The sequence below is a fragment of the Myodes glareolus genome, chromosome X (assembly GCF_982192425.1).
Source record: "Myodes glareolus chromosome X, mMyoGla1.1, whole genome shotgun sequence".
NCBI lineage: Eukaryota > Metazoa > Chordata > Mammalia > Rodentia > Cricetidae > Myodes > Myodes glareolus.
Window position 1 is genome coordinate 134,467,482 of NC_142053.1, and position 72,089 is coordinate 134,539,570.

Genomic DNA, 72,089 nt, shown 5'->3' on the forward strand with positions numbered 1-72,089 from the left:
TTAAAAAGTCTCAGAAAAATAAGCATATAAAAGTTAGGAGCTTCAGGCCGGGCAGTGTTAGAATACACCTTTAATCCCGGCTTGGGAGGAAGAGGCAGACAGATCTCTATGAGTTCAAGGCCAGCTTGATCTACAGAGCTAGTTCCAGGACAGCCTCTACTGTTACACAGAAAAACCCTGTCTTGAATAACCAAAGAGAAAAAAGAAGTTAAAAGCTTCAGCATAATAAAAGCCATGGATGACCAATACAGAGCTAACATCATACTTAATGAGGAGAAGTTAAAAGCATTTCTTCTAAAATAAGAAATAACACGAAAGCACTCACACGCCCCACTTCTATTTCCCATTGTACAGGAAGCTCTAGTGAGAGCAACGAGCAAACAAAGTAGAATAGAGGAAGTAAAACTTTCTACTTGAAGGTGGCATGATCACACATACAGAACACTCTGGAGACAACAGCAAATATTGGTACAACTGGCAAACAGAGTTGTTCTTGTAATCACAAAACCAGCAGACAAGAATCAGCTGTGTTTCTGCAGTGCTGAGAAAACTGCGTGTTCCCTGATTTTTGACAGAGAAACAAAAAATGTCAAATGGAATAAAGAAAGCCTATGTAACAAATGTTGTTAGCATAACTGGACATCAACATGTAGAAGAATGAAAATAGACCCATATCTATTACCATGCACAAAACTCAAGTCCAAATGGATCAAAGACCTCAACATAAAGCCAGACACACTGAACCTTATAGAAAAGAAAGTGGGAAGTATACTTGAATGCATTGGCACAGGAGACCACTTCCTAAATAGAACTCCAGGAGCACAGACACTGAGAGAAACTGTTAATAAATGGGACCTCCTGAAACTGAGAAGCTTCTGTAAAGCAAAGGACATGGTCAACAAAACAAAACGACAGCCTATAGAATGGGAAAAGACCTTCACCAACCCCACATCAGACATAGAGCTGATCTCCAAAATATACAAAGAACTCAAGAAATCGGTCATTAAAAGAACACATAATCCAATAAAAAAATAGAGTACAGACCTAAACAGAAAACTCTCAACAGAGGAATCTAAAATGGCTGAAAGACACATAAGGAAATCCTTAGTCATCAGAGAAATGCAAATCAAAACAACTTTGAGATTCCATCTTACACCTGTAAGAACGGCCAAGATCAAAAACACTGATGACTGCTTATGCTGGAGAGGTTGTGGGGTAAAGGGAACACTTCTGCATTGCTGGGAGAATGCAAGCTGGTACAGCCCCTTTGGATGTCAGTATGGCGATTTCTCAGAAAATTAAGAAACAACCTTCCTCAAGACTCAGTAATACCATTTTTGGGTATATATCCAAAGGATGCTCAATTGTGCCACAAGGACATGTGCTCCGCTATGTTCATAGTAGCATTGTTTGTCATAGCCAGAGCCTGAAAACAACCTAAATGCCCCTTGACCAAAGAATGGATAAGGAAAATGGGATACATTTACACAATGGAGTACTACACAGCAGAAAAAAATAATGACATCTTAAAATTTGAAGGCAAATGGATGGATCTAGAAAACATCATATTGAGTGAGGTAACCCAGACCCAGAGAGACAATTATCATATGTACTCATTCATAGGTGGTTTTTAAACATAAAGCAGAGAAAACCAGCCTGCAGACCACAATCCCGAAGACCCTAGACAACAATGAGGACCCTAAGAGAGACTTACATAGATCTCATCTTCGTGGGAAGTAGAAAAAGACAAGATCTCCTGAGTAAATTGTCAGCACGGCAACCATGGGAGAGAGTAGAAGGGGAGGGGAGAAAAAGGAAGGGGAGCAGAGAAAAATGTATAGTTCAATAAAATCAATAAAAAAATCACTGAGAAAAAATGTATAATTAAGAAATATAGGTTAATAAATAGTCATTTATACTAGTCAAGTTTGTTGTCATGTTAGTTCGGTTTTCTAGATATACAGAGATATATTTCAGACAGATATTCTTCAAACCTTTTAAGGACTAACAGAAGACGATATTTAAAATGTTTAAGAACTTAGAACTTTTCTTGACAATAAGACATGTGTGCTCCCGGCAGCACCAATCTACTTCAAGAGGATGATGGGCATCGAAGAGGCTCCTTATGGAGTTGGTTAGCCATTTGGGCAAGAAACTGCTCTTGCCTGGACTGCTTGATGGTATGCTATATAAACTGGATATGCAGAACCCACAGAAAAATGACTGCTGAAGTTGCCTCAAGAAGGTGAGACAGTCCTTCAGGGTTCCTGCTTCATGAAAGAGTCTGCAAGACATTCTGGAGGACACAGAAGAAAGTGACTGACAAACTGCCAATATAGGCGGAACTGTCTTTGAAATTTCCTGCTTCATGGAAAAGTCTGCCAGATACTATGGGCCTATTGGCTGAAGATTGAATTCCCTAATGTAACAGAAGAACTTTCGGTAACTGTCCAGACAGCAAGATGTCTCTGTCAATTCTAGAGTTTTGGAAGTTGCTTATAGTGTACTTCCTGTTAACTTAGGTAATATTATATCTTTCTGGGGTCTTTGATGGAGTAAAAGAATAGATAGTTATAGTTTTCTTTAGTTATAATAAAAGATAAAATAGATATAAATATTGTAGCTGTAAATAAAAGAAAACCGGGTGTTCACATGTAAAAGAAAAATTTGGGACTGGAGAGATGGCTCAGTGGTTAAGAGCACTGGCTATTCTTCTAGAGGACCAGGTTCAATTCCCAGCACCTACATGGCAACTCATGGCTGTCTACAACTCCAGTTGTAGGAGATCTGACACCTTCACACAGTTACACATCAGTGCACATAAAATAAAAATATTTTTTTAAAAATTGACCCTCGTCTGACAATATACAGAAATTAGCTTGGAATAGTTTGTATCAAGTAGACATAAATCTATTCAGCACAATGTATAGTCAGTTCGTTCATTTTTACTTGAATTCTATTGTGTAACTATAATGCAACCGACTTGTTCAATATTTTCTTTATTCTTAAGAATTTCACATATGTATGCAATGTAATATGATCATATCTGCCGCCATACCTTCCTCCAACTATCGCCCCAATGTGCTCCCTTCCAACTTTGGTCTTTGTTTCAGTCCAGGTAAGAACAGAGAGTGCTGCCCGTATGTGCATGGGTGTGTGGCACTGTCCAGTGGAGCATGGGAATCTTTCCAGTTATCACAGTCTCAAAAGACAAGTGAGTCTCCCTTATCAGTTATCAACAGACAATAGCTTCACAGTAAGGGGTGGGGCCTCAAGATCATCTACCCCATCTATGCCAGAATTTTGGCTGACTTGAACTTGGACAGGGCTGCTGCAGGTACCCACAGCTATTTGAGTTCCTGTGTGCAATGTCCGTGTCATGTCCAGAAGCCAGCACTCCTCCCCATCCATCCTTGGACTCTTAAACTCTTTCTGCCCTCTTTTCATCGATGTTCCCTGAGCATTCCTGAAGGTTATCCAATCTTCTGTTACTAGACAAAAGTAGGTTGCTTTCGAGTTTGAGCTTCTGAGTAGAGTGACTATAACCATTCTTGACAAGTTTGTTTGTGGAATAAATTATAGTAGAGTCGGTGGTTATCCAACAGTTTTTCGGTTGCAGTTTGAGAAAATGACATTTTTCCAAAGTAACTGTACAATTCTACACTCCTGCATGAAAGTTAAGATTCGGTTCATCTATATCCTTACCCAATGTTAACACTACTGTACTTCATTTAGCCTATTTTCTTGGCTATGGAGTTGCATCATATTGTAGTTTTAATTTGCATTTGATGTTGAACACCTTGGTCTTTCTATATTTTCTTTCATGAGCGTCTTTTCATATCCTTTGTTAATTTATATATTCCTTTTAATTTTTAACTAAATTGTATGTATTTCCTATGTACAGACATTGCTTTGAAGTATATACACATTATAGAATGACTGGTCTACCTAATTAACATATTCATTACCTCTCACAGCTACTATTTTGTTGTGAGAACAATTTATATGTAATTTTAGAATTTTCCAAGGGTATAATATATTGTTAGCTATCTTCATCACATTGTACAATAAATCTCTGTAACTTATTTCTCCTAACTAAAATTTTATATCTTTTTGACTAATTTCTCCCCAGGCCCCAACCCCCAGCTAACAACCATTCTTTTCAATTTTTTATGCAGATTTAAATTGGACTGTTTTTCATTTTATTATTGAAAGCATTCTTTATGAATTCTGGGTGTAAGGCCCTTGTGAGATAAATGTATTGTGAATATGTTCTTCTCACAGACTGTCTTGTCTTTTCATTTTCTTAATTGATACTGGATGAGAAGTTTTCATTTTGATAAAGCTCGATCTATCCTTTTTCTGACCTGAGTCAGTTCAGCCCGCCTTAGGAAACCTAATAGTCCCTAACTCATGGAAGGTCATCATATTGATGCCAAACTTAGTGAAGACACCCAATAGATTTTCACAGAACTCGATCTTCCAGAAAGCCTGGAAAGCCTTGAATCAAGTGGTCCTCCTACCTCAGCTTCCAGAGTAGCTGGGACTACAGGCATGTCCCACCATCTGAGGATGAATTTGTACTTTCATTGATTAGTTTCTTTTGTGTCTTTCCTAAAGTAATAATGATAGTTCCCTACCTACATTTAATGCTTAAAATTTAGATTTTTATCTTGTTTGCTTAGATCTATGATTTATCTTCAGGTATTTTTTATATATGGTATGGGATCACTTTGATTTTTTTTTACTGTACATTGGTGTTTTGCTTACAGGCATGTGTTACAGACAGTTGGAAGTTGTCATGTAGGTGCTGGGAATTGAACCTGGGTCCTCTGGAAGAGTAGCCAATGCTCGTAACCACTGAGCCACCTTTGCAGCCCTAAGATAAACTTTGTTTTAACATATGAATGACAACTTGCTCTAGCAAGGCTTTCTGAAACTTTCCTTTCTCCCGTTACATTGTCATGCCTTGGAAAACTCATTGACTCCATCTCTATCTATTTTTGTTTCCATCTTCAGTAACTTATTCTTTTAACTGTGCCTTATTTTGTTTTGTAACCCTTGACATCCGAGAGGGTGTCTTCCAACTTTTTGTTGTTGTCTGTATCCTAAGACAATATTGATTGCTTCCATCATGAGTCAGTTGTGCTAAGGCGGTGGTTCTCCACCTTCCTAATGTTCTGACCCTTTAAAGCCCTCATGCTGTGGTGACCCCCAACCATAAGATCATTTCTGTTGCTATTTCATAGCTGGGATTTTACTACTGCTATGAATCATAATGTAAATGTGTAATATGCAGGATATCTGCTAGATGATGCCTGGAAAACGGTTGTTGGATCCTCGAGGGGTCTAGACCCACCTGTTGAGAACTAGTGCTGTAGGGCCTGTTTCACTCAATTCCCTCAAAAAATCCCATGAGCATCAGCTGGTGGAAACTGTTCTGTTCAACTCAGTAAGACTGCTATTATCAATCTGATGTTCGCTTTCCTGCGCTATGATCAAAAGTTGGCCTAGCACAAAGGTAATGTGAATGTAAGTATCACCATGTGTGTATCCTGTCTCTCGAGGATCATACATCTGCATTCCTTTTGCTTTAACGCCTAAGGCAGTTGGCTCATGCATTTTGCCCAGTTTCTGGGGTGAAGATAAGTCCAATTGCATATAGTTAATATGTCATGGCTGCAAGCAGAGGTTTCTTCACATTCATATTAAGCTGCGATCCTTTCCAAGCTTCTATCATTTAAAGACAAGAAAATAGGGGAGCCTTCATGGGACCAAATTAGACCCTCTGAATGTGGGTGACAGTGGTGTGGCTTGGTCTGTTTGTGAGGTCCCTGATAGTGCAGAGATAGACAGGATCTATCTCTGGTGCATAAGCTGACTTTCTGGAACTCATTCCCTATGGTGAGATGCCTTGCTTAGCCTAGATACAGGGGGGAGGGGTTTGGTCCTGCCTCAACTTGATGGGCCAGGCTTTGTTGACTCTCCAATGGGAGGCCTTACCCTTTCCAAGGAGTGGATAGGGGTACAATGTGTGGGGGGGGGGTTGTGAGGGAGCAGGAGGAAGGGAGGGAGGGGGAACTCTGGTTGGTATGTAAAATGAATAAAAAGGTTTTTTAAGGGACAGGGAATATAGGAAGGACCCTACATGACTTACAAATTCACACTACCACTCCTCTCTCACCTATAAAAAGAGGAAAAGTGAGCCCGAGGGGACAAGGTCATCACAAGGGAGCACACAGAAACAACTACCTTGGACTCAGAGGAGCTCACAGACTCTGTAGCTACAGCTAGGGAGTCAGTATGGGACCAACCTAGGCCCTCTACACATGTGTGACAAATTGGTCTACTTGCGGGTCTCCTAGTGGTAGGAGCAGGGCCCATCCCTAATGCTTTGGCTGGCTCTTGGGGACCTATTCTTCATAGAGGTTGCCTTGCCCAGCCTAAATAAAAGGGAAGGTGCTTAGTCTTACTGCAACTTGATATGCCATGCTTTGTTGATACTCATGGGAGGCCTGCCCCATTCTGAACAGAAACAGGGGAGGCATGGATTGGGAGGAGAGGTGGCAGGAGGGACTAAGAGAAGAGGGAGGGGAAACCAATCAGGGTATAAAAGGAAAGAAAGGAAGGAAGAAAGAAAGCTAATTTTGAGGAAGCTCCAGGCAAGGCCAAGGGATGATCCTCCCTCCCCTATTCAACATTTTGATTACTTGGGATTAGCTGCAGTACTATTTCTAAATTGTTTAATTCAATATATATTTAGACATTTTGTTTTGTTTTGTTTTTCAAGACAGGGTTTCTCTGTGTAGCATTGGAGCCTGTTCTGGAACATTTTCTGTAGACAAGGCTGGCCTCGAACTCAGAACTCCTCCCAAGTGCTGGGATTAAAGGTGTGCACCACCATACCTGGCTTCATTCAATAAATATTTTTAAAAGAAAAATTATCATCAACTGCCAGTGAATCTGAATCTTTGTAGCCTTATTTGAAAAGAAGCCTGATCATTTTTGTTGGCATTATTGTAGGAACCTGCTCCCACGACGTCAGCTCTGGTTCCTGGATTGGTGAGTCGTTAAGGCTAAGGATATGTCTGATTAAAGGAACTGAGACAGAAAATGCACAATAGAATTGGGAGGTCTATTTGGGTCATGTCAAAACAACCAAGCAATCCAGAGTTTATTTCAGAACTTGCTTATATACAAAAGCAGAACAAAGCACAGCACAGACGGTCAGTCAGTAACTAACCACAAGACCATTCCTGTCCTTGAGTGAGCAGCCTCCTCTCCAACACGTGCTCGCTGCTTGGAAGCAGCCTTACTCTCTCTCTCGATGATCCTGAGGTTTGCCATCAGCAGTATTCTTACTACTAGATAGAGTATTCTTTTCTCACAGACAAAAGGCTTTTTCCCATGGGCTAAATCAGAAGTCTCTCACAGCCCTCAAGGTTATTGGAAAAAGCAAAGCAGGCAAGTTTGAGCTCAAATGACTTAAAAGTCAGAATGGAGTCCAGATGGAAACTGAGTCACACGTGGGCTCCCACATAGCATCCATATCTTTCACCTAGAAAAGCCATGTTGGTAAGACAATTTCAAAGAATTGAAGATTTTTATATTTAAATACATTAAAAGATATTTTCTGTGCTGTCCAAAATAAAAACAATGGTAAGGGGAAGAAGGAAGAAAGAGACAGACAGAGACAAAGTATATTAAATATACATCAAGAGGGTAGACAGGTAACCAAACAATTATAGAAAATTTCCAATACAGAATAACAGCAAAAATTTATGAAGAGATGAATAAGATGACTTAGAAATAGGTCTACAAATTGAGAAAAGGAAGAGGCAAGCCAGTTATATAGTGGAGTTCCATTTTTATAAAGCAGATGCTGATTAAATGAAGTTACAGATGTTTGTTTATCCAACCAATGAGATATATCACATTAATGGTCCCAATTTTATGCCCCCTTCTGCTTCTATGACCTTGTCATGGAACCTCACAATTGTTTCCATCAAGAGATGGAATATACTTTCCTGACAATCGATTATGTACTTAGACAGTAGACTATTAGCAGAAGTGATACAAGCAGAAAATGTGTTGGCGTGATTGAACTAGCCAGATTGCACTTGCACTCTCTACATGGAATGAATATTCTTTGCCTAGCCTACTGGCTTCAGGAAGAAGGACTGCGTTGCAGAACTTCTGTAGTTACATAGACTAAACCTAGAGAGGAGGCTGGAGCTTTTCCTGAAAGTGAGCAGCCAAGAGTGACTAGATCTCCACTGCATTATTTATGAATTATAGTATTTAGTAATTACCATATTAAGTCACTCAGTTTGAGGGTAGTTTGTAAGGCAAAATTATTAGTTGATTCTCTGTGCATGTATGTGTGCATGTGAGTGTTTGTACGTAGTCATCCATATATGTGCATTCTGTTTTAGTCAGTGTCTATAGACAAAATGAAAGGATGCTTAGTAGATTAACCTGGGTTATGGGGGGGGGTTGTATGTTGGAAAGAGATGAGAGCAGACTCAAGCAATAAAAAAGGTGAAACCTAGATAAATCAATTTATAATAAGAGGACTTCTCAAAAATAAAATTGTAAATGAATAAAATTCCATTTATATATGTTGAAAAGTATATACTGTAAATAGGAGAAAAATAGCCTCCAAAAAGACATATCCACCTGTATGCATCTACTCATTTGATATGAGCTCATACGGAAGAAGGACCTTAACAGATGTAATTAAGGCAACAATCACCATATGAGCATGGACCCCAAATCCAATGCCTAGTTCCCTGTGAGACACAAAGAGTAAAGACACAGAGCGTAAAATCATGTGAAAACCAAAGCAGTGTTGGGGTGATGCATATATAAACCACTGGAGCCCAGGAGAAGAAAAAGAGAATAGATTCTCCCTTAGAACCTCCAAGGAAAAAAAATACTGAAAGCTTGAATTTGAACCTTTGGCCCCCCAAATGTGGAAAGAACAAATTTCTGTTGTTTTAAACCACCAGTTTTATGTGCTATATTACGGCAACTCTAAGGAGCTCCTATAGACTATATATGAGATATTCATCAGTAAGTATGCTGTTCAGCTGTGTGTCTCAGAAAATTAAGCAGAGTGTCTTAAACAGAGACAAAATTTTCTAATATAACAAGACAGATAAAGGTAGACATCTCTTGATTGGTACGACTGCTTGTAGATGTCATTTACACCCAGGTTTCTGGGAGAGTCATGCTTTATTTTCCATATGTGTGACTATTTTCCTTATGATGATAAATGGGCCTTGCACCCGAACTATGCAGCTGATTTATTGACAGCAGGATGGGACAACGGCAAAAGATATATTCCAATATTTTCTGTCCTGTTTTACAAGTTTTTCTAGAAAGCCACAGAGAAATTTCTTCTTTCATCTCATTGGCCAGACACGACCTCTCTGAGCAGCAAAGTGACATAAAATGTGTTGAATTGTTTTTAAATTTGGGTTACTTTTTTATTTGCTTTGTTTTGTGTATGAGTGTACACACATGTCTGGGTGTGGGCACACAAATGCCAAGGCATGCATGTCGATAGAGGTCAGAGGACAATACCCTAGAGTCGGTTCTCTCCTTCCACCACATGGGTCCTAAGGATTGAACTCAGATCATCTGGCTTGGTGGCAGGTGTATTTCCTCACGGAGCCAGCTCAGGAACTTGAGAGCTTGCAGTTTGAGCCACTGTGATTTCCTGATAAGTTAGATGAAAAGTTAGGACAGACAGGGACCAAAGATACACAAGGGGAAATGCAGTTGGCCTCAATTAAGAGAAATACACAACATCAATAACTTACATAGAAATATTGCAAAGAGGAATAGGAAAAGGGTGCAAGAAGGATAGTGGAGATAAGATGTTGAGAATGAGATTCCAGGTGTGTCTGCTGATTTCAGGAAATATAGCTAATAATGAAAGAAATAGAGAAATTTAAGCCACTCTTGGAATTTTGACAACGAATTGTAGGTGACAGTGATTGTCAGCGTAGCTTCAGTGATTGTAACAAATGGACAACAACAGTCTGGGATGTTGCTAGCAAGAGAAACTGTGCAGACTGTGGACACAGTGATATATGGAAACTACTTTCTACCCAGTTGTGCTGAGAATTTCACACTGCTTGAAAAAATGAAGTCTATATTAAAACAAAGGCAGTGTTGGCTCGCTCCTTTAATCCCAGCACTTGGGAGGCAAAGGCAGGCAGAGCTCTGTGAGTTTAAGGCCAGCGTGGTCTACAGAGTTCCAGAGAAACATTGTCTAGAAAAAAACAAACAAACAAAAAACACAGAGCATGTAGAAAAATACAAAAAAAAATGATTTCACTGAAATACCCACAGATCAATTGCAGCAAATGTTGACACCTCTCCCGTAATTAAAACCAAAGTCTTTTGGATTGTTCAAAACTAAAGCTGAGTTCGACACTAGCCTGGTCTAGTGAGTTCCAGGCCAGCCAGGGTTATATAGTGAGACTGTTTCAGGGGGTGAAATATTCTTGTGAGCTAGAAGGATGGCTCAGCAGTTAAGAGGACTTATTCTTGTAGGAGACTCATATGATGGCTCACAACCATCCATATTGCCAGTTCCAGGAGAATCTGATGCCTCATACTCAGACTTCCTCAGGCAGGACACACATGCAGGCAGAGCACTCATATACACACAAATATAGATCTAAAAATCTAAACACGGATGACTTGAAAAAGAAAAAAATAGAATGGATATTACTATATTAGAAACAAGAAATATGAAAATAGTGTGGGAAATGTGCAATATTAATTGGACAAAGATAAAAACAAAAGGAAGTGGAAGGAAGAAGAGAGACAGAGGAATGTTATTGAACTACAGGGGAAAAGAATAAAATATCTAAAGTAGAAAATATTCCGTGACACAATTAAAGGAAACTTTTGGAGTAAAGGAAGACATGAATTTACAGGTTCCAAAGGTATTTCAGTTCAAGGGCGAAGCTGAGTAAGCGTGGTAATTAATAATCTCCTACTGAAGTTGCTCAACTACATTCAGTCTTACAGACAGCCGTAAAACAAAGCAGGAGTCTTCAGACTTCGCCACAGCATCAGTCAACCAGTGTGGGTACTCACACTTTCAGGCTTCGGAAGGAAAATGTGACCTGATAAAGTTAAAGCAGCCTAGATGTTGTCTGGGTGTGCTTAAAACAGTGTTTTAAAATGTATAAGAACAGCTGGGTGGTGGTGGTGCATATCTTTAGTCCTAGCGTAGATGTAATTAAGCACTCGGGAGGCAGACATAGGCAGATCTCCACGAGTTTGAGGCCAGCCTGGTTAACACAGTGAATTCCAATATAGTTAGGGCTACATAGTGAGACCCTGTCTTAAAATATACATGGCATATATATTGTATAGTATATATGTTTGTATATTTGAACTAGGAAGATACTACATCTAAAAGCTCTTTTTGCAAAATCTCATCTCATTAAAAGATCCAGTTGACCAAGACATAAAACTCAGGGAATTTGGAATCTGATAAAATCCAGTTGCCAAAAAAAAATGAGATGTATATATGTAAATTAAATAATCATCAAAAACATTGCAGAAGAATTAAAACAAAGTGAAAAAGTCAGTAAGATTAAAATCTGCTAATCTTGGGTCAAAACAGAACAAAACCAACAGAAAAACACATTAAGATGGCAAAGACAATGTTCATTGTTAAAATGTGGATCTCTATTGATATGACTGATTCATTGCGTTCTCTCCCCACAACAGTTCCTGTGCTGAAATCCTAACAGCCAAAGTCGTAATATTTGGCAATGATACTTTTGGTACTTAATTAAATCATGATTTCACATGATATAAGACTCGTGCCTTTATGAGAAAATAATATTTAAAAGATTTTTTTAAAGAGTATCTTCAATTCCAATACATTGTCCACAACCATATGTTTATTATTAATGATCCAATAGTAGATGTTCAGCAAAGAGTGAGGTATATTACAAATTTGAAGTACTTTAAACTTAACATACTTATCAATTCAAACTGCCATCAGTTTGTAGGATCTAAAGAATCTCATGTTGCAATAAGAAAGTGCTGCCAAACTTAACTGTAAAATGTCAATAATTATTGATAATATGACTCCTTTCAGAGACATTACAATATGGCTTAGGTTTAATGAAATGAAAATATGAATTAGTACTGAGGAATAAAACATAGGCAAAGAAAATGTTAATAGATACACCAAAGTAGAAATCAAATAGTATATATTTTCTCCTGCAATATGATAAAAAAAAACTCTTTTACTACCAAACAGAAATTGAGCCCATTTTTATCACACTCACCCCCTTTCATCTGTGAGAAACACTCTAAGACTCTCAGTAGATGCGTAAAACTTCGGATAGTTCAGAACTCTCTATACTTTATTTTTTTCCTAGTCATACACAACTATGAAAAAGTTTAATTTATAGATTAGTGCAATAAGATTAACTAGAATAAGTAATAATAAAATAAAACAACATACTTATAATATGTTGCTGCCAGTAAGCATGACTACTCATGAACATGCAAACTGGTTCATTACTAGTAAACTACATGAATTGAAACACTGTAGCAGTTCATCTCATAACCAAAATGGCTAATTAATGAGTAAAAGAGAGGCTTGGAGTAAAAGAGAGGTTTGGCACAGTATAGATGCAGGCATGAGTCACAGTCCAGGAGGAATGGTCAGGAAGGCACGGGGTTTCATAAAACTGTTCAGAATGGCATAAATTATTATTGTGGCTATTTTTTCACTTAATATTTTCTATCCATGGCTGACTAAAAGCAGTTGACTAAAAGTTTAATAAACAAAACCATGACCAACAGAAGACTATAATATAGGATTCTAAAACACTAAAGTAACTGTTAGGTCAAAAAATATATAAAAGTCATTAATAGAATTTATGTAATGAAGAATTATTTAAACAACTACATCAATAATCAGAAAAAAAGTTAAATCCTTAAAATCCTTCTTAACTGAATTTGAAAGCTGGAAACAAGTCATTAGATAACTCACTTAAGAAGATAAAAATCAGCAAAGAAAGAAGAAAAGAAGAATCAACTCATTAGATAAATAAAATTATAGTAAATAGAACAGTTAAAGAATTAATAGAGATCTTAAACATCATTAGAAAAAAGAACAAAATAAAGGCAGTGTAAACAAGCAAAATGGATTAACAAGAAACAAAATCTACATATGAGAAAAGAATTATCAACAATACAGAGAACTTGAAAGAATTAGAAGTAAATATTTGACCTAACTCTATGAATAAAAAGAATATTCTCTTTTAGAAAGAAAAGTTTTAGAAACCCAAATGGACTAATAACCAAAATTATTGTATCACTAAGCATCCTACCAAGAGACAAAGACTTCTAACAGAGACGTTTAATGTCAAGAATTAATAATTCAGGTACTGAAGTGCTGAAAGAAAAAAAGGGGGGTAGGGATGGTGTGGGCATTATGGCTGTGAGACACATCCACACCCACCTTAGGTCAGGGAAATAAGGGAGAAGCTGGTGTTATCTAAATCTAAGACCCTGCTGCAGAGGCCTGCCAAACCTAATGCTCAGACTTTACTACTAGGCATTCCAGGCCCAACGGCTACTGCTGTCACTATGCTCAGAACTAGGACTCAGACTTCTGCAGAAAGTCACTACTGTGGCTGCTACATCTTAGGAGACACCATGAGGCTGGTTCTTAGAGCACCAAAAGAAGATACAGACAGGACCCACATGCTACTGCTGGAGTGGCCTGCCGCTATGGAAATATGACAAGAACGGAAGAAAAACTGGGAGAAACCCATCTTGCCTAAGCTTACACTTCAGTTTTCTCCAGTTTATTTTACTAGTACAAACAAGTAAACAAGCAAACGAGCCTGGAAAAAAAGTGTTGTGGAACAATCTTTTTGTACGCTGTAGAGATGTATTGTTCTCATTGGTTTAATAAAGAGCTAAATGGACAATAGCTAGGCAAGAAGAGGTTAGGCAGGACTTGGGGAAAGGAAAAAAGCATGGGGATAAAGGAGGGGTAGGATCACCAGGAGACATGGAGAGAAGGAAGAACATGCACTGTTGAAAAAAGGTATCGAGTCATGTGGTAGAGTATAGATAATAAATATGAGTTAATTTAAGTAACAAGAGCTATTTAGTAACAAGCTGAGCAATTATAGTAAATCTCCATGTCATTTATTGGGTCTGTCCCAATGAAAAGCCCCACCTTCAAATGGTGCACAACATGAGATACCTACATTCACATAAAGCCTAAAACAGCTTTAAAATAGTTCAGAACACAGAGTCAAATGTGACATCCTGGTAACCAAGGTCTCATAATAGGCCCAGCATACCGAGACTGCCTGTGGGCTGGAACCAGCTTCCAGCACCATACACTAAGCTGAGCCACACTGGCAACTGACATAGTAGTTTAAGATTTGTCTCATGAGATCAGAAAGCACAGCAGATGCTCAGTAAACATAAATTCAGACAAAAGAAGTCTATAAATAGGTTGCAATGTGTTTAAAAATGTATAGTGGTTTGAGAAGAAAAGGAGAAAGGGTATAGAGACTCATAGAAAAAAATAGTTTAAAAATAATAAAGTCTTTAAAAAGAATAAAGTAATATAAAAAAGTCACATAAAGCTGGAAAATATATGGGGAGTCTGGATTCTGTATGTTACTGTGTTATCTTCAATTTTTTTGATTGTTGATGAATGAGCAAAAGCTGCTGAGGGACACTGAATTATTTTAAAAGTGTCTTGACTTCAAAATGGAAGTCAAAAGGTGTATTACTTTGGGAAGAGGTTATGCTTTTGTTCCCACAGAAAATGAAAGACTGTAGATGTATTCAGGGTTAAAGAAGATAAGGCTTTATTGTGGAAGACCCCTGAAAATCCTGGTTACAGACATAGATCAAGGGGACCAAACACCAATTAAAATGGATGGCACAGGTGATCCAACATCTCAGAACACCTCTGTTGCAATTTCTTCAGAATTCTGCATCCAGAACTACTTCAAGGACGTTGGCTGAGATGGTCTAGCCTCACAGACTAATCCAGCTAGGACTGGACCATAATCATGATTTTCTCAGGGTCTTACAATGTTGCCAGTGCCCCCAGACAACAGGAAGGATTCAAAAGAAACAATTCTCACATTCACAAGAGGTAGGGTAATGACTTTTGGTCATTTGATTGATTATAGATGTTTGACATCATTTAGGGGGATTGGTTACAAGTTATTATTTGTCATGGTCAGTAAGAAAGCTAAACAAAGGGGTTAGATTCAAAGATCTCTTTCTGAATGGAAACGGATATACTATAGAAATGATGAGATAAAAAGGTAGATTATTGAATCAACTTTAATCCAAAAAGCAACTATTAATCTCAAAATATTTTACATTGGTATGAATTTTGGTTTATTGGTGAAAATTTAAAGTTATTTTTGTTACACTGTATACATGTTTCCATTCTTGTTTGGGGCTTTATGTTTATGCAGTTCATTTAAAAATGTAACGTATGGCTGGGCAGTGGTGGCTTATGCCTTTAATCCCAACACTTGAGAGGCAGAGACAGGCAGATCTTTATGAGTTCGAGGCCAGCCTGGTCTATAAAGTGAGTTCCAGGACAGGCTTCAAATGTTGAACAGAGAAATCTTATTTTTAGAAACAAACAAAAATGTAATGTATACTTACAAAATACATTAGTAGTTAGTCATTTATAATAATCAAACTTATAGTCATGGTAGGTATGTTTTCATGATCAAACATATTTAAATAGATAGATGGTCTTTAAATACTTTAAAAACTCACAGACATACAATATGGCATTTAAGATGTTTAATAACCTGAGGCTTTTCATGACAGTGAGACACGTCTGCTCCTGACAGCACCAATATACTTCAGAGAAGATGATGGGCATCACAGAACCTCCTTGTAGAGTTTACTTTCTTTGTGGCAAAAGCTAGCCACTGAGGCAAGAAACTGAATATGCCTCAACTATTGACTGTATGCCAAAATTGGACAAACAGAACACAAAAGAAATGACTGCCAAACTTTGCCAAGACAAATAGTACAGTCCTTCAAATGTCTCTGTTTCTCAAAAATGTCTGTCAAATAGTCTAGGCCTGTAGGCCAAAGATGAATGCCCCAACACTGCAGTGGAACTTTGGGTGACTGTTCAGGTAGCCAAATGTCTCTTTTGTTAGGTAATATTACATCCTTCTGGGATTTTTGATGGGGCTAAAGACCAAATAGTTAAATTTATAGTTATGATAAAAAGTAAAATAGGTATAAAACATTAGACTTACAAAGATAAGATAGATAATAGAATATTTTCTCTAAACTTGCCAAATACAAATGAACTGGATGTTGTAACTGTAATTCTTACTTGATAATTGTTTTTGTTGTATATAGTGTTACTATGTTAAAGTTAAAATATTCCTTTTTAATTAGACAAAAGGGGAGAAATATTGTAAAACCATCTTTTTGTACACTGTAAAGATATGTTGCTCTCATTTGTTTAATAAAAGAGTAGATAGTTAGGTAGAAAGCAGTTACATGGAACTTGCAGACAGGAAAAAAGCAGAGGAATGAAGGAGGGCAGAGTCACCAGGAAGCTGCAAAAAAGGTACTGAGCAATGTGGTAGAATGTAGATAATAAATATGGGTTAATTTAAGTTGTGAGAGCTATTTAGTAACAAGCCTAAACTATCAGTTGAGCATTTATAATTAGTAATAAGTCTTCATGCCATATGTTTTCCTATGGTTGAGGAGATGAAGTTTTAATTGTTGGTGGATTCTATTTGTATATATGTATGTGGTGTTCAAATCAATATTCATTAGTATGACTAGGTTGTAGTAAGGTCTAAAGCCTCTCTGTGAGGTTTATGTATCAGTATCATACATGTTTGAGAAAGAGAATCTGCCAGTATTCTTAAAGAATAATGCCCAACAAACAATGTTTCATCTGAAAATGAGGAATATTTGAATACGACAGAATCTATTAATATATTTTGCCATACTAACTGATCACAAGAGAAAAACTACAAAATCATCTCAATAGTTGTTATCAAGGCATTTTTAATTAAAATCCTTCTTGATTTTTAAAATCATGGGACTATTTGTTTATCAGAACCAACTATACTTAATGCAGATATATTTCATTCACCTAGTTGATGCTTATTAAGTTCCTCATGTATCGGGTCATATACAATGTGTTGAATGGAGAGCAATTAATAGAAAAAACAAAGTGCCTATTTTCCTATATTCTATTTGGGGAAAGACAATCAATAATTCTATAGGCTTACAGACTGTGATTAATATTATAAGGAACATCAAGAGGATAACGGAATCCTCAATAATGCGAATGGAGATTTGCTTTAGACAGGTGGTTAAAAAAGACCTTTGTAGTCAGGTGGCGATGACACAAGCATTTAATCCCAGCACTTAGGAGGCAGTGGCAGGTGGATCTCTGAGTTAGATAGGCCAGTCTGTTCTGTAGAGCAAGTTCCAGGACAGACAGCCAAGAACAAGAGAGAGAAAGGGAGAGAGAGAGAGAGAGAGAGAGAGAGAGAGGGAGGGAGGGAGGGAGGGAGGGAGGGAGGGAGGGAGGGAGGGAGGGAGGGAGGGAGGGAAAGACTGTGACTTGTGATCTAAAGATAAAGAATGAATCAGCTACACACAAAATACACTTCCAGAAAAAGACAAAAGACTTGAAGGTGATAGATTGAGACAAGATATCAATGTGAGGCATGAAGGAGAAAGTGTTGGCAGGATGATTTCCAAGTATTGAGTAACTTGATAGAGGTGCCACTTCTGGAGAAAGGTAACATCATATGGGGAGGGGGCAGATTTGTTGAAGTGAAAGTCTAGTTTGGGATATGTTGAATGTGAGATGCCTGGGAGGCATCAACATGAGGAAGGGAGGTAGATACCGGAATGTGTAGACTAGAGGACAAGGGAAAGAATTTTGTCTAGAAATGTATGATTATTTTCTTTCTCCCTTCATTTCATCTTATTTTTGAGATGGTCTCACTATGTAGCCCTGGATGTCCTGGAACTCTCTATGTAGACAAGTCTGATCTTGAACTCGCAGAAATCTATCTGCCTCTTCCTCCTGAGTATTGGAATTAAAGGTGTGCCTTATCATGCCCAGATTTATTTATTTATTTTAATGTAATCCAGGCTGGCTTTGAATTTGGGATCCTTGGGCCTCAGCTTCCCAAGTGGTTGGATTTCAGGTATCCACCATAAGGTCCATCAGGACACTTTTTTTTTTATCAATCACAAATGAGAAATTGAAAAACTGGGGAACAAAAGCTAAGGAAACAGTCCATTTCTGGGTAAACAATACCAAATACTGACAACATCCAGCATTAATAAGAACTGAAAAGTGGCTTTGCAATAGAGTAACATTAGGAAGTAGCATTGCAAGCAGTAACATTAGGAAGAGAAATTGAGGAGCTCTAGCATTAAGCCTTGTGCAGAGAACTGAGGATGAATGGGAAGAGGAAGGAAGACAAGTGGAGAAGAAGGAATGCTGTGAAACTTGTGTGAAACTCCCAGAAATTTGAACTTATGCATTCTATCATCTAAATAAAATGTCAGGGATTGCATTGGCTCCACTTTCAAAATATACACAGAACAAAACTACTGACCAGCACTCACACCTTTAAGTCACTTTATTGCCTTTTTGGCAACGGTTTCCTGGCTGCTCACCTAGCTTTTCCCTTTACTCTTCCAAAGTTCTCAGCACAAAGAATAACACAGGACTTCATCTAAAATTTAAATCAGGTCTTGGTGTGCCTTTGCTATATGCATTCCAATGACATTTCTTTCCCCAATGAAATGCCAATCTTTTCCAATGGGATCTGAGCCAGTGGCCTATCTGACCTCATCTCCTAAGCGCTACCATCCACTGTCTGTCTCAGCCACCCAAGTCGATTTGCCATTCCATGCTTACTTTTGCTTTAGAGCCCTTGCGCTGGCCACACCCTGCATCTGCTCCCTCCATGTCTGCATAATTTACTTTCACTCTTTCCTTTTAAGAGTTCTAAAATGACTTGTTCTTCAAATACTAGCTTTCCTCAGCCTACATAGTTTGAGAGATTTAAACTGTAAGTAATATAAATATTCACATTATGTGTAGGTAGGGATTTATGAATTAAGAATATTGGTGGTTTTCTCCAGTGGAGTGATACTGGGTATATCAACCACTCCAGGGTAGGTCTCATGTTCAGGAGTACTTGACCAACATATGATGGATTCCACAGTTTTCCTTGTGCTTTTATTTGGTTACTGTATGGTGATTTTTTTGGTTGTTGTTTTTTGTTTGTTTGTTTTTGCAGTGGGATGGGTTGGGGTCTTTTATTTTGATTTCTTGGTTTAGGGAGTTTTGTTGTTCTATTGGGTTTTTATTTTTCTTTTGAAAAAGAACTTAAAGTTGGGTGAGTAGAGAGGGGAGAGGACAAGGAGGAGGGAAATAATATGATCAACATATATTAAAATTTAGAAAGTGTTTCAAATAATAAAAATATAATAATAAAAAGAATGGGTTGATATGGAAAGCACAGACTTAATGAGAGGAGGAAAGTAAAAAAGGAAAAGAAAGAAAGAAAGAAAATTGTTTGTTATATTTATAGATTGATTGAATGAAAAGTGTCTCCCAATGACTGATGTAATTTGAACTCTTAGCCCCAGTTGGTAGCGCTGTTTTGAGAGATTGAACTTCTGGAAGCAGAGCTTAGTTAGAGGAAGGTCTCTGGTCCCTGGAAGGGCCTTAAAGTTTGTGTCCAGCCCTATTTCTGGCCCTGTTTCAGCTTCTTGTTTCACTAAGATAGAAAGAGGTAAAGGGTTTCAGCTATAGCTGCTCCCTAATACCATGGAGTCATGCAGGCATGACTTCCTACCCAGGATAGAGAGCATCATGCCAAAGCATGGGCCAAGATAGTTTTCCACCATTATGCTGTTTAGCCAGGTAGTTTATCAAAGTGACAAGAAAAATTAAGCAATACAATTGAGAATTTCCCAAAAATTTCAAGTTAGAAAAACTTCAAGGTCCCAGGGTCTTATACTATAAAAAACAGATGAACTACAAACATAAAAATATTTCCTTTTAATTATAGTTTTCATATGCAGTATATCATACTGCAAATTATCACAATACACAGCCACAGTCAGCAATACATTTATATTTACTGCCTACCATGATCCTGATATTCTACAGGAAATATGCCTCACTGTCTTAGACACTGTTTTATTGAAGCAAAGGGACACCATGACCATGACAACTCATAAAAAAAAAAACATTTAATTGGGATTTGCTTAGGGTTTCAGAAGTTTAGTCCATTATCATCATGGCAGGGAGCATGGCAGCACACAGGCAGACGTGGTACTGGAGAAGTAGAGGAAAGTTCTATATCTGGATTCTCACGCAGGTGGAAGAGAGAGAGCCACTGGGCCTGGCTTGGGCTTCGGGAAAACTCAAAGCCCAACTCAAGTGACACACCTCCTCCAACAAGACCACATCTACCCCAACAAGGACACACTTCTAATTTTTTTATATAGTCCCAGTCCTTGATGACTGAGCATTCAAATACATGAGCCTAGTGGGGCATTCTTATTCAGACCACCACCCTTACTTTGTTCGTTAGGGTTTCCATCACTGCGACAAAACACCAGGATCAAAAAGCAAATCTGGGAGGAAAGGTTTCATTTGGCTGACAGTTTCACTGTTCATCATCAAAGGAAATCAGGACAGGAACTCAAAAAGGACAGGATCCTGGAGGCAGGAGCTGATGCAGAGACCATGGAGGAGAGCTGCTTACTTGCTTGCTCCACATGGCTTGTTCAGTCTGCTTTCTTAGAGAATGCAGGGCCACATGCCCCAGGGTGGTACTGCTCACCATTGGCTGGGCCCTCCCTCATCAGTCACTAATTGAGAAAATGTCTTACAGCTGGATCCCATGGAGGCTTTTCCTCAACTGAGGCTCCTTCTTCTCTGATGACTCTAGCTTGTGTCAAATTGACCCAGCCAGGACATCCATCTTTAATCCTTCATTAACCCTGCAAGGTGAAGGAATTGAGGCTTACAAAGGGTACACGTGACTTCTGAGCATACAAGCAACAAAACATGACAATAATTTCCAAAGGGATTGTAGGAGTAGTGAGAAAACAATTCTGACTCTGGACTTTCTGCTCTTTTTGTGACACTGGGTGATATGCCACTTACATTCTCTCAAGTAGATACAAAGATCATTTGAGAAATGGATTTGTACTTAGTTTTAATATCCAAAATTATTCAGATGTTTCTATGGTCTTTTTGGGTGGATCATAATAAAACTTTATCAAAACAGGTATACAACTGAAGAATGGATAAGTAAGGTAAACACAGCAGTGGTCATTATAAAAACACAGAATTGGTCCCATACTTTGGATAGTGTCGTGAGTCTTATTTAAATTTATTATATCATCTTATATATAACATCATGCAGGTGAACATGACTTCCTTCTATATCTTGGCTTTTAAGTGTATAGGACAGTATTCCAAAATAATTAGGAAATCAAAGTACATTGTATTCCCATTGGGCATACTCCATTCAATTTCTGGCCCAAGGAGGAAAGAGAAGTAAATGGAAGGAAGGAAAGGGGGGAAAAGATAGAAAAGGAACAATGGAGGATAGGAGAGAGGCAGGGGAGAATGGACTGTTACCGTCTAGAAGATACAAGCGGGGTTGTATTTTAGAAGTGAATCAAACAATACCTTACACTTAAACAAAAAAAAATAGATTTTGACGAAACAGGACATTAGGTAGTAATAACTCAAACACTGTATTTTCTGGCCAGGCAGGCATTACACAAATAGTAGAAAGAAATGTGAAACACTTGAACCAATTGGATGAATGTATGAAAGTTATGGTCCCAGCAGTAGGTCAAGAACAACATTATAAAAGCAGCTGAACTGGCTGTTAGAATGGCAGCAAATTTGCTTCAACTTGGATATAATGAAGCAGAATGTGTTGCCTGAAATTAAATGGAAAAAACACAATAACTGAGAATGGAATGAACAAACACCAAACCTTGGCTTAGAATTTCTCCATTTAACATATTACAGAATCCCAGGAATCTTCAACTTGGAATATTCTGGATTCTGCATCCTAAGTGCTGTGATTCAGATCATCTCCTTCTGGTAAAGGAAGAGACTAAATGAGAGCAGTGCACTTTAATACCTGGCTACGGTATTCTGTTTATTCCCCCTTTCTTATTTAACACACTTTTTGCTAAGCAAATCAAGATTGTTGCTCTTTCTAAAACCCAAGATCCAATTACTGCATAAATCACTTCAGCAATCCTACTTAGATTTGCAACTAGTTTAAATCAGAATTAGAAAGTTATTTGACTCTGTCCAGTAGAAACCAAGGGGTCATTTCTATGGACACCCTGTGGTCCTAGATAAATATTTACAATAAATACTGTTGAACAAATCATGTTACATATGAACATTTTTATAATTCTGGCAAAGATAATCACTCACTTTACACAAAATGAAATTACACAAGGCACTTGGTATTTGAAAATGGAAAATGTGTCTCCTTGTTTAATATTTTTCCCCCAGGAACAAAATGATAATTAGAGCAAAATAAAGGTATCCATTAATGACATACTTATAAATTTATTCTCAAATTTCTACTTATTGTGGAATCATTTAGGGGACAAAGAAATTGATCATATACCCTAGATGGATTTCAGATGTCCAACACTAATGCTAACACAAAATTTAATCTTTGTGAGCTAAATTAGCTAAGATAACCCGCGCATTGCAACCTAGCTCCAAGCTAATGTAGCTAACATAGACCTCTGATCAGATTTGGAGTACAGACGAAGGCACAGGGAGAATACAACTCCACTAATGTATTCTTTTTTATTTATTTGTAGGGTTAGAAGAAATGTCACAGAAAGAATAAACCCACATCAGATGTTTCTTGACATTCCCAGTCATAAGCAACCAATCAGAATGGCAAAGGTGAATATCTGCATATAAATGTGCCAAACAAATGAATAAAAAACATTCCTTTAATAGGATTGCCTCTAAGAATGTCATTCTTCTAACATTAAGGTTCCAAAGCATATAAAAATAGGATTTTTTCTCTTTATGGTAGTGAGGACTGAATATAAACTCTTATACATTTGAGTTAAGTGTTCTACCACTAAGTTAGGGTTCCTATTGCTGTGAAGAGACACAATGACCACCGCAACTCTTGTAAAGGAAAACATTTAAATGTAGTGGCTAACTTACAGTTTCAGAGATCTAGCCCATTTGTCATCATGGTTTGACACAGTGGCGAGCAAGCATATATGATGCTGAAGAAGTAGATGAGAGTCCTACACCTTGACTCACAGACAACAGGAAATGGTCTGTTTCACTGGGCATGGCTTGAGCATACATGAGACCACAAAGTCCACCCCCAAAGTGACACACTTCCTCCAACAAGGCCATCATTTTCTTTCAAACCACCACAACCAATAAATTGCATCTCTAGCTGGACTTTCTTATACTGTAGTTGACAGGATCATAAAGAAGCATGGCTTAGCAAGGCATAGTAGTTCATGCCTTTAATCCCAGCACTGGGGATGCAGAATCAGGTGGATCTCTGAGTTCTGAGTCAGTCTGGTCTACAGAGTTCCAGGAGAGTCAGGGCCACACAGAGAAGCCCTGTCTCAAATCCCACCCCCAATAAAAAGGACAGTAATTCCTAAGCTTCCACATTTCAGAGAGCTTACTATTTTTCTGCTCTCATTTTAGTTCAGTTCAATTTTACCCTGCAAATAGTGAGGGCATGTAATTCCAAATCAGGTTGCTAGACTGAAGTGACTCTTCCCTTTGCCCTGCTCTCCCCCAGAATCATTCATGGATGCAGTTTCAAAAATATTAATCAAGCATAGCATACATGTAGAAAAATAGTCAATTGAGTATGTCAGCCTGACACACTTTCACAAATTGAACACAGCCATTTCATGAGCATCTCGCACCCTGCTGAAGACACAGAGCATAATTTGTTGTTATTGTTTTGTTGTTGTGAGACTACATCTAGCCATGTAACTGAGTGGCCTGGAGCTCTCTCTGTGCACAACACTGGCCTTGAACTCACAGAGATTCATCTGTCTCTGCCTCTTGAGTTCTGGGCCACCAAATCTGGCTCATACATATTTACTTTAAATAAAACGTTAGAAATTAATTTAGCTGATTTTTTTTGGCAGTAACTGAAGTGGTAGTGAAAGAAATCATGAACTCAAGAAAAGAGATTCTTCTATACAAAAACATCAGTCCTTAAAAGGCCCTCTAAGCTGAGAAAAAAATAGCTTTAAAGTATTGAGATCTTTCTATCTTGCTTTTGGAACTGCTCAACTGGTTTTAGACATCACTGACGACAGTAAAAATTGATTAGCTCTGCTGTTATCCCTCCATCTTTCCATTCTGTTGCTTGTATTACTTGGTTTTGGGGGGGTTTAAAATATTTACTTTTTGATCTGCAATGATAGTACCCACATGGGTTAATCTTATTCCTATAGTAAATGGTTTAAGTCTACCTTGATTCTCTCTCATCAGAGCTTCTCGATCCCTATTTTGACCCAGTTGCTGGCATTGGTGTGCTAGCAGAATTTTATCCCAAAGGTTTTTAAGAAGAGTTCTGAGTTCATGTTTGAGAATGTCTATCGATTTGTACTTCAATGACAGGATAGTCTTGAATCATCTATCCTTTCTTCTAGCTCTATCGTGTATTATCCACAGAATGAGTCTCCCCACTCTACCCCCGTGTGTTGACCTCTTTTCCTGCCTGAACAGTTCAAAAGTGTTTTTCTCTTTTCTTGAATTTGAAAAAGACAATTAACATGTTTTTCAACTGTTCTGAATAATTTTATTTAATGTTCAGCATGTCTATTAAACAAGCAGACGAACAAAATTTTTTCAACTAAAATTTCCTGTTACTTTTACATTTTTCTTTTAAGATTCATTTTATTTTTATTTCTCTCTCTCTCTCTCTCTCTCTCTCTCTCTGTGTGTGTGTGTGCGTGTGTGTGTGTGTGTGTGTGTGTGTGTGTGTGTGTGTGTGTGTGTCTGTGATTGTGAATATAGGTACCTGCAGAGTCCAGAAAAGGACATTATGTACCATGAAGCTAAAGTTAGAGGCAGCTGTGAGTCCCTCAATGTGGGTGCTGGGACTCTGCAAGAATGGTACATGCTCTTAACTGCTGAACCATTTCCTCTACCCCTCATTTGTATTTTCTACTTCACTTGCTGAAGCTCTTCTCCAGGGACATCCATTATCCTTAAATTATGCTCTCTTTGTCTTCCATATCCAGCATCTACTATTTTCCTTAACTCTTTCTGATCATTCACTCACGCATTTCCATGAACTCCGGTGCTTTTATACTCGCCTCCACCCTTTGCTCTGTCATAACTAATGGTTTTGTTCTTGGCTGTTTCTATTTAGTTTATTAGCTTTCTAGTAATATGTTAATTCAAAGTGTGCTTCTCTTTCAATTTTTTTTATAAATCTTCCTAGGTATTTATTATTTTCCTCTTTTTATCAAAATTTTTTATAGTTCCTATTTCTTCTGAGTCACACTTTTGCCCATACTTGTGTAATTTATTTACTATCAATTTTAGCCTATTAATTCTGTATACTACTCTTTACTTCTTACTCATGACTATGAGATTAGCCTACACATTCTATCTGGACAGTAATAAAATGTAGGTGAACTCTCTAGAATACAGCATCTAAGTTTAGTTTCTTTCATTATTTGAGTCAGAAAAATAAATTATTTATAAGATACTTACTGATGGAACATTCAAATGTGTCCAATGGGTAATATATTTCTGACACTATAGTCTCAACAAAATGCAAATAAATATGTTAGAGTTTGAACATATGTCATGAATCTTTTCTTCCTATGTTACAGATTTTTAAACTTTGAATTTGATTTTGGAATGTATGTTAACCATATCGACACCCGTTAGAATAAAAGAGGAACATTCTCATTGCTACTTTTAAGTAGATCTTGGCATTTGAAGAAATTCAATAATAATTTTATTGTTTTAAATTTTTTATTTCTTTTTTGAGATGAATAATATAATTTCACCATTTCCCTCTTCCCTTCCTCTCTCCAAGCCCTCCCATGGACCCTCTTAAGTTGGAATCACAGATAGTTGTGAGCCACCTGATATGGGTGCTGGGATCAGAACTTGGATCCTTTGGAAGAAAAACAAACGTTCTTAACCACTGAGCCATCTCTCCAACTCCTATTTCTAGTTTATATATCATGTGACAGTGGCTTCTCTGTAATAGTACAAAAATATTCTCCTTAACTCTATGGGAAAGAAGCTCGTCTTTAACTTGAGAGGTCAGTAAAGCATTTAGCAAGGTGTCTCATACTATTCTGTCTTCTGAATGGTGGCAGAATTAATATGATTCATGGCTGACTGAAAAAAAAACATATGCTAAAAGTACCACTTAATGAACTAATATCATGCTGAAGAAACTCTCCAGATGTTTAATAGTGCTTTGTGCTTTCTGGAGTACTCAGTGGTACCTGTTATCAGTAGCTTGGATGAATACACAGAACAGGTATCAAATGTGTGGCTAATATCCAAGCGCATGAGAGCACAAAATCAGAATCCAAACTACTGAAACAGGCTGGAGTAATGACCGAAAATCTACTTAGGTAATGTAATAGAAAGACAAATATCTCCACTGCCCAGGAATAGGATATACAAATTTTGTTATACATATAACAACATGAGTGTAACAATTAAACCAAATCCATTAAATGCTAGACATCATTGTAAGAAGTATATATTTGTTGGGTAGTAAAAGAGCGCTGGGTCTGGCACTTGGGGAATTAGGACTAGAGAAGTTATCATTCACAATAAAATCGGTGGCTTTGCCACTCCTTTTTGCACCAGCAAAGATGGTACTTGGAGCTTTTTTTTTTTCGGGGCTTGAATTCCTCCATCTCGGCCGGGGTGGGCACCGCGGCCCTGGGCAGGTGGTGAGTGCAAAGAGACGGGAGTCCCTTTGTTCGGATAGCCGGCCTGCAGCAGGCTAGGACCGCAGGCAGCAAGTCTTCTGACCAGCGAGGGGCTCTGATCCTGTGGAGGGGTGAGTGTGTTGACCGCCAGCCATACAACTCCGGTTAGGTACACACGGTATTCCCGCCATCCTTATCTCCCTGGCTGCTCCACAGGGGCAGCTTCCCCCAGCTAATCCCTCTCTCCTGCTACGCCATCCCAGTTTTCTGCCTGGAACCCCTCCCGTCCTCTCTCCCTTTTTCGGGGCCTAAATTCCTCCATCTCAGCTGGGATGGGCACCGCGGGTCGGGACAGGTGGTGAGTGCAAAGGGAAGGAAGTCCCTTTGTTCTAATAGCCTGCCTGCAACGAGCTAAGACTGCAGGCATAGTGATTCCTGGTTAGCAAAGGACACTAATCCAGTAGAAGACCCAGCAGAGGGAAGAGCCATTGGAGACCATCTGAAGGAAGAGATGGGCAGACGCCAAGGCAAAAACTCCTCCAACAATCTGAAAAACAACATGAAAACACCAGATCCCAGCGATCTTACGACAGAAGGACTTGAACGCCCTATTCCGGAAGAAGTGGAAAACAGTGTCATTATGAAAGCAATAGAGTCTCTTAAACAGGGTATGAATAACTCACTTAAAGAATTAGAAGACAAATATAACAAAAAGATGGAAGAAATGAGTAAAGAAATGGAAGACAAATATAACAAAAAGATTGAAGAAATGAGTAAATTCGTAAATGATACCCTGGGAAACCAAGAAAAAGCAATCAAACAGGTAATGGAATCAGTTCAAGAATTGAAAACTGAAATGGAGGCAGTGAGGAAAACACAATCCGAGGGCCGGCTGGATATGGAAAACCTAGGTAAACGAACGGAGACTACAGAATCAAGCTTAACCAATAGAATACAAGAGATAGAAGAACGAATCTCAGATTATGAAGACACCATAGAGAAAATAAACACCCTGACCAAAGAAAACAGCAAATCCAACAAATTCTCATCACAAAACATTCAGGAAATATGGGACATAATAAAAAAAACCAAATCTAAGAATAATAGGAGTAGAAGAAGGAGAAGAATTGCAGATCAAAGGCCCAGAAGATATATTCAACAAAATTATAGAAGAAAACTTTCCCATCCTAAAGAGGGATATTCCTATGAAGGTGCAAGAAGCATACAGAACACCGAATAGATTGGATCAGAAAAAAACATCCCCTCGCCATATAATAATCAAAACACAAAGCAGTCAGATTAAAGAAAGGATATTAAGAGCTGCAAAGGAAAAAGGTCAAGTAACCTATAAAGGTAAACCTATCAGACTTACACCAGACTTCTCTATAGAAACCATGAAAGCCAGAAGGTCCTGGATAGAGGTACTGCAGAAATTAAGGGACCATGGATGCAAGCCCAGACTACTTTACCCAGCCAAGCTTTCGTTCACTATCAACGGAGAAAACAAAATATTTCAGGATAAAAACAAATTTAAACAATACGTAACTACTAATCCAGCCTTACAGAGAATACTAGAAGGAAAATTAAATCCCAAGGAATCCAACATTGCCAACACTGACTACAATAACTCAAACATCTAACGACCATTCACAAGCACAAATCAAAGAAGGAAAACACATACACTCTACTGCCTAAAAAAAAATGACCGGAGTCAACAACCACTGGTCATTAATATCACTTAATATCAATGGACTCAATTCACCTATAAAGAGGCACAGACTTAGAGATTGGATACGAAAAGAGGATCCAACTTTCTGCTGTTTACAAGAAACACACCTCAACCACAAAGACAGACACCTACTCAGAGTAAAGGGTTGGGAAAAGGTTTTCCAAGCAAATGGACCTAAGAAACAAGCGGGTGTGGCCATTCTAATATCTAACAAAATCGACTTCAAACTAAAATCAATCAGAAGACATGGAGATGGACATTTCATACTCATAACTGGAACAATTCATCAGGAGGAAGTCTCAATCCTGAATATCTATGCTCCTAATATAAAGGCACCCACATATGTAAAAGAAACTCTTCTAGAACTCAAGGCGGTCATCAAACCACACACACTAATAGTAGGAGACTTCAACACTCCTCTCTCACCAATGGACAGGTCAATCAGACAGAAACCAAACAGAGAATTAAGAGATTTATTGGAGGTATTGAATCAAATGGACTTAACAGACATCTATAGAACACTCCACCCAAACAGGAAAGAATATACCTTCTTCTCTGCAGTTCATGGAACCTTCTCGAAGATTGACCACATACTCGGTAACAAAGCAAACTCCCACAGATACAAAAAAATATTAGTAACCACCTGTGTCTTGTCAGACCACCATGGATTAAAATTAGAATTCAACAACAATGCTACCCCCAGGAAGTCAACAAACTCATGGAAGTTGAACAGTCAACTACTAAATCACCCCTGGGTCAGGGACGAGATTAAGAAAGAAATTAAAGTCTTCCTTGAATTTAATGAAAACAAAGACACAACATACTCAAACCTATGGGACACTATGAAAGCAGTGCTAAGAGGAAAGTTCATAGCAATAGGTGCCCAACTAAAGAAAACGGAGAAAGCACACATTGGAGACCTAACAGCACACTTGAAAGCTCTAGAAAAAAAAGAAGCTGATTCACCCAGGAGGAGTAGAAGACTGGAAATAATCAAACTGAGGGCTGAAATCAACAAAATAGAAACACAGAAAACAATACAAAGAATCAATGAATCAAAAAGCTGGTTCTTGGAGAAAATCAACAAGATTGACAAACCCCTATCCAAACTAATCAAACGGCAGAGAGAGAACTTGCAAATTAATAGGATCAGAAATGAAAAGGGGGATATAACCACAGACACAGAGGAAATTCAGAGAATCATTAGATCTTACTACGAAAGTTTATATGCCACAAAGTTGGAAAATGTAAAAGAAATGGACATTTTTTTAGATAAATACCATATACCAAAGTTGAACCAAGAACAGGTGAACAATCTAAATAGACCTGTTAGTCGTGAAGAATTAGAAGCTGTTATCAGAAATCTCCCTGCCAAAAAAAGGCCAGGACCAGATGGTTTCAATGCAGAATTCTACCAGAACTTCCAGGAAGAGCTAATTCCTATACTCCTTAATGTATTCCATAATATAGAAACAGAAGAGTCATTGCCAAACTCCTTTTATGAAGCCACAGTTACCTTAATACCAAAACCACATAAAGACACAACCAAGAAAGAGAATTACAGGCCAATCTCACTCATGAACATCAACGCGAAAATTCTCAATAAAATCCTGGCAAACCGAATCCAGGAACACATTAGAAAACTTATCCATTATGATCAAGTAGGCTTCATCCCAGAGATGCAGGGCTGGTTCAACATACGCAAATCTATCAATGTAATCCATCATATAAATAAACTGAAAGAAAAAAACCATATGATCATTTCATTGGATGCTGAAAAAGCATTTGACAAAATTCAACACCCATTTATGATAAAGGTGTTGGAGAGACTGGGGATACAAGGATCATACCTAAATATAATAAAAGCAATATACAGCAAGCCAACAGCTAACATCAAACTGAATGGAGAGAAACTCAAAGCCTTTCCTCTAAAATCAGGAACACGACAAGGCTGTCCACTCTCTCCATACCTCTTCAATATAGTGCTTGAAGTCCTAGCAATAGCAATAAGACAACATAAGGAGATCAAGGGGATTCGAATTGGAAAGGATGAAGTTAAACTTTCGTTATTTGCTGACGATATGATAGTGTACATAAGTGACCCCAAACACTCTACCAAAGAACTCCTACAGCTGATAAGCACCTTTAGTAACGTGGCAGGATACAAGATCAACTCCAAAAAATCAGTGGCCCTCCTATACACAAAGGATAAAGAAGCTGAGAGGGAAATCAGAGAAACATCACCTTTCACGATAGCCACAAATAGCATAAAATATCTTGGGGTTACTCTAACCAAGGAAGTGAAAGACCTATTTGACAAGAACTTTAAGTCTTTGAAGAAAGAAATTGAGGAGGATACCAGAAAATGGAAAGATCTCCCTTGTTCTTGGATTGGGAGGATCAACATAGTAAAAATGGCAATTCTACCAAAAGCAATCTATAGATTCAATGCAATCCCCATCAAAATCCCATCAAACTTCTTCACAGACCTTGAGAAAACAATAATCAAGTTTATATGGCAAAACAAAAAACCCAGGATAGCCAAAACAATCTTAAACAATAAAGGAACTTCAGGAGGCATTACCATCCCTGACTTCAAACTCTATTACAGAGCTACAGTATTGAAAACAGCTTGGTATTGGCTTAAGAACAGAGAAATCGACCTTTGGAATCGAATAGAAGACCCGGATATTAACCCACAAACCTATGAGCACCTAATTTTCGACAAGGGAGCTAAAGGTATACAATGGAAGAAGGAAAGCATCTTTAACAAATGGTGCTGGCATAACTGGATGTCAACCTGTAAAAAATGAAAGTAGATCCATATCTATCACCATGCACAAAAATCAAATCCAAATGGATTAAAGACATCAACATTAATCCATCCACTTTGAACCTGATAGAAGAGAAAGTGGGAAGTAGTCTACAAGATATAGGCACAGGAGGCCTCTTCCTAAGCAGGACTCCAGCTGCACAGACAATAAGAGAAACATTGAATAAATGGGATCTACTGAAACTGAGAAGCTTCTGTAAAGCAAAGGACACTGTCAGTAAGACAAAAAGGCTGCCTTCTGACTGGGAGAAGATCTTTACCAACCCCTCATCAGACAAAGGTCTGATCTCCAAAATATACAAAGAACTCAAGAAACTAGGCACTAAAACTCTAATTAACCCAATTAAAAAATGGGGTACTGAACTGAACAGAGAATTCACAACAGATGAACTTCGAATGGCCAGAAGACACTTAAGGTCATGCTCAACCTCCTTAGCAATCAGGGAAATGCAAATCAAAACCACTTTGAGATACCATCTTACACCTGTCAGAATAGCTAAAGTCAAAAACACCAATGATAGCCTATGCTGGAGAGGATGTGGGGTGAGGGGAACACTCGTCCATTGCTGGTGGGAATGCAAACTTGTGCAGCCACTGTGGAAATCAGTGTGGCGGTTTCTCAGGAAACTGGGAGTCAACCTCCCTCAGGACCCAGCAATTCCACTCTTGGGAATATACCCTAGAGATTCCCTAGTATACTACAAAAGCATTTGTTCAACTATGTTCATAGCAGCACTATTTGTAATAGCCAGAACCTGGAAACAACCTAGGTGCCCCTCAATAGAAGAATGGTTAAAAAAGGGGTTGAACATATACACATTAGAGTTTTACTCAGCGGTAAAAAATAATGACATCTTGAATTTTGCATGCAAATGGATGGACATAGAAAACGCTTTACTGAGTGAGGTAAGCCAGATCCAAAAAGAGGAACATGGTATGTATTCACTCATAAGTGGATTCTAACCATAATTTTAAAGGTCTTTGAGCCTATTATTCGTGATCCTAGAGAAGCTAAATAAGAAGACGAACCTGATGAAGATTATTTAGCTATCCGCCAGGAGGTAGGAAATAGTCAAGAGTCCCAGGTAACCTTGGTGCATGGGGGGTGGGTGGGAGGGTTGTTGGAAGGGGAGAGGGTTAGAGAGAAGGGAGTAGGGGAGGAATGGAGAAAGCTCGGTAGACCGGGATGGGGGGAAGGGAGGAAGGATGAATATGGGATCAGGGAAGAATATATTTCAACTAAGGGAGTCATTTTAGGGTTTATAGGAAACTTGATTATATATGGGATCCCAGGTCCAAGGAGAGGTCCCCAGATTGTTCTCTGGACAGAGGAGAGGGTGCCTGAACCGGCCTTGGCCCATAACCATACTGATGAATATTTTGCTTTTCACCATAGATCCTTCATCTGGCGATGGATGGCGATACAGACGGACTCCCACATTGGAGCACCGGACTGAGCCCCCCAAGGTCCAAATCAGGAGCAGAAGAGGAAGAAAATGACGAAGGACTGCGAGGGATGCTATCACCCACTGATACAAGGGAACGGATCTAATGAGAGTTTACCAAGGGCAGTTGGACTGCGACTGAACGAGCACGTGATCCAACCAGATTCTCTGAATGTGGCCGGATTCTCTGAATGTGGCTGGCCCGGAGTCTTTCTGAAAAGCCATTGACAAAGACACTGGGACTTGTTTCCTCTGCATATACTGGATTTTTGGGATCCAGTCTGTTTGGATACTCACCTTCCTGGACCTGGAGGGAGGGGGGACGAACTTGAACTTCCCACAGGGCTTGAAACCCTGACTGCCCTTAGGGACAAAGAGGGAGGAGGAGAGGGAGGGGGGAGTGGGAGGGTGTTGGGAAGAGGGGCGTAAATGGAATCTTTTATAATTTAATAAAATTACTTAAAAAAAAAAAGATGGTACTTGGAATGAGATTCAAGTGTGAAACTTGGAGACAAACCCAAGGACGGTGATGAGAATATGAGAGCAGCTCAACCAAAAGCGTGGATTGCTACAAGAAGCAAAGGTAACTGACTTGAGCTATAGTGGGTTCAGGGGAGACCATTCAAACACCAACCATGTGCTTCATGGCTTTCCCAAGAGTTCCAAAACCAGGCCTGGTACTGGAGGATGAAAAGCACAAGAACATAGGCTAGGGTGACCACTTGGTGGAGATGTTGTGAGCAATTTCGGTACAAAAGGAAGGTTGGACTACACGGCCTCTCAAAGGACAGTGCAATTGTCAGATTTCCAGGGGCGCTTTCATGAAGCTACTGCCTCTAACTTCTCTATCAGTCTCATCAAGGGTCTCAGTTGTCTTGGCTTGGACTAGTTTCTAGCCTGAAAATATCACTTTCTGTCCAGCCCCGAGGCAGATCTTTCATTTCTCTAGTGTTTCTTCTTTCACCAGTTTACTCTTCTTCACTCCTTTACTTAGCAGTTTGCCACCTTTAAAATGACACATTTTCCTAAGCCATCAAAGAGACGCAACAGGAGGGGGAGTTGGTGAATTACTTGGGGGAGAGAGGGACGATGAGCCAGCTAAGCATCATTTCCTGGTTACTGATTAAAGTAAAGAAGGACTTGTAAGATTCAGTATTTAAGAGCTCCCGAGTTTTAGCTGTGGAAAACAGTAGAGCTGGTGAAGAATGTCAGGCCAGCACACTGGTTAGAAAAGTAGAGACCAAGGCGCCCTGCCGTAAGCCTGTACTCAAAAGTTTACTCAACTGATGATTGCTATGCTTCTCATTAAACAAAATGAGTCTTGGGCAGATTGCTTGGGAGCTTTCAGTTGGTTCCAGAACGAGATAGGGTAGGTGCCTGGAGCAACCAGAGAAGCTCCCTACATCTTACTGGGCCTGGCCCAACCCGTTTAGTACCCATGTGACCCCCAGGAATCGTTTTTATATTTTTACAGCCTTGTGTTAGGGGAAAACTGGCTGCAGGCCGGTTGCCAGGGACGCTTGCCATTAGCTCTTCAGGGCTGGGGTGAAAGAGGACACTTGGGGGAGGGGTCTATGGCTTCCGACTGGCTAGGGCCAAAGGTTCATTTGCATAACTCTCTCGGAAGCTTTCTGATTGGCTGGGACAGGAGGGGTGGCTGTGGGGTGATTCCAAGGGCCCAGAGCTCTGGCCTAAGGACCTTTCCGTTCTGGAGTTACCCGGTGGGTGTGAGTTATTGTGTGGGCAATGGGGAGCAGGGAGGCCCGGTTTGGGAAGTTTTGCCGTCAGGTCAGGTGCGTGAGCCATCTTCTCGTAGTTTAAGAAATGTGTAAGAACGGCCACCGAGAGTCAAGACACTGGAAGATGCAGACAGAAGGAAGGGAATTGATCGTATTGATCGAGAGGAAGTATGGAGGCCAAAGAGAAGGGGCTAGGTAGGGGCTTTCTCCTAGGTTGGGCGTCTTTTCAGAGTGGGATTCCTTTGCTAGACAGTTTGGATTTACGTTTTCCGCGTGCTGTTAATCACATTGTTGGTACTAAGTAGCAGAGAAAAGAGGACAGGATTCTAGCATTTAATAAATAACTCAGAGCAATTCCAAATTTACATCAGGGTACATTCTTGAAATATCCAGAGGGTCTGGGATGGGGTCAAACTACATTTTAAGTTATGAGAAAAATCAGATACTGGAAACTAAATATGTTTTTTCCAGAGCCCTCCTCCTTGAATATAATCTGGCATAAGGTTTAAAACAAGCCTGGACTGTTTTATACTCTCCTGCACCGAAGAAATGGTAATGGTTGGGTGCAGATCGTCTCTGGTTCATCTTAGCCCAATTGGCCTATATTTGAGGGTTCAAACTCTTCACATACAATGCCTCTAGATTAGATGAACTCTTATACTGAGTACAATTAATCTTTATACTTTATAATGTATAATGTATAATGAGTTTTACCTCCATTAGCTCCCTGAACCCTAATAAAAAACTTTGCCATGACCCAGGAAGAAGTTTCTTTGTATTGCTAAAGAGACACTAGAAAAGTTTCTTACATGGAAGACACTCCATTTTGTTGACAAACGGAGAAGGTGGAAACGTTTACAAGTCTGTGTGCAGAAAGAGAGGGGGGAGATTCTAGTACTTCTGAAATACACAATGCATTGTTTCCCTCTACAGTCTTTTTTCCACTGATCTTAGGGCAGATAACATTAGTTCACTTCTAAAAGAACATGGACACTAAAGCAGAAGAATGAGAAGTTCAAAAAAAAACCAAACCAAAGAAAGCATAGGTTCGAATCTAGAGCTAGTGAACTGGAGTGAGATTCCCCAGACTGGCTTCTGTGGTCACCGGGGGCTTTTTTCTGCTATCAGCCCTTGTGCCACAAAATCGGGAAGAAACATGGTTTTCAGTAGATAGTACCGCTTCTTCAAGAAAGAGAGAGAAACGTCTATGTGTTGCTCCTTGTCCAGGTGCACTTTTTGTCTTGCAGGGGAATGCCGTACTAAAACCTCCCTAAAGATTTTAGTGGAAGGAAACTTAAAATTAGAAGTTTGAGTCCTAATTATCTGTAGGAATGTCACAGTAGATGGGAGGATGAGGGATGTGGTGACGGAAGTGAACTAGGAAAAGGCGTATGGGCTGAAGGTTGGAAACCCTAAGTGTAAAACTTGAAAGTTACACCCAGGGCTGAGGTACACAGGCCTTATTAAGTAACCCTTGCTTAAGAACTTTCTTTTGAAAGGAGCACTTGACACACTCCAGAAAGTTATTGGATACATTCCCATATTTTTTTTCTGTTAAATGAACACCTGACCTAACTTCTGGCACCTTCTCCTAGGTTTTTTTGATAGCCAAAAGGCCACAAGGCCCAGGTTCGTGCTCCATTGCTATGCTCTGATCTCCTGGTGCAGAAAAAAAAATCTATAGGTCAAATAACATGGGTGCTCTTCATACCTGGCAGCAGTAGTAGGAAAGTCCGGTAAAGACCCTGCCAGGAGGGAACCAAATGCCCCAGCGCTCCCATTCCCCAGCAAACTGACCACGACCAGGGCCGTGGAGGAAGCACCGCGTGTCCACGTGCATCCGGCATGTTCTGCTACTCTTCTTACATAAGACTCCCGGTATGGAGTCAGGGCAGCTGTGAGTCCCTCTTACCCGACGTCTAATAATAAACCGAAGCTAAGTTTCCGGGCGACAGCCACTTTAGATTCCGCATTGAGGGGATCTTTTGCAACCCGGACACACATGCATTCCGGCCATCCCACCCGGCGAGTGCGCGCCAAGTCCGCCCAGCCCGCGCGCGCCAGTCCGCCCTCTAGTTTGGATGGTGGCTCCTTGGGCTCAGTGCCTCGCCCTCCCTCCCCCAACCAGCTTGCTCTGGGTTTGGTGCTGGGGCGCGGCCGCTCCATCCTCTCAGCCCTACCCTCCCTTACCCTGCTGGGTTGCCTAGCCTCAGCCCGGGTATCAGGCGAGAGGCGGAGCCGCCTGGCGTGGCGTGCTCCGCCCCCGCGGTAGAGAGGGTTGGGCGAGTGTTACTAGCGGTCAGGGCTGGGACCTTTTATCTGTGCTGCTGGAGGAGGTAGGAGGAGGAGACATCGGGGGTGGTCCTGGGTGCCTGGGACACCTTTCCTGGACTATAAATTGAGCACCTGGAATGGGCAGGGGGCTGAAGCAGCCACCACCACCCGCACTCACAGCCCAGTTAGTGACCGCAGCAGCGCCCTTGGGCAGCCACCATCCGCAACGCAAACACTGAGAACCGGGAGATCTCGCAGCTCAAGAGGTGGGTGTTCCCGCCCTGTGGCTGCCCCGGCTAACATGGTTGCTTTCGTTGAGGTTTTAGAAGGGAGAAACGGGCGAGTCCGGGCTGAGGGAGATCCTTTCTCCTTTTTTTTTCAAAGGTCCTCTGCTAGCATTGGAGGAGGTGATACTGCCTGGTCCGAGGGAGCCACCCTGGCGCCGTCTCCGGCCAGCAGTAGCCAGGGTGGGAGCATCGCGCGGACTGGGGCGCCAGGAACCCTAACCCAGTGGGTAATTTGTTCTTTTCGTCTCTTCCCAAGCAGGTCAAGGCTAAACCCAACCACCCACTGTCATCGCGAGCCAAAGCTAGGAGCAACCGCGCATCACGCAGGGCTGGGCTGCGACAGAAACCAGAGTTAGAGAGGGCGGAGAAGGATCTGGGAATCCCGTCTCACCAGCTACAAGCAGGCTCCCGGCACCGGCCTCGGAGAGTGCTTGAAGACAGGCATCGCCAGCGGTCTATCTCGGTTTACCAGCGTCCCAGTGTTTCCGCGCCCGTTCGGCCACCATGATGCAAATCTGCGACACTTATAACCAGAAGCACTCGCTCTTTAACGCCATGAATCGCTTCATTGGCGCGGTGAACAACATGGACCAGACCGTGATGGTGCCCAGTCTGCTGCGCGACGTGCCACTCTCCGAGCCGGAGCTAGACAACGAGGTCGGCGTGGAGGTAGGAGGCAGTGGAGGCTGCCTGGAGGAGCGCACGACCCCGGCCCCCAGCCCCGGCAGCGCCAATGGAAGCTTTTTCGCGCCCTCCCGGGACATGTATAGCCACTACGTGCTGCTTAAGTCCATCCGCAACGACATCGAGTGGGGAGTCCTGCACCAGCCGTCGTCCCCGCCGGCCGGGAGCGAGGAGAGCACCTGGAAGTCCAAGGACATCCTGGTGGGCCTGAGCCACCTGGAGAGCGCAGATGCCGGCGAGGAAGATCTGGAGCAGCAGTTCCACTACCACCTGCGCGGGCTGCACACCGTGCTCTCCAAACTCACCCGCAAAGCCAACATCCTCACCAACAGATACAAGCAGGAGATCGGCTTCAGTAATTGGGGCCAGTGAGACGGGCCTCTTCCCCGCTGCCCAGTACCCTCTCTGGCCGGCTCTCCCACCCCTCTCTTTCCTCCAAGCTATTTTCTTCCTGGTTGTGGGGCGCGAAGGGCACGCTGCAAAGTTGGGCTGTGTACGTGGGGGGTTGTGTGGAGAAGAGGGCCTGCCTCATCACGAGAGCAGAGGAAAGTAGTCGCCAGAGAGGGGGGTTCAAGGACCCCCGGAGGGGGCTTGCTCTCTGTGTTGGTGGGAATGGGACTGGGCCGACGTCCTTCATTCAGCCTGTGCCTTTCTTGGGGTTTCTTTTCTGTTCTTCTTTCCGGAAGAGAAGGGCCATGCCAGGGCACAGCGCTGGGTTGCCACACTTGGGAGGGCAGCTTCTGGCTGGGTGTGGGTGCAGGGGGGAGGCGGGGCGCAGCCTCCTGCCCGCCCTGCTTTGAGCTGCAAGAGGAGGCCCTGGCGTTGCTAGGATTGCGTCAGTTTTCCTGTTTGCACTATTTCTTTTTGTAACAGTGACCCTGTCTTAAGTATTTCGAATCTCTTTGCTCTGAAACTTCGTCGATTCCATTGTGATAAGCGCACAAACAGCACTGTCGGTAACCGGTACTACTTTATTAATGATTTTCTGTTACACTGTACAGTAGTCCTGTGGCACCCCATCCCTTCCACGCCACCCCTCCCCCACCCCTGTGTGTGTAAACTGGCTGTGCGCCAGCTTGGATGAAGCTTGCCACTCGGCCAGCGAAAATAATATTATTTTGAGAAAGTGGATTTATCTAAAGTGGAACCAACTGACATTCTATCCGTGTCGTACGTGGAATGATGAAGGGTTCCACTGTGTTATTATGTCTTGTTTATTTAAAACTTTTTTTAATCCAGATGTAGACTATATTCTAAAAAATAAAAAAGCAGATGTGTTAACTAAATCGGACCAGTGTGTGTTGCTCTTTAATCCACCAATGAGTGGCCAAATCATTTAAAAACAATCTTTTATTTAACTGATGTTAAGTATTTTCTCCCTGATAGTTGCAGTTTTGGGAGGACAGTCAGCTGTACAACTATGCAGTTTTGTCAAGTAGCTTCCGGTTAGGATTTCTTCTAATTCAGTTCCAAGATAGGATCAAATATCCCAACAAAAGGTTCATAAATATTCAGAGTACCCGTGAAAGTACATATATTGTATCTTTCAAACAATTTGGCTAGTTTATCAAAAATAATTAATTGAAGTGTTTTGAAGCCTAAAAACTCCTAAAGGTGGGCCCTTCACTTGACTACGGAGTAGTGAAATAATAACAATATCAAAAATTGCTGCTAATGGAAATGCAGTCCAATTGCAGGCCTTTATTTGAAAATCTTGTATGCTAACCATGGGTGATATTTTAATAGCTGTAACACAAGCAATGGCCTTCATCAGTACTTCCCCAATGAGTACTAAGCTCCGCTGAGCAGGGACCAGGTTTTCACTGACCCACTCTGCACTTGTGCACAGCAGATCTGATCAAGGCTGCCTTAAGTCCCTTAGGGATGCTTTTTCAGATGACATTATCATGCTTCGTGGAGATGATGGGACAGGTGAAGCACAGCAGTCTGCAGTTTCCTTATTTCATTGTGTTGGGGGATAAATGCCAGATCAGCTTGCGTGTTCACAGAAGTCGCGGGGGCATTCTCTAAGTTCAATGGTACAACTTCACAAATAAAAAATTATAACAAGTGTGTGTGTGTGTGTGTGTGTGTGTGTGTGTTTGCGCATGTGCATGTGTGTGCGCGCGCGTGCACAGGCAGGTATTGCTGGCCAGGGCAGCTCAAGTCCATTATCAGCTTTTTGCAGCAGTGAAAAAAAAAGTCTCCAGACTGGGAAGCCTGCCTGTTGCCAGAGAAAGTTAATGGTTAATATATTAAGATAAGCTGGCCAGCACCAAATGTCAGGTATATCTATACTTGTTTTCTCTTCCCTTTGAAATATCAAAGTGCAAACAAAAATTTAAAGCCAACTCCACAAGCAAAGAGCGTAGAAAGGAACACAGACTTTGAAGCTAGAAAATTCTGTGTATAAATCTCCTGTTTCTACATATTATGGATATTTACCTCTGCCCAAATCCTCAGACTTTCATGGAAAATAAGAAGCAGGAAAGGAAATGGTGGCATGAAAAATATTTAGAGTAAGAGAGAAACCTAAGAGGATCTCTGGTGCCCATGGAATCTTCCAAGGATCATTCTGTTTATCAAAGCCCCACTGCAAGCCGATGAAGCATTTTAATTATTATGCCTGACTACAAGTGCGGTAGCAGGCTAGGAGAGTTAAATATGACTACTGGAAGGAAAACTATTATTTTAAATAACATGCAAACTGATTCATCCATTTCCCCAAAGTCGTAAGCGAGAACTTGATTAAAACCAAAAGACATGCTCTGAACAAGTGATGACAAGAACTTCATGAGATGCTAACTAAAACATGTATTCAGGAAGTTCCTGGGGAGTAATAGAACACAGTAAAGGATACACAACTGGGAAATGTGCTAGCATTTTTTTTAAATTTTGAAATATTTTCGTATAAGTGGCTGTGTGTGCATATGCTAATGAGCCTCACCTATTACGAATATGATTTGCTATTAAAGAACATTAGACTTTTAGAACTTTTCTAGGCCCACTAAGCACTATTTCACTGATATTATTTTAATCAACATTAGTTTTGCAGTAAAACAAGGACTGATCCAGAACAGGACTCACCCATTAAAGTGCCCAAGCTATTTATAGTTTTACTTCCTTTCAGAAGCAAAGTAATATGTGGCTTCATCTTTGCAGTATGGCTTTGGAAAGTTGAGTGCAATGGTTCTTGCCTCCGAGCTCTCAGCAACATTAATGTCCATCTCCCAGGCAGTTTACGACAGAAGGGAAGGCAGAAATAGATGCGCTGGTCAGAAGGGAAGAGCCCAGACTAGATTGACCACCTCCAGATATTTACGTTTGATAACTATTTTCTTTTCTTCCTTTTCTTAAAAAATATTTATTTATTTATTTATTATGTATACAATATTCTGTCTGCGTGTATGTCTGCAGACTGGAAGAGGGCACCAGATCCCATTACAGATGGTTGTGAGCCACCATGTAGACACTGGGAATTGAACTCAGGACCTTTGGAAGAGCAGGCAATACTCTTAACCTCTGAGCCATCTCTCCAGCCCTGATAACTATTTTCTACACAAGACCTCACACCTCAACTTTTGGGAAACTGGTTTTGTCCCCCCAGTTTTCAGCTTTGTTCATGTGGGGGGTTTCACCTTTTCCTTTTCTGCACTCCTTAGCAGCCTGCCTATGGCAACTGCTCTCTGTGTCAGAGCAGGGCGCTGCAAGTGGTGTCATCACTCGCTGACCAATTCTCAAACGTCTGCACTTGGCAGTTTTGAAAAAATTGAAAGTTAGGGTCATTTATATAAGTCTTATCATTTTGCTTTATTCAATTTTCAATATACTTCTATTTTTTTTTTTCTAGACAGGCTGTCCTAGAACTCAATTCATACACCAGACTTGACGGGAACTCACAGAGATCCTCTTGCCTCTGCCTTCTGAGTGCGGGGATTAAAGGCATAGGACACCTCACCTGCCTTCAAAAATCATCCTTAAGTAGCGTTTTTCCCCTCTTTCTGTTCCTTCTCTATCTCTCTCCTTCTTATTAAATATCACCAACATTTATCAAGTGTTCGCACATAGCTTCAGTAGATATAGGGCTCAAATTTTATACCACAAACCTTTATAAACAAATTTCTATTTTTATGGGGTAACTATTAAATTTTTACTAACCATGATTTACATCCTTACATGACTTATTTTTAAAAGAATTTTAGATAAAATAATGGGAGAATGAACATTTCCTTTAAAATGTTGGAGGTAAACGTTTTTGTTCCCAACTAATAGAAGCATCGAATAATGGGTTTGTCTTTTAAAATAAAATGCTTGGATTTTCTTTAAGTTTGAAAGCTTAGTTTTTTATCAAGAATAAATTGCTTAATTTATTGTGATCATTTAAGCCGAAAATTAATTTTCTTTAAGATCATGTCCATTTTTAAAAATAGCTCAAGGGAATGGGAAGCTTGTTCTTCATTTACTCCAAATGCCTGACTTGTGGAGTTGTATAGCACACTCTGTGGGTTAGGCAGCAGGACAGTCCACTACCAACAGCTGCTCTTTTTATCTGGATTTCATAATTTTTTGTTTTTGTTTATTTTTGAGATTGTAATTTAATTACAACATTTCTTCCTTCCCTTTTCTCCCTCTAAACCCTCCCTGCTCTCTTTAAAATTCATGGCCTCTTTTTGTTGTTGTTGGTTTTTTGTTTTGGGTTTTTGTTTTGTTTTGTTTTGTTTTTGAGACAGGGTTTCTCTGTGCAGTCCTGACTGTCCTGAAACTCGCTCTATAGACCAGGCTGGCCTCGAACTCACAGAGATCCTCCTGCCTCTGCCTCCCAAGTGCTGGGATTAAAGGCATGAGACACCACCGCCCAGCCTATCATTGCCTCTTTTTAAATGAGCTGTTATTGCATGTAGATATGTATTTATATATATATTCCTCAATATAAACTATTGAGTCCATATAATGTTACTTGTATGTTTGTTTTCAGGGCTGACTGTTTGACACTGAACAACCAATTAGTGTGCTCTTCCTTGGGAAAGGCCACCTCTCTTGCTCCTAGCTTTACTCAGTTGTCTGAAGTTCTTCATGTAGAGTTTTGATCTTGTCTTTTCCCTATTCATTTTGGCATGTTTATGGGTGTCATCCTTGTTCAGTTCATGAACAACTACTTCTTAAACTGGAAGCCAATACCTCCCTTTGACTCATATAATCATTGTCTTTGCCCTGAACCCACCACTGTAGAGGGACCTCACACTCTCTTGCCACTCTCCATGGAACAAAGAGTCCTTTGAGCAGATGGACCGCTCAGAACTTGTGATCCTACTTTTAGACCCCATTCTGGATGCTTAGACTACTAGGATTCCTTGTGCATGACCCTAAGCAGGATGCTCAGAGACTCCAACCTCAGATTTTCTTCCCACTGTGCTTGGGCTGTAGGTGTTTGCAGCCAGGTCTGAGACTTGGCCAGGCTGTGTGGAAAGGACTTGGATGCACATACAGGGTGTTCCATAGGTTTCTGTCTAAGCTCCTTCTCACTGCAAGGCAGATCTTGAACAGGAAGATAAAGTGGTGGAGTGCAAATTAGGGATCCCACGTTCTCTTGTTCTGCCTTCCTGGCCTCAGGAGAAGGTGTGAAGTCACCAGAAAGGAGGTGAGATGAAAGCGGCTTGGGTTTCAAGGCTTATTCAGTGTCAACAAATGAAGAGTTCCTGACTTTTCTATTTCCCACATTACTTAGGAATCCCCTTGCTACACTGAAGAAAAATTCTTGAGAGAATAACAGATAAAGTAAAGGAAACTTGCCTCTGCACACAGAACTTCTACCCGTCTGCCTGCCACTCAGTGCTCCATTGTTGCTGAATACAGCGAAGGCATTTCCTTATGACACAGACAGATATGTATTCCATGAAACTGTGACGATTTCACTTCTCCAGTTCCTCCATCCTGTTATATTTAACTAGGTGTTTTCATTTTAGGATCAAAGGTCTCCATCCAGCTAAAGTATAAAAGTTGTTCATCTGTCTAAATGAAGTTCAGTAAAGCCACAACTGTCTCCTCAGCCCTTCCTGTTTTGATAGTCTCTATTTTTAAATATTTAAAAGAACATTCTTTGGTATCTTCTCCTATTTTGTACTTTTAAAAACATTTTAAAATGTTTCTTTTCTCTTTCTTTTCTCTTGCATCCTTTTGACTAGTAATTTAAACATATCTACCACTGTGTCTTAACTTGAAACTGGTAAAAATTAGTATTAGAGAATCCCCATACCACTTATATACATGTTAATAGATGGTAACTTTCCAATCTTGAGTTGCCAAGAGAAAGTGTTTTTTAACACTGTAAATAAGAAAAGTTGAGAAAATATTAGCAAAACATAGGGGCCAGTTTTGTTTGTTTAGTACTGAAGGTTGAACCCAAGGCCTTTCTCATGCTCGACAAACACTTTACCACTGAGTTATAATTGCAGACCTTTTGTGTATTTTATTTTGAAATAGGATCTCACTAAATCTAGGCTGGCTTTAAGCTAGCTTTGTAGCTGAGGGAGACCATGAACTTGTGATTATCCTGCTCAGTCTCTGGAATAGCTAGAATTGCAGGATTGCATCAAGAGGCCCGGCTCACTTCTTTATTCTGGCAAGCTAATTCAACAATATTGAGGGTGGGGCATTTCCTGTAATCTATTTTCTTCTCAATATCAATTTTACTAATATTAAAATGTACACATTTATCAAGGAGCATTCAGCTGACAGGGTGAACTGGATGTGATTCATTTGTTATTTTTAAAAACAAAAAACTAACTTTGTAGATTCCCCCTTTTTTGAATACCACACCGCTGAGGTAAAGAATGCCATAGCTTGTGGGTGAGCTCAATAGGACCAATTACAACCTGATTACTCTTCTACCATGTTGAAATAACTCACAGAACTTGCTGTGTCCTTAGATAATGGCCCTTGTTTTTTCTTCCTTAGCAGATATCTAATTGAGGAGATTTCTTGTTTGGTATTTAAGGAAAGAGAAAAAGGAAGAACTACATTATTGGTTTTAACCAAGATATTCAAATGTTTTCCAATTGTTCACATGAATTAACAGTTTAAGTCCTTTTTTATAAACTGAAACATACATTTATGAAAGAACACACGTGTGTGCCAGAGGAGCCAAAATATGTTTAGAATGTAAGGAGTGGAGTGAGTATAGATTAGTCATTCGGAAGAAGGTGTAGTATTTCATAGAATCTAATTGGAATTGCAAACTGCAATTCAGAGATGCTTTAGGAGCATGTGTGTGTGTGTGTGTGTGTGTGTGTGTGTGTGTGTGTATGTGTGTTATAATAAGCAGCTGACAATTCCTTTATATCTTAAATATTTGAAGGGCAAGTGCCAAACATTTAAATAGTTAATTTTACCTCTAGTGCTGGGGTTAGGGAGGAATTCTCAGAGCTAACAGCCCTTTCCCTGGTGAATTTGAGAGCATAAGAAATGTCTGCTCTCAGGTTACTCTCATGTGGTATATGGGAGACATCAAGACTCTACCTAATTTGGTTATTATTTGCTTGTTTATTTGTATGTTTACTTATTTGTGTGTAGTGTATTTTAGGAATGTGTACATCAGGGCACAGGGGCACATGTATAGAGGTATGTGTGTACCTGGAGCCAGAACTCAATGTTCAGTATCTTTCTTTGCCACTCTCCACCTTATTTTTTTGAGGCAGGATCTCTCACTGAACCTGGAGTTCAAGAATTTGGGAGAGTAGCTGGTCAGAAAGCTCCAGGGATTCTCCTATATTCACATGCCAAGTAGTTGTATTGCAGGCGTGTCGCTGAGAATGCCTATGAAGTTCTTTCTAGTCCTACATCCTCTGCTGCAATCTTTCCACCTCCTATCACGAGGTAGAATCTCTGTCTCCTCCCCTTGAATGAGGGCAGGGCATTGTTAACTAAATGAATGATACTTTCACTCTCAAGAGAGGACATAGAAGATCTTCTTGCATGACATACATGGCTGTTTCGCCAGATGTTTGAACTCCAACTGCATGCTCAAGGAAGCCCAAGTCCCAGGGAGAGCCAAGCTGACAATCCAGACAAGAGAATCAATCCCCAGACACACGAGCAAGCCATCAGTGATGACTCCAACCATCTTCCACTCAGTCTTAACTCTTGCTTGCTCAGAAATGTCAAGCAGAGTACAGACAAGCTGTCCTCGCCGAGCCTTGCCCAATTTTCAGAATTGTGTGAAAAACATTATTTTTTTTTTCATGCCACCAAGTGGTTTGTTATGCAGTAATAGATAGCTGGAACAGAGGCCCCTTTTCAAATTTGAAGAGACTGAACTAAATGAAAGCAATTGAGAATTAGAATAGAATTCACGGAACAGAATCTGTTTACCACATTTACCTGAGAAACAGCTTAGAATAAACTGGAAGCCTTTGAAACATCCACCTCATATTAAGTTCAGAGATTAGAAACATGGTACACATAACATTTTACAGTTCTATGAACTCTTAGTTGAACAGGCACAATAGTATCCCTGTTCCACAGGAACCTTGCCAAATTCACTAGATCCCATAGTATAGTATGTGTGAAGGGATTGGGGGAGACAAAACTAATAAGGCTGTAGATAAATTAAGGTCACGTGACATTGAGATCTGGCAGTCACCTTGGATTATATGGATGGAATTAATGTAATCACAAAAGGTTTTCAAGGATGGTAGTAAGAGGCCAAAGAAACAGAATTAGAAGGCTGTAGCCCAAGAAAGACTCAATAATTTGCTCCTGTGGGCTATAAAGATGGAGGACAGTACTGATGGGGTCTAGGAGTTAGATTTTTAACTGACAGAAATTAATCCCATCAAGACCTCTTATGCTTAACATGTTCACCAGGCAAAGAAAACAGGGACCCCCCTCTCTAAACTGAGGAAAGCAAGGAAACAGACTGTCTCGGGAGCTTTCTTTTCTTTTTTTCTTTTCTTTTGTGTTAGTTTTTTGGACAAGGTTTCTCTGTGTAGCTTTGGAACCTGTCCTGGAACTAGCTCCGTAGACCAGGATGGCCTCGAACTCACAGAGATATGCGTGCCTCTGCCTCCTGAGTGCTGGGATTAAAGGCGTGCACCACCACCATCCAGCCCAAGAGCTTTCTGAAGAAACCAGCCCTGCCAATACCTTGACCTTATCCCACCAAGATCACTTGGTTCTCTGATGTCTAGAACTTTAATAAGATAGTTCTGTTTTGTTTTAAACTGTTGGACTTGTGGAGATTTTATCTGGAAGTACAAGGAACCTAAAATATTTGGCTTCTAGCATATGGCCAAGAAGATGCTGTGTTCTTGGCACATCGTCTGTTTGCTGCTTTTGAGTTGTGTGACACAGGATTTCTAACATAACTTGAAGTAGGTAGTGAAACGTTCGTTATGTGAAAGGAACTTTGGTTTTTCTTTCTAGCTCTCATGTGGGTGAATGGACTTGCACGGGACATCCTTTACCCCAACAACATTGCACTACTTACCCGGCTTGCAGTAAACATGGCAGTAGTATTTCCTTTGTATTTGTGATTAAGATCTTAAGTTCATCCTCTCTTTTGTATGCTCTGTTTCCATGCTTTCCCTTTCCAAAAGATTTTGTGATATTTTGGAGGAGGTGTAGCAGTCTCAGTTTCATTATTTTTATTGCCATATAATTTCATGTAATAAAATGCACAGGTATTAAACATTCAACTGAAACTTTAATAAGTGCATGAAGACATACTCCGTCTCGGCAGCAAGGTACAGAACATAACCATCACCTTAGAAAGTTATCACATCTTACCTCCTGATCTCCAACTCTCTCTGAGACCTCTCTGAGACCCGCAGGCATCCAAATTCTGATCTCTATCGTTGTACAATTAGTTTTGCTCACTGTTGACCTTTGTTGAAAAAGAATCAGAGAGCATGTCCTCTTTTGTGTCTGGCCACTTTTCTACAATGTATTTCTGAGATTCAACCACATGTTTGAATATGTGAACAGGTATTTACTACTTTTCTATTATTTAAAAGTTTTAAATTACATTTAGTGCCAGTGTGTGTGTGTGTGTGTGTGTGTGTGTGTGTGTAGGTTTGAGTACAACTTTCAAGAAACAGTTCTCTCCTTTACCATATGAGTCTTAGAAATGAAACTCAACTCTTCAGGCTGGGAGACCATTTTTACCTACCGAGTAGTCTTATTGGCCCCGCTCTTCCTTTCCCTTACCCACTAGGAGTCCACTGTATAAATGACCATGATTTGTCTATCTAGTCTCTTTCTGATGAACACTGAAGTTACTTATTAGTTAATTTATTGATTTTAGTTATATACGAATAAAAAGAAAATTTGGTACATCCCCTTTAAAAAATAATAAACACATGGGAATCAAATTGCTAGTTCATAGAGTGGCTATGTATTCCTCAGAAGTTGCCAAAGAGTTTCCACAATGGTTACAGCATTTAACCCCCGTCAGCAACAATGGATGAGAAACCCAGTTTTCCAGTCCCTTTTTGGTTAGTGGTATCTTTAGTAGTGACGCCTACATGAAGATCTTTGCTCTCACTGAATGGATGGGATGCAAGCTAAATAAGTTTTTCATTAGAGAGGAGCATATTTGATGTGGCTGTGGCACAAGGCAGCGGAAGGAAAGGTGGCACTCAGTAGGAAAAGAGAATCCAGGCTTTCCCAGTCAAAGAAATTCAAGTCACACAGGCTCCTCTGTCCTTTGTGTTTCCCGGGAGAGTTAATCGCATTCTTAGCGCCTCAATTTTCTCTTCAGCAAAGTAAAGCCTTCTAAAGAGCTGAAACTCCAATTCATAGAGGTCTGCAGGGAGCAGAAAGGCTCCCAAAAGACCGGACTGCACTGCTTCCCATCCCCCACCTCTCCCTATTGTGGTTTTTGGAGGCAGAATAAACAGGAAGTGGAGTATGAGGGGGGAGGAGTAGCTGAGAGTCACATTCCACAGCAGTTTCTCACCTGCTCCACACAAACTCAGAGGCCTCCAACTCCAAAACAAAGGCCTAATCACCTCCAGGCTTCCCTAGTCCTCTCTCCCTGCCTCCCTCCTTCCCTCCTTCCCTCCCCTTCTACTGTGTTTTCATTGGTATCTTATATTGGCCTAGAAAGGTCCAGAGCCCAGCAAAGCCCAAGTGTAGACAAACCATCTGAAAACGCCTTCGTGCAGGGCCCAAGGAGCAAGCAGAAAGCTCGCAGAGGTCAGCTGGAAACAGGACTTCTTCCGAGAAGTGTTTATTAGCACCTCTAGTGTACCAGGCGTTGGGCTCTGTGATGGAGATAAATATGAATATTGAATAACTCCTGCCTCTAAATGTCCAGAGAAAGGCAGAGACAAAGCAATAGGTATAATGCTGTCTAAGAAATGCTAGGATGCTTATGGCCATGGCTCTCAGCCAGTTTACAGAAGGAGACGGGAATCAGGTCTAGGAATTACAGAACGAGGTCTCTTCAATGAGATGACCTCCGGGAGATTTTAGAACTGAATTAGCCAGGTAACCATGGACGAAAACACATTGTCTCTGGGACCAAGTTTGAAAGCTTTGGAGCAAGAATGCACTTAGGAGCAGAAGGAACAAAAGGATCAGGAGAAGTTGGGTGTAGTGGCACACCCCTTTAATCCAAGCACTGGAGAGGCAGGGGCAGGAGGATTTTATATAGAAAGAATTGCAGGACATCTAGAATTAGGTACCGGGTCTCCCAAAAATGCACAGAGGGTGAGAAATAAAGGCAAGCAGCAACACGGTTATGATGCAGGCAGGAGGAAGATGCTCTAAAGAGAGAAACTTATTCCCCTCCTTACCCTATCAGACTCTTGAGACAATAGACTCCCCAGAAACTGGGATTTTCCACTTATCATGCTGGAAAAAGGAAAGTGCTGAATGCTGGTGCCTACCAGAGGATGAATTTGTCTCCCAAGAAAAGATTTCGCACAGTTTGTCAATTTCCCAGAATGCCTTGCAGAACTGGGCATGGGGAGCCAGACAATAATAGGCGAGTGATGGGCAGGACCACATTTCAAGTTAGGATGCTGAATAGGGACTTGGACTTGCGTGGGCTGGGAGGTGGAGCAGCTTCACTGAAACTTGTATTTGTCCCTCTTTCTAATACAGCTAATTATTAAACCCCTGCAATAAACGAGTTTCTTTGCCGATGCAGATCAAGTCAAATTAAAATATGACAACAGGTGTATTGAGAGCAACTTCCAGGCAGGTTATCAGGCCCCTGAGGTTGGGGCCAGAGGACTGGAACCCAAAATGGAAGCAGGGACATTTTATGGGTAATAGGCAAGGGTTGATGACATGTCCACCACAATCTGTGTTTGTGCCCAAGTATGGTTAAAAAAGAAATAGTCATGTTTAGGCAGGGACTTGGGCAACTGGCAACTTTTAGAGGAGGAAGCTACAGAAACAGCCAAGAATGCAGAAGTGCTGATCAGGGTGGGATTCGGAGGTGCAGGGTATCTGGACCATGTAGGCCTGAGCCAGCAGCTTCAACCAAACAGCGCAACCTCTTTGGGTATATGGGTGTCAGGAGTTGTTGTACTCATGCTTAGCAGGAGGTATGAGTGAAGAAGCATTTGATTGACCAACACTCTGGAGACCTCACGAATCTGTTCCTGGAGGAAGCAGAGAAAACAAGGGGGGAGTGCTTTTGTGATCTGGTCTTTATCAGGCCTGTTTCAACCTCTTCTAGGAACATGCTGGTGCCTGTAAAACAGCTGGAGCTAAATTATATCTTGACGTTATAGCAAAGGCTATGATTTGGGTTAAAAGGCATGAACATTTTGAGGAAAAATACAGCCCAGAAGACAAAAGAGACAAAGGTGAATGAACAAGTGACAAGAGCACATAGCCTTGACCGCCCAGGCCCCTCATTGGGGTTTTCTGGAAAACCTGAGGGGGGAGGAGTCCCAGTCACTGAACAGACCATTCATCCTGGGTAGCTGTCCTCATGATTCTCGAGAGGCGGTACCAGCACTGATGTCTCCAGGAGCTTGGCAGCTGAAGGAGTGGATCACAGTGTGGGGTCCTGGCCATCAGGGCTCTGGAGACTTAGGAGGTAACTCTTTGAGGAGTGTTTGGCTCCCTGGGAAAGTGGGATGGGCTAAGGAGTAGTTGGATCCATTGGTGTGGAGGAAGGGAGAAAACTGTCAGCATATGAACTAAGAAGGGACCATAGAAGGAACCATAGGAGGGAGAAGTAGGGTAGGCCCCACAACAGTGGACATGTGGGTGAAGTAAATCTGCCAGTCCTCGCCCAGTTGGTGTCCTTGGGACTGGTGTAAAGGCTGGCATATCTGGAGAGTCCCATGAGGGTTGGCCTTGGCACATGTCTGGCAGGAGGAGTAGGCCTATAAAACCTGGGTTGAAAGGTGGGTGGGATCGAAGAGAGATTCTAAGAAGTGGAATAAAGCCTGCAGACCTATATGTAAGCTTTGCTGGATGTCTGAAATAATGGAGAACGCCCGATCCTGGGGAAGAATGAGGCCATTATTTAAGTTTAGCCATCTGTCTTTTGTCTGAGTGACCTGTTTAAGAGTTTGTCTTTGTCCTCAGGTTGATAACAGGGCTGATAGGAGGGTGTTCTGTAGATGCAGTGGGGCTGCGGCTAGTCACTGAGTCAGCCCTGGCATTGCCTAAAGTCACTGTAGAAGCTAACTTGATTTGGGAAATAACCAGGCTAGCTTAAAGATAAACAATTATATTTTTATTTATTATAAGGGGAAAGCTCACAAAACCAGAATGAGAAGTCCAAGCTCAGTTGTGAAGTGAAGGAACCACAGAGAGGGAGAGTGCACCTGGGCCGTGCACCCCTTTTTCTCTGGGTCCAGAAAGCCACACCCTAACTTGGTCCCACCTCTTAAAGATAATTGGTTAGCAAGGCTTCCCCATCATCCATCTATTCATCTACCTACCTATATATACCCATCCATCATCTGTATCTATCTACCTATCCATTCCTCTATCTATCATCTCTCTATCTCTCTATCTATCTATCTATCTATCTATCTATCTATCTATCTATCCATCTATCTATCTATCATCTACCTATCTATGCATGCACGTGTACATCTATATTTTGCTATAAAGACATAATTTTATTTATTTTTAAACTATTTATTCTTTTCTCACACAATACATACAAACTGCAGATGGATCAGCTGTTAAAGGCAAGGCTCACAACCAAAAGGACATAATTTTAATAGGGAAATTCTGAATGAAGTGTGATTATTGAATGATTATCTTGTACGGTTAGAGCCCTACCTCAACGATGTTATTGTTCTGATGATGAAGGGAAATTGTGTTTACAATCCACTCTCAAGGGATAAATGACTCAGACAGAGAAAGGGGTGCAAAATATGATATCTGGATGAGGGTACACAGAAAGGTGAATTTTTTTTAAATAATCCATGATACTTTAAGTTTTCTGAAAATCAGGAATTATTTTAAAACAACAAAATAATTGAATCTCAGATGGCGCTAGGGTTATGCTAGCTTATGAGAAGCTGAGGATTAAGACTAGGGCTTTGGGCCTGTCAAATAAACACTCTACCAACTGAGTCAAATTCCCTACTCTTGTTTTGTTTTAAGTTCTGACATAGCCCAGGTTGGCTCTAATTTGCTATGTAGCTCATAATGGCCTTGAACTCCTAATTCTCCTGCCTCTACCTCTTGAGTACTGAAATTACAGACATGTGTCATGGTACAGAGTTTATGGGGTGCTGGGAATCAACCCGAAGGCTTGGTGTATCCTAGGCAAGCATTTTATCAACCAACTCACATCCTCAGCTCTTAAGACAAAAATGATCTAATAATCCACAATAAGCACTTTGGACTTTACCTAAAGAGAAAAGACGATAGTGGGCCCTTGGAGGGGGCCATGCATTTGAATGTAACTCATAAGACAAGGGAGTTAATGGTTCAACCCAAGAAAGATTTATTGTTAACTTAGAGGCTCTTATAATAATGTATATAAAAGATCATCGTGACCTTAAATAAAATGGTGGCTCTGAAGGATAGCAACTGATAGATAAAAGAGAGACATTCCTACATTAAGAAGAAATAAGAAGGCCTGATAGGGTGTTGTTGAGGTTATAGAGAGAAGAGAGTGAAGAAAACTCTACTAATCTTTCTGGGTGTTGAGTATGCCTGCCAAATGAGAAGCATTTCTATATTCCTCATTAAGAAGTGGAAATCAGAGGTCCTGCTGGGGTTCTGCTTTTGAAAGAAAGCAGAAAGGAGGAATTGTTGGCAACTCCATCTTCTACTTGCCCAGCCCAAGATGCTGAAGCTATCTTTCGTTTCTCTCTTTTGTTCACATGTATCAGGGAGTGCTTCCATGCATGAGGAAATCACATGGCTCTGCTCTCAAAAACAGCAAGTATTCTTGCTGCTGTCATTGGTGTTGGGCTGGCTCAAGTCATTGTCGTGGCACACTTCCTTCCTACAATGCTTTCCTAACCGCTATTCCTTCCATACCCTCTGACTAGATGGATGTATTTAAAACAAACACCACACGCTGTTCCTCTCTTCAAACTCTGCATTCTCCTCTTTATTCAGTTGTAAATTGTTTCAAAGGCCACCATGACCCTGTGTGAAAAGGCTTCTACTGTTTCTCTGTTCTCACCTGGTGTTCTTCCCCTTGTCCAGGCTGTAACAATCATGTTTAAATGTGCATTGAGTTTGTCAGACATGCTTGGGCCTTGGGGTCCTCACTTGCACCATTCTGTCTTTGGTAACATTCTTTCCTCCGCTATTAATCCAACAGAAAATCCTGCAATGGTAAAAGGCTTAAACAAAATAGAACCATTGCTCCCTCTTGGATAAAGGAAATGTGAAAGTAAGATGTCCAGAAATACTATGGAGCCACAATAGTGTTCCATCATGCCCTGGGCTCAGACAGTCGGCTGCCACAGCCCCGGCATGCCACCTGAAGAGCACTTCATGGTATAAGCTGAGTGTCAGAATTTCAGATATCGAATTTATGTTTCAGTTTCCAGCATCTGGGTGAGCAGAAAGAGACTGAAGAGTGTTAAGCAGTTGCTCCCAACAGAGTCTGCTTCATTATAGTCAGTAATCACAGCCCTTGCACAAATAATTCTATGTATAGCATTCAGTTGCAAATTGCTCACAACTTACAAGCCTTTGGAAATACTTTACCTTTGACATTAACAGATCATATTTAGTAGCTGGAGAGGTTGGAAATGCAGTTGTTTCTTTCCAGGGGCCACCTGCCTGGCTAGAAACCGAGTTCTGTTACTAAGGAGACCAGAGGCCTGGATAATAGCATCAGTAGCTCTCTGACATTGATGGTCTCACCATTTCCCTTCTCCTCCACCAGCGATATCACAGGCTGCTCTGGTACCACATGCCTCACCCTTGTGTGGGAGGTGGGTGGTGCAGAGCTGAGGTTTCTGAGTGACACCGGCATGGCAGAAGAAAGGAAGGAGCAGCTAAGACAGATGGTGTAGAACACTTTCAGACTTGTAGGAAGGGGAAGAAAAATAAATACATGGGTCAAGGCTCTGTCTTTGATGAGTGCAAAAGCAAAGAGAAATTTGACGAGCTGCTGATGTTTGTTCTTGTTCTCCTTCTCTGTGATGGGAAACACTCAGGGTGGTCTCTGTGAGAATTGGCAGGACAAGACGCAGTGGCCCTGTAGAGACGGAGTGGGAGCTATGTCCTTGTCAATGCTTTCTCTTATTTCACATTCTTTCTCTACTTCAGGGGAGGACGTTGGGAATTCTTTCTTGGGGCACTGCCCCGGTGGCACATGTGTTGGAGGTAAGGACCTTCCGCTTATGCCAAATCCTGAGTTCCAAGAAACTCTCTTCTAATTTGGCATAATCCAGAATTCCTTTGGGGAGGAGTAGTGTAGTTGAATAGTTTCCCGTTCTGCTGCAGGGATAACGACCTAGCAGGAGGCCACTGTGTTTGCTCTTTTAAGAGCCGCAGGGTACAAGAGTCAGATCCCCAGCCAACACAAATGATTTATTCTACCATTTCTGACTCTTATCAAGATTTGCCTTGCATGTTCCTATTTGAAGAAAGATTGGGGGAAATGATAGAGATCTTTTAATTATGGAATTCTGGAAGATGAAGGTTGTTTTAAACTTTTAAGCCCAAAGTGATATGGACACTTTCCAAAACATGTAAATTATGCTGAGTGCTTTGCAACAGAGAACAGCAGAGGACGGATGTCTGATGAACCTTGGGAAAGTGGAGACAAAAGATGTCATAATTAGCATTGAAAGTAGTACTGAGGATGGAAAGGACTCTTTGAGGAGTCCAGGACACAGCTGCCTAGGACTAGCCCGCTGTGGAGAGAGGGCTGGGAGCTCATGTATGAAGCCAGAGTCAAAGTCTTTGAGAAGAGAGGAGAGTTACCATGCATACCTTTCCTGCAGGAGAAGCAAGAAGGCTGTTTTGTCTTTTTAGGTCACACATATCCCTACCTCAGCAAACTAATTTCTTCCATAGATATATGCTACAAATTCTGCAGACACAGCTTAATCCTATGATGTAATGCCTAGTAGGAATTCTAGCTTTTTCTTGATAAGCATCAATTTTTTTCACTAACAATTCTTTTCTTGTGGAGATAGAGATCTGATTACTATTTCAACCAAAAAAGAGCTTTCATATTCGTTAATTCAAAGCATTTTCTCTAAGAAAAGCATTTGTTCTTGTTACAGAGAAGATGGTTTTGTCTAAAATGTGTAAATTTTTATTTGTTTCTTTATGAGACAGGGTATCACTACTTGTGGGAGGCTGTTCTTGAAGTTCTGATCATCTTTTCTCAACATCATGAACTCTGAGATCATAGACATATGTCACCAGGACTGGATAAACTCTTATTTATTCTGGAAGTTTCCTTTTTGAAATGAGCTTATGATAGCATGCGTTTTATGAGTGAATTGTGACACCATGGCCATGTGGACCATAGCATCAAAAGCATCATTTTCATGTCACAAAGAAGCCCTTTGGTTTGAGTCAATGATGTAATGCTAAAACCTTTATGTCAGTAGCAAGACAATTTATTTATTTTGGTCATTTGATTAACATCACTATGCTTCATTATAGACGCTGTGGTTATATTGCTCATTCACATGTGTTTGCAACTATAACATTTAGACTTTACTTGATGTGAATAGACAGTATCTTTCATTTTGAAATCATGAAAGTTAAAACGCAGAAAAACACCACTCTGCCCTCTGAAGTGAATACTTTAACCACTTAAGCCAAACAATCAAGGTTCCATTTCCATAGGAAATATAATTTTCAGATGGCCTTGCTTATTGCCATCTAATCCCAGATGAATTAGAACATTTATAAAAATCTTCAAACTAAAGGAGATACTGAGACTCATAATACTAGATTAATACCAGCAGGGTTCTTCCCATAGGTGTTTTGCTCCAGCTAAAGAATAGATGAGTTTATGACCTTCAGATGGTCACTTGAATAAGGGTTCTTGTGTGGCAAGAAATGTTCCAAATCCCGAAGACCCAGATATAAAAATAGAACTGTGATATGAGAAGAGGCAACATTGATAATCCTGACTATATGAAGCAGAATGACCAAAGCAATGTCTTTATTTAGCTCTTAGGATAAGAGCCAACGTGGCCTGCCAGAAGCTGTGTCCTTCTTACTCTCTCCCGATGGCTTCAGATTGGGGTGGCAATTATTTCTTACAAAGCAAACACCATTCGTACACAATTTTTTCTCATTGCAATTTCTAGCCTTATAAATAATCTAGGCTGACTTTAAAAAGTCTCCTGTGAGAATTAGCTCGCATATGATGCTTAACCACTTAATAAACATGAAAGTGTCATATGAGCGCTTAATCTTACAATGGTGCAAGATAAATCGACCTGGAAATAAGAAGTTAGGAGTCTGCTAAACCTTCATCAGACTATAGCTTAAAAAATAATAATAAAGATATTTTAGCATTAAATTTTTATAAGTTGAGGCATGAACTCTACAGAAGAATATAATTTCATATATCTGTCTAATCTAATGCTCTTCCTTGCCAGGATCACTTTAAAATGGATTAGAATAGTTCAGACGAAAAGGTTGCTGCTATGAATGTTATGCAGATAACATGACTGATAAAGAGCTTTGAGCTGAAATGGACTCATAGGATTCAATGTGTGTTGCATACATACACATTTGTTTTATTGATACTATAGTTTGTTTGGATTTTTATTTTGTTTTTGAGACAGAGACTCATTATGTAGCCCTAAGTGGCCCAGATTCTATGGACCAGGCTGGCATCAAACTCACAGAGATAGAACTGCCTCTGCCTCCTGCGTGCTGGAGTGTGCCTCTATGCCTGGACATACCATATTTTTTTTCAACTGGTTTGTGACAGAAGCAAGACTAGAGTTTAGAGGGTTTTTTTTTCAACTTCTTTATTGTTGGTCCTTTCACTGCTCTCAGTTCTTTGCTATCACTGTTTAAATCGTTTAATGTCATCGTTAAAGTTTTGCAATGCTTCTTGAAGGTTTTCTTCCTTGGAAATGAATTTGTAAAATGTTTGAAATATTACTTCCTATCTTCTATGGTAAATGATCATTTGCAATAAGAATTATAAATAATTTTAAAGTTTTCTCTCAATTAGTAATCTAGGCTGTTTATCTTAAAAAGATTTTAGTTTTTCCCTTAGGAGTTTTGCTTTTTTTCTTCTTTGATGCCCATTGTGATCCTTTATATAATCCATGATTAAACTTCCAATTTGTGAGAATATCAACACTCCAAGTTTGGGTAGTACAACTTTAAGGGAAATGAAAAGGTCTTTTTGTTGTTGTCTCATTCAGATCATCATAAATATTTCATTCCCCATCTAATGGATTTGGCTTGGAGGTACCTTCCATAGCCATATTGTGATGTTAGGGTTTGGTTTGTTTTAAAAATTTATAGCAGTTCCAAGCAGAAGTTAGATCTGTTCTCACAACTGCCAATACCACAGGTCATTTTCTAGAAACATCTTCTCAAAAAAAAAAAAAATCAAACACACATTACCCAAAGAACCAGAAATACAGCTGTTTCTGGTTTTGACTTAAGAGACACCAAGTTTTTCTTGGCAAAGTGCAAGTCAGAGAAAAATTGATGAAGTCTGATCACCTATTCGAAGGAGTTCTGCCTGGGGACGGAAGATTTCTCTGGTATCACTTTCCCTCTTAATTTAAAACTTATTTCCTAGCTGAGAAGTAGAAGTAGTAAAAGAACAAACATAACCCCAAATAAGATAAACTATTACTATTTCAAATTTCTGATTTAAAAATTATAAACTGATTGAGTTAAATGTATATTTACCACATGACCCAGCAATTCCATTTCTAAATAGTCATCCAAGAAAACTCAAACCATATGTCTACCAAAACACTTGTACATGGTTTTCATTTTATTTCTAAATTTCCCCAAGTGAAACCAATCCAACTGCCCTGGAATAAAGTATACACTAATAGTTAACAAATGAAACACATTTCTTCAAGTAGGATAACATGAATGAATCTCAGCATTTTGCTGAGTAAAAGGAACCAGAGATAAAAGAAGAGCTAAAGTATTATTCCATTTTTATAATTATTAAGAACTAGAAAGACTAACCTCTAGTTTAAAAAGCAAGACGAAACAAAACTGCAGAATAGTGTGCCTTAGGGGGAAAATACTGAAGAAATGGATTGCAGAGAAATGTAAGAGATGTTTGAGATAATGCTGGCATGTTGAAGTTGTTCAAAATAAGCACAGTTGCCATTATAGTTAGGTAATTCTTTCTTGTCCCATATATCACAGAACATTTACCTACTAGATAGATGTTGCTTGTATGCATTCCCTCTTCTCTCTACCAAAAAATATTAAATGTCCTTTGAATTACTGGTGAAAATCAGTCCTACTTAAGAATTACCATATTGTTCACCAATCCTTGTCAAAATGTACACTTAAGATGGGAATACTCATTTTACTGTATGCAAATTATACTTAAATAAAGGAAATAAAATGAGCCCTATAATGTAAACAGACTAACTACAGAAAAAAAATTGAACAAGCCCTACAACTGCCAGATTATCAAGGTCTATATCAACAATGATAGGAATATTAATTGTATATGCTCTTGAAGTGGTGTGGGGATATGTTGCCTCTGTAATCTTCCTCCCCAAAATGCATACCCTGAGTCTAATCTTGAGTAAAGTAGATAAAGTGCAATAGATAGGTATTCTGCAAAATGCTTGGCCAGATGGTCAAAGTCATTGAAGACAGGGCAAAGCTGAGAAATTGTCATAGCCAAGAAGAGGTTAAACAGATGGATGATTAAATGTAATGAGGTATCCTGGATGGGATTGATCCTGGGGTAGAAAAGGAACATCTACATGGGCAGTAGAAAAAGACAAGATTCCTGAGTAAATTGGGAGTGTGGGACCTTGGGAGAGGGTTGAAGAGGAAGGCAGAGGCAGGGAGGTGCTGCTGCGGGAAGGTTTACAGCTAGTAACTACCCGCCTACTGGGGTGTGACCTCATAGACTATTTACCCGGATGTGTGTCTGATCCCTTCTCTTGTCCCCCTGGTTTCCGTTTGACTAGTTCGGATTGTTTTGGATCTCATCTCCATCCACTGTTTTTAAGTTTTGTAAGTTTTCCCCCTAAACAAATGTCTATCTCTCAGTTCTGAGCCAGCGTGAGATTTTTTTTTAAGCGCCCGATATCTTTACCATCAGGGAGGGGAGCAGAGAAAAATGTAGAGCTCAATAAAAATCAATAAAAAAGGAAAGAAAAGGAACATTAGATTAAAGAGCAAAGAAATATAAGATATAAAATTGGTCCATAAACTGTGACATGTGTACCACATCGACAGAAGACGTTAGTAAGACAGCAAACTTCACAAGTCGGATATGGGAATGCGCCGTAATATCTAGACTATCTATTCAATTTAACTGCAAATCTAAGATTGTTCTTTTTGATGACCTGGAGTCAATTCATTCAGATCTGATCTTAAAGTCATTTGTGAGTGCAAAATACTAGGGGTGAATAATAGTGACGACAAATGTCTTTGCCACATTTGTAGTCAGCAAAATTAAGAACAAGCAAAAGCAAAGAAGCAAGAGGTGGTGGACTCTTTAAAAGTGCTGCTCCATGTTTTTGAAGAGACAGGAAAGAATAGATTTTGATGAGGCAGATAATAACTTCATAGATATAAAGACTCTTATCTGCTGAGTCCAGAGAACCCAAGGATGGCTTTCTGAACAAGCAGTGTATCATAATTTCGGAAGAATCTGGAGAGGTGAATTTATAATGACTTCATCTGAAGGGTTTCTGCAACTTGTTCTATCGGTAGAACATTGACCTGCATAATTGATGTTATACTGTATCCAACTGTCTCTCCTGTTTTTGCAAGGACATGGGGGCTTTAATCACTGCCATTTTATTTCTGTTGTCTTGTTTGGATAGTGTTATAGTAATAAAAGCTGATTCTGTTTTTCTTCATCTTCTCTCTTCCTACAATTTCACAAAGCTCATCCAACTTGAATATCTCATGAATATGTAGAAAAATGTAGTTAACTGCATTTGCATCAAATACGTACAATAAGGCTGAGTGGGAGCAGCAATGGAGGTTAAAAGTAACCCCAATTTATGTGCTAGGAGTTGGATGAGAAGTGAGCTCATTTGTAGCCAACTGGCAGCTGGGAGGGTAGTGAATTGATAAGGCCGCAGTCACAGACCTTTAATTGATGGCTCTACCATCTGTAGAGAAATCTTGCGTAAATCAGAATGAATGGTTTGGGCACAGTGCTCAGTGTGTCTGTGTGATCAAGTCACAGAAGAGATGGCAAAAAAAGAAAAAGAAATCAATTCAATCCCCAGTTTATTTTGCTCAGTCTCCAACTGGCTGCAAATGTTTTCTCTGCCACAGCTTAATTAATGCCTTATCTTTATGACTGTAGTAGAGAAGCTTCTACAACAATGCGGTAACAACAGAGCCTCAAACCTCTACCTGGCAATTATCCTCTGCTGGCATGTTCAGGTCAAGCCTCTGAAGCAACCAAGAAAACACCAATCATAAAAAATGATCTGTATGCGGCAGTGTGAACTTGGCTTCAGCACGTGGCCACATTGCTTTAGTTCGGTTTCTGTCGGGCAGCAGGGCCAGTACTTGCCATGTGACATGCCTGCGGTGATTCAGACTGAGGAGTAGAAGCTACCTGATTCGGCCTTGTTGTTAAGGCTATCCACATGGATCTCTAACCTGAGAAGACTGAGAAGGACCATAGGGTCCAGAAGGCATGTAGCGCTTGGTAGTTAGAAGGAATGAAGAGGGCAGGCATTGGGCTCCCCCTCCCAACCTGTGCAAGGTAGGGTTGGACATGAAACAACAACAGCAACAAAACCACCCTGATTCATCTGCGTGATGCTGGCCTGATAGGTGTTGCCACAGAAATGAAAACAAACATATTTGACTTTGGGATCTAGCAAATTAAGTAGGACAGCGCTCTGCGGGAGGCGCCACAACAAGCAAAGGCTCGCTCCTAATGTCTCCATCAATGTTTGTCTCTATAGGAGAAAGGTTGCTCTCAAGGGCCATTTCCACTTAGTCCTTTGCAGTTTTCATTTCTACCTTATTATTTTTTCTCTCAACAGTTTTGGCTTTCTCTTTAGGGAAAATGGATTACTTATAAAGTAGCAGATAATGATTTCCATAAGCAATACCCCAGAAACAAACACTTTTACTGTCTGGCGTAGTTCATGGAAACCTTTTTTCCCCAACATGTGGGCATTACACAGTTTTGAGCAATTACATACAATTTTCTAAGTTATCTTGACTCATTAAAATTTTACACTGCCATTGAAAGTTAATTTTAATGTAAAATGTTCTCTAAAATAGAGGTTCTCTGTGACTAAGTGCCCTGGAGTGAAAAAGATTGCAAAGTAGAACCTCATTCTTCTAGTTTCCATGTCTGTGAAAAGGCAAGCGATGTCAATTTCAGTTTCTACAAAATGGCTGTATATTGGCTACATCAGCTAGTTTGTGTGAGAATTAAGCTATCTATATTTCTCTTGTGTAGCTTCTCTAGATGGCAGATGGGAAACAACATAGGCGAGCCAGTGGATCATCATTGACCAACAGCTGGAGTCTTTTTCTAACCCTGGCTTTGTAGTGTAGATTTACACATATTTAAAATAATTTTCTTAGGAGAAATTTATAACAGTAAAACATAAGCCACACACATTTCCCATCTAAACATTTTTATTCAAGATTCTTCTGATTTTAAATCTTTTTGGAATTTTTTAAAGGTCAGAGAGCTGTTCAGTTTAAAAGTTTAGTTTCTTAACTGTTCTCAAACTGTAATTATTGTTATTTATTTATTCTTCACTTTTATATTGCATCCCAAGCAGAGTTTCCCTTCCCTCCTCTCTTTCCAGTTCCTCCCTCAGAAAAGAGCAGTCCTCTCAGGGATATCAACTGAGCACAGCATGGCAAGGTACGATAAGACTAGGCAAATACACTCACATCAAGGCTGGATGAGGCAACCCAGTAGGAGGAAAAGGGTCCCAAATGCAGGCAAAAGAGTCAGAGACAGCCCCTGCTCCCACTGTTAGGAGTCCCACAAGAAGACCAAGCTGCACAACCGTAACATATATGCAGAGGAGCTAGGTCAGACCCATACAGGCTTCCTGACTTTCACTCCAGTCTCTGTGAGCCTCTATGGAGCCAGGTTAGTTGATTCTGTGGGTTTTCTTATGGTGCCCTTGGTCCCTGTTGTTCCCTTTTCCCCCACTTTTGCAGAATTCCCTGAACTCCACCTAATGTTCAGGTATGGGGCTCTTCATCTGCTCCCATCAGTTGCTGAATGAAGCCTCTCAGAAGATTATTGCACGAGGCTCTCGTCTATGAATATAGCAGAACATTATTAGGAATCATTTCATTGATATATTTTTTTTTGGTCAGTCATGCTTGCTTCTATCCTAAGTCTCTGGCTTATCTAGCCTGCAGTTCCTGGCTCTCCAGGTGTCAGGCAGGGGCTCCCTCTCATGACAGGGGTGTTAAGTTAAACCACTCCCACAAGTTCTGTGACCCCTTCACCTCAGTGCATCTTGCAGGCATGACAGATCATAGGTCGAAGGTTTTGTAGCTGGGTCGATGTCTCAGTCCCACTGCCTTATGTTGAGCATAAGCGCAGACATTTTAAGGCTTAGTTCAGAGCTTTTTTTAGATTTTTGAATCTTACTGACAGGCACGAATGGCTTGTATATATGGTCACTTGGCTTCCCACTTGAAAGTGAATTTTTTTATTTTAATTTTTATTATTTTAAACTATGTGTATATGTCTATGTACATGAGTGCAGGTGTCCCAAGAAACCAGAGGAGTCAGATCTCCCTGGAGCTGGATTTACAGGTGCTTGTCAGCTGCTTCATGTAAGTACTGTATATTGTACTCAGATCTTCTGGAAGAGCAGCCAGTGCTCCTAACCACTAAGCCATTTCTCCAGCCCTAGGAGACAATGTCTTAACTTCAGTAGTTTTGCTAATGCCATAAATAAATATTGATGTCTTATTTCAATATGAGTTTGGGTGATTGTCTTGTAACTTTCAATATTTTTCTATGCTTGCCTACTTTTGTGAACTGTCTGCCCATCAGCCAACATGTGTCATTACCAGATGTTTCTTCTGTGCTAAGACGTGTTGGTAACATATACAGGTGAAGGTCAGTATGACTTAAGATCTGTTAATGCATCATTTTTTTGAGAGTGCTTCTCTTGTTAAAAACCAACTGGTCACCTTGGTATAAAGTTAATTATTTTGAATATTCTGCTTATTAGGCTTCCTTTGACTAATCTGAAACCACATTGACAAATCCTTCATTTAAGTCACATTCTTTATAGTTGGAGGTGATCTGTTACATATTCTAGATGATTGAACCATCATGATATGAATTTTTATGCTTTGTTTTCTCAAGATAGGATCTCTCTACACAGTCCTGGCTGTCCTGGAACTTACTATGTAGATCAAGCTGGCCTCAAACTCAGAGATTTGCCGGCTTCTGCCTCTCAGTGCTGGGATTACAGGTCTATGCCACCACACCTGACTTTATGGTATGAATTTAAATTTCATATACATACCTGAAACTAAGATGAGTGAATGGAGTTGCTAAAAAAGACACAAAGGAGATGGGTAGTGATAAACTAATAATATTCGAGTACCCAGGTGTCTCCGAAAAATATAAACCAAGTTAAATAATTTTAGTAATTGTAAGGTGGTTACATTTAACATAAATACGAAGGTGCTCTTTGAATTTTTACCTAGAAAAGTCTGCCCTATATTTGACAGCTTACCTGTAGGCATCTTAGGGTAGCTACCTATCTGTCTCCACATCCACTATCCAGTTGTGTTCCAGATTAGAAATAATCTTTAATTTGGTGATTGGATGTGTTAGTTTTGCCATGTGTGAAGTTCGGTGAGTTAGAAGAGTCCAACGGAAGGCATAGCTGAAGTGTCTTTGTGTCGATTGGAATATGCTGGAAGATGCAGCATCTTGCAGCAGTTTCCCCGAGTTGTTAAACACAAGGGTGTTTACATCTTCTTGCCCTTGGTGGCTCCAAACCAAACTTCTCTTTATGGTCCTTACACTTTGGGTGTATTTTCTCTTCATAGGACATACCCAAAGAAGGGGTGATGAGTGGAAGTTGGGATTAAGAAGGCAGACAGGGGCCCTTCCGATGGTACAGCAAGCAAAGGCTGGCCTTTGCTTCCAAGTCTGCCAAGATGAGTTCAATCACTGGGTGTAGGGAGATGACTGATGCCAGCAAGTCTTCTTTTGCCCTCCACATGCACTTCACTTACACTCTCCCTCACTCTCACAGAATAAATAAATGTAAAGATAAATAGATAAATAAGGTAGGACAAACAAAGCAGGTAGGTAACAATGAGCCAAGAAAAGCCAGCTGTGCACTGCATAAGAGAGAAAGACGGAGGGGAAGGAGGGAGGGAAGTACAAACTTAGCAGGACAGCAATTGTCACTCTTACAAGAGGAAGCAGTGACTATTTCAGAGTTATTCTACCCTTTCATATTGGAGTGCCTAAATTTGAATCCAGAGTTCTGTGTGTTCTAAGCATGTGCTGTCCACGGAGCTATATTTCTAGCCATTTGATATGTTATTGACATTCAGGGTCATAAACACTTTTTAAGCACACAACAGTACAATGATTCTAGGACTTAATAAAAGCTGAAACCAAAATATGCTGGTGCCAACCCTGGATGAGAAAAAGCTAAGTCTCTTACTTTGGTCTTATCTTAAAGAGGGGAGGGAGAGATGAAGGTTTATTGAGAAACAGAAATTTGTGGAAGGAGGTCTTTAGATTCAGCAGCGTTCATTAAGATAGGCTAAGAATCACTATAGCGGTCTAGGGTTGGTGAAAAGAGCAGCAAGAAGAGATTTGGGGGTAAGAGATGTTTCCACTGTAGTGAGCTTTCCATCTCTAGTCCATAATAAGTAATTAAATAGCTTGCTTGGGAATTATGGAGTTAGAAAGTGAACGCACTGGGATGAAGACAATGGGATGGCTAAGTGTCATTGAGAAGGTCCGCTATGCACTCTCCATGGCCAGTCGGAGCATGAGGAAGATAGTTTTGGTTCACAAAGAAAATAGGGTTCCCAGTTCATTTTGTAGATGAGAAAATTGAGGTTCAGGAAGGCTCTGTGACTTTCCCACGTTGAGCCTGTGATTCAGTCTGGAGAACTAGTGTGGAGATTTTTCCATCTTGTCCACTGAGAGCTTTCTTTTCTGTGTTTGTAAGCTTGCTCTTTGTCTCAACTTCTTGTTGGTACTGATGATGAGCTGCAGGAGCAAGAGGAAGTTTACGAAAACATTTGAAGCTTAATTGTTCACTAAGGATGTGTGTGGAGTGGGTTCAAGTGCCTCCCACATTGTTTCAAGAATGACTTGAGGAGAAAGAAAAGGAAATCATGGCCTTCCTATAAGTTTGACAAAACCAATGAGAGGTTTCTTTAAATTTAGTTTTCTTTCTTTCTTTCTTTCTTTCTTTCTTTCTTTCTTTCTTTCTTTCTTTCTTTCCTTCCTTCCTTCCTTCCTTCCTTCCTTCCTTCCTTCCTTCCTTCCTTCCTTCCTTTCTTTCTTTCTTTCTTTCTTTCCCATCCTCCCTCCCTTCCTTCCTATTGGGGTAGAGGTGGCTTATGCCATGGTCAGCATATGGAGGTTAGAGGAAATTTTTCTTGGGTCCTCTCCTTGCACCATGTGGGTCCGAGGAACCTAACTCAGTCGCCAGGCTTTGGTGATGGTGCTTTTTCCTACTCAGTCATTTCATCATATTAAATTAATCATTCTTATGACAGTTATTTTTATTAATGGTACATGGGAGATAGAACTATTCCATTTTCCCCTACATTTTTTATAAGGATGTCTTAAGTGGGAGTAAGCGCCAAGGGTGAAGGAACAGATAGTAGAAAAAACTGAGGAAATGACTGTCTCCCCCTTTCTCCTATCTTCTCTGCTCCCTTCCTTCTCTCTTCCTTTGTCTCTTCTGCAGTGAACAATTGGATTTTCTTAGTTCATTTTCACCCACTTGGCCTGACTGCCCCACTTATTTTTTACATTATTGGTTATGTTCAGGCAGGACAGGGTGCAGGTGACATGCATTGGGGGACAAATGAAGACTTGCTGGAATCGGCTGTCTCCTTCCACCCAGAGGTCAAACTCAGGGCTAGTGCCTGCCCTTTACCTGCTAGGCCATCAACAGGATCTCTGTTTGCCTTCTTAATTCCCACATCCACATCACCACCACCTCTTAAGTGCTGCTTCTGTAGGTATATCCTATGCAGGTAAACTATCCTCAAAGCAAAGACCCATTAAAAAAGTTTGGCTCCAAGGCACCTCAAATATCAGTGAGCATTCTAGTCTTACTGGAGCAAATGGGATGCAGATTATATTTTGTGTAAGTCTACTAGAATGTCAACTCCAGATGTGCGGAGGAAGAGTTGCTTTAAAAGCAGATTTTCTGAATTAAGTATGCACAATAGGGATTCAAAGAACCCTTGCTGAAAGATACCATTAAGAAACAGGTGACACAGGTAAGCATTTCAAGTTCGAGGTCAACTCCAGGTACCACTTTTACTGTTCTGACCTTGATCCTGCACATGTCAGCAGTGTATGTGTGAATCATGTCACAGGTAAAGAAAGCCTAAGGGACTTGATGACATCTTTGGTTTGCTGTATCTGCTAAGAGTGCTAGGTCCTTATCCAGATGCAACTAGATCTAGATAAGGGAAACTGAGGCCTGGAGCTGAGGAAGCCTCAGTGAACACTGGAGTGAATACTTAGCAGAAAGAATGGAGAGGTAAGCATGTTGAGATAGGTCCCTCAAGGAAAGCAGAGCTAGTTGGACTGGAGACTGAACGGACTTTTGGCAGGTTAGCCAATGCTAAGCTTTTCTATGCCAATACACACTAATGTTGCTGATGCCATAACTTCAAACTAACCTTTGAAATCCCAGATTGGCTTCTCCAGCACCCAGGCTCAGTTGTCCAGCACAGTGTAGTCACAACTTGTTTTAAAAATTTCATTTAGAAGTACTTGTGGAAATATTGCAAATTTCATTAAAATGAATGAGACCTCTAGGGATATAAGATATATTTAAAATGTTTAATAATAATAATGATGATATCAAATGGGACTGGAGAGATGGCTCAGCAGTTAAGAGCACCTAGAGGACCCGGGCTTAATTCCCAGCACCTGTAGGAAATTACTCACAACTGTCTGTAACTCCAGTTCCAGAGTATCTGGCACCCTCACACAGACATACATGTAGGCAAAACACTAATGTATATAAACAAACAAATAAAAAATAGACAAATAAATAAATAATATATCATATTTTGGTACATTTATCTCATGTTTCTTTCTCTATGTATATGCTGTACTAATAACAATTTCATTTAACGGCGGCTGCGTGGAAGAACAACTTTCCAGTTGATTGTACTTTTGTTTATCTTTATAATAAGTAAATTTTAAATCTATTAATTTAGGGATACATCACTCAGAATATTAGTAAGTCAAAGTATGAGTTGAGTTTAGTTAATTTTAATAGTTATGGGGCACCAGATATAAAATGCAAATATATACAAAATGCAAATATGTGAACAAACTGAAAAAATTGCTAATTGCTCTGGTTCTTTTTTATGACAAGCTTCTGTGTGGCTCGTGGACATAAGAAAATATTGCTACTAGTTATAAAATGTCTTTGTTCCAGGCTTGATGCATACAGACTTGGATATAAACTGTCACATACCCACAGAATAATGTAGATTCCTGGAGACAGGGATGGCAACAAATAATTTTATTAACGTGTTTGTCTGACATGGTATTTATATATAATTAAAAAGGAAAGTGTTCTAGCTTTCTGTTAAAAAATTTAAATTCAGTCCTAGGATTGACAGAATAATGAGTGGCCGAGCAGAAAGGCATGATTGCTTTCTCTTCTTTTAAAATTTTCTTCCTTCCTTCCTTCCTTCCTTCCTTCCTTCCTTCCTTCCTTCCTTTCTTTCTTTCTTTCTTTCTATCTTTCTTCCTTCTTTCCTTCCTTTCCTTTTCTTTCTTTCTTTCATTTTTTTTAAAGATAGGGCTCCTCTGTGCAGCCCTGGCTGTCCTCGAACTAGCTCTGTAGACCACGCTGGCCTTGAACTCGGAAACCCATCTACCTCAGCCTTCCATGATTTAAATCACTGTATGGTAGTCAAGATGCCTTTGTGAGCAACATAAATGAATAAAGTCCAAATAATTATTTAGGATTTTCCTGGATACTTGAAAAAATGCACATAAACACTACATATACATAAGTTAGATCTATGTCGACTTGCATTTGGGATAACAGTTGTTACATTTTTATGTTTAATTTATTTAATGCGAGTAGTTGTTTTGTCCGTATGTATGTATTTGTACCATGTGTATTCTTGGTGCCCACAGACACTAAGAAGATGGTGCTGGTTCCCCTGGAACTGGAGATACAGATGGTTGTGAGACCTGAACCCTGTCCTCCGCAGCCACCTCTCCAATGCTCTTGGCTCTAAGATCTCATGTTGACAGCCTTCTTTTCTTACTTTCATCAACTATTTAGATAGAGATCTCCAAATTGAATGAATTAAATTTAGAAATGAACTAAGGTTTAGAGAAACAGTTAGACTGGGTGTTGGGTAATATGTTAGCTGACAAAAGTGCAAATTCAAAGACAGTGTCCTCGGTTAACATTAGGAACCAAAGGCAAAAATATTAAGCCTAACAGAGATAAGTGGAAACTTCACATTAAGGGTTAATAATTTAATTATGTAAATATAAAATGGAGGAGATATCAGAAGTTCTTATGAATATGACCTGGGGGATTTCATTGGTCTCAAATGTAACACAAAGCAGCAAGTCTTCAAAGTGTCAAATGCTATGATTGCTTTAGCACTATAAATTAGTGAAGGGATAATAGCCTGTATTTTCTCGTAGTCTGCATAAAGGGAGGCGTATTGCTTTGGAGTCACCAGATTCCGGCGTATGATCATGCTATGTTTCAAGTGGGTATAGCATTCACTGTGTGTTAGCAGCTCAGTCAATGCTTAGGTATGGCTGTCTGTTGAGGCAGAAAGGCTGAGGACCTAGCTTCCCACAGGAGACTATCTTATTCTCTTTTCTCTGCCATCAAAGCCTACTAGTATTCTCTTGCATCATATTCAACCACTAATTTATTCTGCCTTTATGTGGGGCCACAACACAGTAAGATCCCAAATTTGGAGATAGGGGAGGTCCGTCTAGGTTTCACAGCCTGTGTGAGGCTGAAAGTACTTAGACTAAGGTATTGAGAAAAAGCATTTTGCATCACTCAGTTTGAGCAAGAGAAAGTTCTGAGGATTCACTCATTTCAGTTTTTCTTTCCCCTTACTTTTTTGTGCGCTTACCTTGCTCTTCTGGTGCTTGCCAGGGTTGATGGCCCTGTGTAAAGCAGGATTCCTGCTCTCTGCTTCTGAAGCCAGAACACTAATCAAGAGCAGAACACCCCCGTCCCTCTACCGCCTCTCACAGCTGCATTGAGAGGACAGAATGAATTAAGATCCTTTTCTACTCGAGACACACGGTTTTATTTTTTACTCTATTTCCTGTCTCTGTTTGGATGACCCATGGGTACCTGAAGGAAGACATCATTACACGCTGCCTGATGTTGACCTTCCACATTTAGCTGCGCACATTCTCCTCTTTCCACAAAATCTTTCTGAAGTATCAATCTTGATTCTTATCCAAGTTTTCCATTAACATATGTCACCTGGATTCTTTTCCTGCCACAATGCTTGGCATACAGTTTTGGCTTCTGAAAAATACAGCTGTTACATTTAACTTCCAATGTTTAATTGAACATGATGATAGAGAAACACTAAATTAAATTTTGGTTGTTTCAGAGATCAAATTGGCAAATTTTCATTAATAAAATATAGAATTTTGAATAAATTAGCTCCAACCAAAGAGCAAACTGTTTAACGAATCTTTGAGTTCTTTATCATTGGAACTATTCAAAGAAGGGACTGGCTAGGATTCAGGGAAGGGTGCTCTTAAAAGGTTGCTGACTTTACTAAAATGTCAGACATTGTGATTTCTACAATAAGAATGGGTGGTGTGTACTCATTTTAAAAGGTTGTGTACATCAAAGTTATCAGTAACACCAGTTCAGGCTGGTACAATTAGAGATAAGTATAATTAATTTTTACCAATGACCTTTCCATTACAGTTTTTCTGATATAAAAGTGTGTTACTCTAAAATAAGAAAATTTCACTGTAAATTAAACATAATGGCAGGTTTTTGAAGACCCTCTTGCTGGCTTTTTTGTTACATCTCAGAGGAACATTTTTGTTATTGTATATGTAGCAACTGTTAGTTTGCTCAAGACTCAGTGTTCTCTCACAGTGGCTTAAAATAGACAGAAGCTTAGGTTTCTTTAATATAAAATAAGACAAGATGCAGGCAATCAGAAGTAGTATAGTAACCTTGCAGTATCAGGTACCAACATACATTTATTCTGTTCAGTTGTATGTGATCTTAATTTCAAAGGTTACTTTGTGATCCAAAATAGTCACTGAATATCAGTATTACATATGCATTCTGGGCAGCAAGAAAGAGGAAAAAAGACTATGGGCATGTCACTTTCATGTAAACAATTTTCTTCCAATAAATACCAGACAATGCTTCTATATACAAAGTTTACTGGCAAGCACTTAGACATAAACTCATACCAAGTTTCAAGGAATTCTAGGAGTTGAGACTCAGAGTTTTGTTTCTAAAGAAGTGAAAATGGATACCGGAAGTTAATGCTGGCCTCCATTATACTTATTGATTAAACTACAACCAGAATAATTAAGCGAGCATCACATACTACAGTTCCTTTTAAAAATAGTTTTAGGAACTGTTCATTGGGCTGCATTTATTTAAGTCCCTCAGCAGTTATTTCCTACAGATCTGCTATTTGTGTAATTTTTTTTCATAAAATGGCTATGTATCTTCTATGTGGGGTTGAAATGAGATTTGAGAAAATGCAGACAAAACATTTGGAATGGCATTGTCTATGTATCAAGCGCTCAATAAAATCACTACGACTAATGTGACTGGAAGCTGAGACTGAAGATAGAATTCCTGCCTTAAGTTTCTTCTCTTCTGGTGGAGAAGGCAAGAAAGGCAGTCATGAATTCAGTTTGGAAAAAGAATGCATTAAAATAAGAGTATATTTTCTAAGAACTTAAAGAATAAAAAATTCCTCATGTATTGTGTGTGTGTGACAAAGAGAGAGAGAGAATATGTCCTGAATACCTAAGATTTACTAGGTTTCAGGATGACATCTTAATTTGTCCTTTGAGAAGCTACATAATTTGATTATGTCTCCAATGGAGGTTGGTCACTGGCTTGGACCTTCTCATCAGCTCAGTCTGATGAAGGTCTTTCTATTTCTTGAAAGTTCTAATGCAAAGGTCATAGACTCCCCAATATTCTTTTGTGCTCATTGGTGAAATTATCAGTATTAGCTTCATTTTTTTCA

At 40.1% G+C, this 72,089-nt stretch overlaps 1 protein-coding gene and 1 long non-coding RNA gene across 4 annotated transcripts; one reads left to right on the plus strand and one right to left on the minus strand.

Annotated features, from left to right (window-relative positions):
- Positions 1-20,105: 20,105 nt before the first annotated feature.
- On the minus strand, positions 20,106-36,887 carry LOC125417880 (uncharacterized). Its single transcript, XR_007237259.3, has 3 exons — positions 36,500-36,887; positions 22,092-22,198; positions 20,106-21,078 (listed from the first exon to the last, which is right to left on the minus strand). It is a non-coding gene; the product is annotated as an uncharacterized LOC125417880 (long non-coding RNA).
- A 120-nt stretch (positions 36,888-37,007) lies between these two features.
- Mid1ip1 (MID1 interacting protein 1) lies at positions 37,008-39,319 on the plus strand. Of its 3 annotated transcripts, none has more exons than XM_048461410.3 (2): positions 37,008-37,124; positions 37,606-39,319. In XM_048461410.3, the coding sequence occupies exon 2, from the start codon at positions 37,854-37,856 to the stop codon at positions 38,403-38,405; it is 552 nt and encodes a 183-aa protein (XP_048317367.1). In that variant the 5' UTR covers positions 37,008-37,124; positions 37,606-37,853; the 3' UTR covers positions 38,406-39,319. The 3 variants fall into 3 exon arrangements, with proteins under 3 accessions (XP_048317367.1, XP_048317366.1, XP_048317365.1); XM_048461409.2 differs by lacking the exon at positions 37,008-37,124 and adding an exon at positions 37,151-37,328; XM_048461408.2 differs by lacking the exon at positions 37,008-37,124 and adding an exon at positions 37,151-37,328 and having other exon boundaries at positions 37,609-39,319.
- The last annotated feature ends 32,770 nt before the right edge of the window (positions 39,320-72,089 follow it).

Excerpts from the sequence above, each read along its gene's own strand:
- Mid1ip1 (XM_048461410.3), top strand. The coding sequence starts at position 37,854 with ATGATGCAAATCTGCGACACTTATAACCAGAAGCACTCGCTCTTTAAC.